The sequence below is a fragment of the Phalangium opilio genome, unplaced genomic scaffold (assembly GCF_054372755.1).
Source record: "Phalangium opilio isolate 3A_F unplaced genomic scaffold, DU_Popi_V2 ptg000046l_1, whole genome shotgun sequence".
Lineage (NCBI taxonomy): Eukaryota > Metazoa > Arthropoda > Arachnida > Opiliones > Phalangiidae > Phalangium > Phalangium opilio.
In genome coordinates, this window is record NW_028324169.1 from 320289 (window position 1) to 392377 (window position 72089).

Here is a 72089-nt window from a genome sequence, read left to right on the forward strand (position 1 = left end):
ATGATATGTTTACTTTTGTATTTGGTTTCGTAGAAATTTATAAAATTGCAATCAAAGTTTTGTGTTTGGAAAAGGCTTAGCTAAATTATGTTTCGTTTGATGACGTAGTAAGGAGAAATTTTATCTCTTGATGTCGCTCACGTGACGCCTGTTAGTGTCTCAGCGCCGCGTTAAGCCAAATTTATTCAGATTCGCGCGGCATTAGTATACTCGGGAGTCTCGGGCGCGCGCGCTTGGCTTTTCCGCGAGATGCCGTGAGTGACGTAGCAAGGAGAAAAACCCGCCAAATATCTTCTCCGCAAATTTGCTTTTGCCCCCAAATTTCAAGTTTTCAAAGTGTTTTTTCTGTGTTTTCCTCATATTTAAATATTTATTAAGCATATTTTTGGAATCAGAAGAGTTTAAACTCTCAAAAAAATAAGGTTTTCTTTAGATTTGAGATAGTTTTTAAATCAGTTCAGTATTCCTTTAAAAAGATAACCTATTTTTAATTGCAAGTTCTCTCCCCGCTTGTTAAAGGGAGTTTTCCTCCGCGGTCTAACCCGGTTTCTCCTTTCCATCAAAACTTGCAGAGGTTAACGGTAATAGTTAGTATAAGGCGCTGTAGGTTAGCTGTGGCATGGGGGCTAGCCACCACCCCTCTATGCATTGTAAAGGGACCCACCTGTAAACAAGCCACAGGCTTAGTGTGGAACTCCCTTCGTAGACAAAGCCTAGATTATTATTCTTATCTATATTTCTCTCATTATGTACCAAAACAACGTAAATTTTCTTATTTTCTGACACAAAAATTGGGAGTGTTATTGTTGTGTCATTCCCGAAGCTATTTCTACTCTTAAACAGAAATTTTTATGATATTAGTGGACCAATTTAAACTTCAACTAGTTTATCGTTCTTTTGATCTAGTTCTTATAGAGGAAAGCAATCAAGTTTCGATAAAAGTAACCTTTCCGATAGTAGATTTTACTAATTGAGACGATTGCCGAGTATTAATATTAGGTAAATGCTCCATAAATATTTTAAACGCTACTCGCAAATTTTGTTTTCTATTTCAGAAGAGTATTAAATACTATCAGTGATCGTTATCGGACATAAATTCGGTTTTGGCTTAATTTTTAGAGGAAAAAATAGCTATAGTAGATAATTTTTGATATGTATTAAAGATTCAATGACACCGAGTCAAAAAAATTTGGAATTTTTATTTGGGTTACGCTTTGATACTGACATCAGTTAAATTACGATACCGGCTCACGATGTTAGTCTGTTTAGAAGATAATTCGGAACTTCAAGTGTCAAAAGACAGTATCTACCTTCAAAATCGAGAGTTACCAACTTTATAACAATCTTCTCGTCACAGGAGGTTGAAATTATTATTATAAGGCCTGTCCAGACTGACACATTTTGCGAGTTCGCATATTCGCTTTGATTGTTTGCATGATCACGCTACTGTCCACATTGGGTTTTCGCTGCTTCGCGTCCTCACCTTGCGAAGATGCAAATTTCTCGCGACTAGGCCAAGAATTTCGCGCCTTCGCGAGATAAGCACCAATCACAGACGAGAGGAAGGCAGGGGCGATTAGTTTCGTTTTTCTCTTTGGACAACGTCGATGGAGAAGAAACTTTATTGGCTCTCAGAATTGGAGAAGCAAAATTTTTGAGTGTATCTGAACAGAAGTGCAAATGTTTTTCGTGATCTGTTGCGAAGATGGGAATTGACGAAGGCGCGAGCACGCGAGCGCGAGTTCAATGTGGACAAAGCTATATGTGATAATTTGAGATGTGACAAAGGGGCTCAGACTCAGGCCCTCAGTCAACGTGGGGCAAAGGCCTCATACCGTTTTACTTACTGTCGAGTCTGTCGTCCCTCGTCGCCAAATTCCTCTTAAAACATAGATCATACAGTGTCCACGCTTGTTATTTTACTTCACAAAACACGTTGAATTCGTAAACCTCGACCCGCACCATGATTAAAATCATAAAAATGCAAAAGCAACGCATTGAACGCGTAGATTTTTAGTAAATAACACAAGCTACTAGCCCACTACAGCCCCTAAAACAGCTGTCTAGGGGCGGAAGCAACGGAATGAAAATAGAGGGCGAAAACAACCCGTCAAAGGGGGTAATGTTGAGGGAACGAAATTCAAATGCAAGGCGCGTCTCTTCTACAAAAAACACATTGAATTCGTAAATACGTACGTTTTAGCCAATTATAATATTGAAATCTTATACAATTAATTAATTTTAAGAAAACAAAGCACTACTTTCAAAGTCTAAACTTTAAAAATACGCTGATACGAGAAGGCGAAGTAACGGGCAACGAGAGGTAAACATTATTTTAAATGGCAAAAATTAACGGTAAGCCAAGGCTTAGCGCAATTTTACCGCCTTAAAAAAAGTGCCAAGTTTAAAAATAAATTGTGGGACAATGAAAAGGTGGAAAATTATGAAAGTAGGCTTATAGTAAAGCTTGAAACCTACTTTATATTATATTTAAAATCCAGCCATGTGCAAATCCTCAAAAAGTATGAAAATGACAACGAAAAAGGACCCACTCTCAAATTTTTTCCACTAAAAAAAATGGCGGCCACAAACGGGGTGAAAATGGGGAAAAGAGCTATCCAAATGACGATTTGGCCGGCCTTTTGGCTTGCCAAATGTTTGGATAGGGTTTGAACCAAATGAAAAGGGATTTGGAGTTACAGAATACCGATTAGTGTCATTTGGGGATGAACCGACCCCAAATCCAAATCATTTGGATTAGGAACGATCCAAATGCAGTTAGAGAATAGGGTCCCAGGGAGGGGAAATTTGAATGGCTCGTGATGCCGTTCGGTTTAAAGAATGCCCCATCAACATTCTCCCGTTTGATGAAGAAAGTTTTAAAATATGCGAGACGTTTTGGGGTCGGTGTATACCTGGATGACATTGTCATCGCTAATGCTAGCTGGGAGGAACACCTGGAGGCTCTTCGGTATGTGTTTTCACAGCTGAAACACGCCGGTTTAACGCTTAATTTGAGAAAATCGAGTTTTGGAGTTTTTAAGGTTGCGGTACTCGGCTACGTTGTAAGCGCGCAAGGTGTACAAATTGACCCGGAGAAAGTAGAAGCCATTAGGAACTTTCCCAGACCACGAACCATAAAACAGGTTTCATCCTTCTTGGAAATGTGTGGGTTTCACTCCCGGTTTATCCCTCACTTTGCGGATCTTACGGCCCCTCTTAATCGACTAAAACGTAAACACCAGCGATGGCAGTGGGGAGATGATTAGAAGACATCTTATCAGGGTTTAAAGCAGGCTATAGCGGAAGCAGCTATGCTGCAGGCCCCAACCCCAGGTGGAAAGTTTATTGTTACCACGGATGCTAGTGGTATAGGTATTGGGGGGATGTTAACCCATATCCAAGGGCAGGTAGAAGTACCACTTGCATAAACCAGTCGCCTGTTAAGACCTTCAGAATTAAAATATAGTACTCCAGAACAGGAAGCATTAACGTTCGTAGAAGACGTTCGTAAATTTCGCCACTATATAGAGGGCCGGGAATTTGCGGTCTTGTCGGATCACAGGGCGTTATGCTGGTTACTACGCTTGAAGGATAAGAAAGGTCGGCTCATGCGGTGGGCATTGGAGCTACAGGAGTTTATGCCGTTCGAAATTTTGCATAAATCCGGAAGGGGAAATGTGTTTGCCAACGCCTTGTCTCTATGCCCGGTTTCAGATTTGGACACAGTCAGTCCAAAGGTCTTGGAAACGGACGACATAGCTCAGTCGCACGGTCCTGAAGCCCAGGCAGTCCGGGTCAATATGGTATCTTGTAACCCGGTAGCGTTGGGTCTCCCGTTACCGTTAGACGTCGCAACTAAGGCTGATATTAAGTCAGCGCAGGCTGGTGATCCGTACTGGGAGGCTATTCGACAGGACTTAGAAAGGGGAAAGGCATCAAACATGTATATAATAAAAGATGATATGTTATACCGGAAAGCCCAGGGTTTTCAGCCAGAAAAGGTAGTTATTCCAACCTCGATAGTGCCACGGATATGCCAAGCCTATCATGACCATCCCCTATCGGGTCATAGAGGTCGCACTGCTACTTACAAACGGGTGCAAGCTAAATACTACCATCCTAAGTTGTATTCCCTGGTTCAAGACTACGTCCGGGGATGTGAAGTTTGTCAGAGATATGAGAGTAGAAATACTAAGAAACCAGGTTTAATGATTCCTTTGCATAAAATCCATCCGGGGGATTTGGTAGGGATTGATATTATGGGTCCCTTACCAGTAAAGAAATCCCAGAATAGGTTCTTAGTGGTAATGATAGATTATTTTACCAAGTACGTAGAGACAGGGTTGTTTGATTTAAATCAGTTTGATTTAAATCACTGATTTAAATCGTGATTTAAATCAAGAGATTTTTTTCAAAAAAATCATTTGATTAAAATCAAGAATATATTTTTATTTTTAAAAAATGTTTTCTAAGATTCCAAGAAGTAGTTTAAGAAACCCGAGAAGAAACTTAACTAGAAAAGACTTAAAATTAAAAATAACCAGGGTTTTGGTATATTTCAATGTAAGTTTTTCCCAGAACTCCAGTTTGTCTTGCTGGAAAGGCTAGGAAATGAAATAGCGGTCAAGCTAGTCTTTTTATACAAGCATTTGAATTGTAATAATATCCAATAGCTGCTTAAATGTCATGATTATTTTGCTTTTGGTTAATTTTGACTCAAAAGTTTTCATGTTGGTAATTTACTATCTATTAGTTCAATAAAAATCAAAAAAATCATATAAATCAATTAAAATCAAAAAAATCCGATTTAAATCAAAAAAATCGATTTTTTTGATTTTTTTGAAAAAATCAAAAAAATCAACAACGCTGCGTAGAGATATTTCCGGCACGAAGTGTTACCGCCCCTATACTGTGCAAGATCTTACTACAGTATGTTTCACGTCATGGTACGATGACAGCCTTATTATCGGACAATGGGCCTCAGTTCATATCTGTATTATGGAAACGCTTATGCCGAATGTTAAAAATTCAACTGAAATTCACGTCTCCATATCATCCCCAGGCAAATATGACCGAACGGGCAAACAGGGTTATAGGCGAAATAATGAGTATTTATGACGGGAATGTCCATACGAAGTGGGACGACAGCTTGCCCCTTATGCAGTTGGCCATTAACAGTGCCATCCATACTTCCACTGGTTCATCCCCCTTTTATTTACATCATGGTTCTGAGCCTACGTTGCCCTGGGATGAGCGTACCTTTGCCGGTGTCTCCGAGGACATAGAAGGAAAGATTAGGGGTTATGAGGATGGGCCACTCCGGGAATGGCAGTTGTCCATTGACTTTGCTCAGGAAATGAATGAGCAAGCCAGTGCTAAACAGAAACGTTTTTATGACCGGAACTATTCCGATGGGGAACTAGAAGTAGGGCAATTAGTGTGGAAAGTAGGACATAGCTTATCGAACGCTGTAGCTAAGTTCTCGGCTAAATTATCCCCAGCTTGGGAGGGTCCCTATCGAGTAGTAGAAAAGATATCACCGGTTTCCTATGTTATTATGGATTTGGAGTCAGGGGCTTTGGCCGGTACTTTGCATATAAATCAGTTGAAACTACTGATGAACTCTGTGGTCCTCGAAATTCAGGAAACCACGGAACTTGAAAATCCACCGGCTGGAGAACGTTGCGGACCCAGATAATGGGCAGGGACATGAGCTAGTTGTAACGCAGGACGAAAGGTCGTTTACTGAGGCAGATTCCCGGGACGGTCAGGAGAATGTCTGGGATGCGGTGCCCGTTAGAGTGTATGACTTCCGGCCTCGTCAAAGCCAGGCAGAAGGGGTCGTTGATAGGCCGTCGACCTCGATGGATATAGAACCGGATATACCCGATCCGAATCCTAGCATTCCGGTAGAAAAACGACTCAGTCCCCACCCCGATACCACGGCGGGAATATAATCTCCGACGCCGGGTTCGAGTTGAGGAAAAGGAAGAGCAAGGGGTAGACCTAGCGGTGGCAGGTCCTTCCGGGGAGGGAAGGCGGAAACGTGGGGTTCAGAGGGACCCGGTGTTGGGCGCAGCTAAGTCAGGGACTCCCACGGGGATAAGTCAAAGTCAGAGTACTCAGGACGATTTGTTAATGGCTCCTTTTCGGTGTGGGTGGAAAAGGGAACTAGTTTTGCGAAAGGATACCGGAGGTCGAATTGGGGATGTGTACTATTACACCACGGAACCAATTAAGGAAAAGCTGCGATCCTACAAACAGATTTCAGCCTTTCTCGGAACGCATCGCGACCAAGCCCGCCGGTTGGGAATGCAGAATTTTAGTATGAAGCCCCAACCGATTGCGTATCCCCCGTTTGAGATTGTTCGCCACACTCTGTGGTGATTTACGCCCGTACCTGCTAACGGTGGTCCGGCTCTCTTTTGTTTTGTTTCTTACGTATAGGAATCATGGTTAGAGCTAGAGGCGGCATCACCTGGGGGGATGCCCACTACGTAAAATATCTTCAAGAAAATCGATACGAAGATGACCCAGACATTGCCACATTCTAGAAGATGAAAGCGGAAACGGAACCGGCCCCGCCTAAAAACACTACCACTCCGGGTCAAGTAGCACGACCTAACACTCCTTCTGTGGCAACACCGGCAGTACCTACAGTCACCCTACACCAAGAACTGTCGGAATTCCCCTTCGTGGACGCTTTCTGTTCCCTCAAGTGTTATCTGTCAAGGACAGGCTTGGACCTGGATGCCTATACTCAACATGTCAATTCGTCTCCGACTCTATTGCCAACAGGATACAAAGGCTCTATTACCCATTTAGGCGGTACAACCAGAAGAACTTGACGAGTTTTACGTAAGGAAAACCCTAAGTCTTAAGGGTGTATTGGGAACTATAGGGGTTCCATCCCTGTTCTCCAAGGCGTACGTGGAGGGCGACCGGCTTGAGCAAGCGCTGTAACACGCCCTAGCTTTTTACCTCTCCGAGTGACGATGACGTCACGGAGAGGTATTACACTGGACGTGTCTGTCTGTCTGTCTGTCAGACCCCACGTGACCGCGTTCGCAGTTTACAAATCGGAGAAAACAAATACCCGATTTCCGGAACGCGTTCGCGGTTCACGGAAATTTGGCCATTCATCTGACAACACCAGTCTTTTTTAATTGGCTTCTAAGGACCACAATCTGCTAGTCTTTGTCCATCCCACATGGAGATTAGCCTGTACTTGCTGGCTCGTAAGCACCAACATCTTCTCTTCTTCGTCAATTTGACCTTGACACCAGCTTCTATGCACCACCATCTTCTGTTCTTCGTCAATTCCACATTGACACCAGCTTCTATGCACCACCATCTTCTGTTCTTCGTCAATTCCACATTGACACCAGCTTCTATGCACCACCATCTTCTGTTCTTCGCCAATTCCACATTGACACCAGCTTCTATGCACCACCATCTTCAGGTCTTTGTCCATTCCACATGGACGCCAGTCAGTACATTCTGGCTTCTTTTCCTTCGTCATCGTTTGGTTTCAAGATATACGCGGCGATCGGCTAGGGTTACGAGAAACGTCTAGCCTCCCAATGGCAGGGCTTCCACCATCGGTTCACGCGAATGCGTTTTTATCTATTATTATAATGGAAACGAATCGTATATATACCCCGAAATTTGAAGAAAGCGGGCAAGAGGGGTACCCTTCACTTTGAACGTCAATATTAGCAAAGTTTCGAAAGACAATAGGAACAACTTTATTTTAAACGATTTAACTATTTTTAAAGGTATTTACTGGCGATTAAAATAATTAATATCATTTATATTTAATTAATTATTTAAGATAAACTTATTTATTTGAAGTGACACAAGTGAGAGTTTATATAGAACGAGTAATGAAGATTGCATCTGAATCGAAACACTACACGCATATCAAAGATAATATAAAGCGAGTAGGATGATAAGATCTCTTACAAAACGATAACATTTCCTTTTTGCAGAATATTAAATGGAAATATTTTAAATAATTTTCGACATTACGATTCTTTTAGTAGTTGTGTAGCTATAAAGCTCTGTTTCATCTCAATATTCCAAGAACATCTTTTGATATTAAAATTTCAAATTTGGTGTTTACTTTTTAGTTCAGCTTTACTACATTTCTATATAGCGTAAACGCAACCTTTAATGTCACTACATAATATGGATTTCAATACTTCATCTCTCTGTAAGTGTTGAAGCGATTGAGTGAGTCGAAAGATAAATACACATCCTATATTTTAGTTGTACCATGCGTACCACAATGTTGCCAGGCGTTTATATAAGGATGCTTGGGTACTTGGTACAGACTATTACGTCTACCAAGTTTCCTAGCATCCAAGAATAAATAGGATTCATAGAAGCCAGTGTTAAGGGCATGTCATGGGTCAAGATGTTAAATATATCGACGCAGTTAAATAGCTGATGGCATTATTTTATGCACTTTCTCATTGCGTTTCGAGAGGAAGTTCAACTTTGGCACGGACGACAGATGGCGCTCTTAACCTTCTACCCCCAAAAATCGCTTTTGTCTGCTCGGTTTCCCCTTCCGCGTTTTTTCGTTATAAACTTATGATTTAACGAACTGAGAAGATAAAATTTCATATTTCCTAAGACAGATAAGCTTCTACTCCTTTCATCTTACTCCCAGTTAGATTTAACCTTGTTAAAACATAATCAGATGAATTTGAGTTACAATGCCGTAAAATCCTCTGCATTCAGTTACCTAGGAGTGATAGAGACATTTTTACCGATGTCTAGAGATGATAAACTTAAGCGAAATATTTTTACGTTTGAATAAAAATACCGCTTCCAGTAGTGGGTTTATAGTACTCCTTGTTTGTGTAAGATTAGTGTAGCTGTAGAGCGTAATCATGATAAACGCTTAAAAATATATATTTTCAATAAAACACCGCTTCCACTAGTGGATTTATACTCCTTGTTTGTGTAAGATTAGTGTAGGTGTAGAGAGTAATCATTATAAACGCTGTAACCACGCTTGCGATAATTCTAAACTCGCCCCACGTGGCCATAAAAGCCTTGGCTAATACTAAGAATAAACTACACTTGTTCCTTAGGTTCAATCATACTTTTATTAAACTAACTAATTAAATAATAATTAAATGCCGACATGCATTTATTACAACTATAGAATTAAATAATAATTACTATTAACGATGAAGTCCAATACCAGGGCAAGACGCCCTATGCTCGAGCATACTACTACATTCTAGTAGTGGAGAATGACTGACTTAATAGGATAAGCAGTCGACGCTTATATAGTACGGGGAAAGGTCAGAGGTAACACAGGTTGTTAATCCTCTATGTAACCTTACACCCCTGGAGTAGAAACTCAGGAGGTTCCCTAATTACTACGGAAGGTTACAACGCTTAAAAATATATTTTCAAAAATGAAGAATATAGAACATTTATTTTGTATCAAAAAATATTTTGGTGCTAAGATTGCTTTAGAAAAATCCAAACGGCTAGGTATTGGTAAAAAAGACATGTGTAAGCTATTTGTAGATGAGATAATTTTTTTACATGTTTTAAATGAGACTTAAACTTCCACTATTGTGTCTAAAAAGTGTTGGCAATGTATATTTTTTAAATATGACGGAATTGCGGTTGATATTATAGCGCCCTATTTGCGAAAAAAAACCTTTTTTTAAACAGTTGAATCACTCTTTGATAGAATTTCAAGAGAAGAAGTTAAGCGTTAAATTTGCTCGATTAATTTTGTTCGGAAAATAATATATTTAAGCGCTACGTATTACTGAAGGAGATTGATTTTGCCAATCTTTGTGAGTATTTAACTGTTAAATAATTATTTTGGTTAAGTGGGAGCCTAGCTTATGTGTGATTGGGTTGTGGCTTCCATGTTTTGGGGACATTTGCTTTTTGTGTGGCGAGGTATGATTCAGCTTTGATATGGACAAATGTTACAAATCATACTGGTAGACTAAGACTACGGTTGAGGTATAGCGAGAGAGTAGAGTTTCCACAGCAATTGAGAGATATTGAAAAGGCTTGAACAATTGACTATTTTAAAATTGAATTCCTGCACTTGCAAAGAATTAAAAAAAAGCGATAGATAGCATATATTTAGGTTGTTTAAGGGGTAGTGATAGTCATCTCCACTCGGAGAGGTAATATTTTGGCTTTTCCAACTTGTTCGAAGATACGAGCGGTGGAAGCTATCGGCCTGGACTACTCCAGACCTATTGACATTTGTCCTCAATCCATTCAACGGGTAGCGTTTCGCGATCAATTACAGATAGCCAATCATTTTGGCTATCCGGTACTGGTACACTGTAGGGATGGCCACCCGTCTCAAGGAGTTTTCAGGGCATGCCTGGAAGAATTACAAAACAAGCTGAAGACCGATGACATCATCGTGATGCTGAATTTTTCCGGGGGACCTGCGATGGCGGCAAAGTTCATGGGGGTCTTCCCGAGACTTTACGTGGCCATTTCACGTATGATGATTCACTCTGGCCTTTCCCATCTGATCCGGGATATTCCCCTGCACCGTCTCATTGCCCAGTCTGGGGCCTCCATGTTTGCCGTGGACCGGGACCAACCTGCGGACACGCCTGTCCCGGCACCGGGATTAGCTTTAGAAGTCAAGGCCATTGCGGCCGCCAAACTGGCACCGGCATTGGAAGTGGCAGCTACCATACTGCGTTCATGCGAAAGGATCTTCCGCTTCCCCGGTTAGAACAACTAACCGAGTTTATGCGTGGGACACAAAAAAACAAGCTGGTCCAGCAACCAGAACATTTTGCACATCCAATCAATTTGTAACGGAAAAAAAGGTGATTCCCATTCGGTTGACAAGGCGTTCAGTCAATCCTTATAAAGGAGGACCGTTGTCACAACGCTAAGTGTTAAAAACATATTACCCAGGTTCTTCTTGGTTGTGCCGCTTTCGGAGATCCATGGTTGGAGACTAACTTTTTAACTTAATTTAAATTAGAAGACATATTGATGAATCAAAAACTCTTTGACTTTTATTAAACATAAATTAAATTTAAATCATAAAGACGAGACTTGAACCATGAGGTTCAGCAAAAATAGTGACGACTACATTTCACCCGGGTGTAAATGCGACTGCGTTATACAATAGAAAATTTCTCATTTTATTCCTTCCCAGTGGGATGCTAACTCCTTTCCGCAAGAGGGTTGTGTGGGGTCGCGGTAGTTACTTGACGGCAGTGGACTGTGCATAAGCCAGAGGTTTGAAATTTTAAGCTTTCGTCCACTGTCGTCTGCAACGGGGTCGGAGGGCGAAACCGTTGCATTCTACCCCCCAAAGAAAAATTTTATACATTGTTATAAAATTAAATTAAATTAAGGTTTTGTTAGTTAGTCTTCCTGGGGCGTCTTCATTCGTGGATGGATGCTTCCGTGGAGATGGTGGTGCGTTTGTTCGGAGAGTTCGTCGGTATCGGATGTGGACTTCGTCATAATCGTGAGGAGGGTTTGGGTGGATTTCCTTTCCGGGATCGTCTGATCTGCGGTGGTGATGTCCAGGGCTCTAAGTTGGGGGTCTTTGTTTATGTGGATTTTCATTCCGGGATCTGTCTGATCATCGGTGGTGAGGTCCATCGGGGATGTCTTGTTGGTATGGAATTCCGTTCCGGGATCTATCGAATTAGCGGCGGAGAATTCCATTTGGGGTCTCTTGGTCAGTTGTCTGGTCGTACGATAGTCCGAGTTCGGTTGAATCAGCGGTCGTGACGATGACAATATTGAGGAAAACGGGGATTCTTATCGCGCTTCTTTGCCGGTGATTGTCAAATCCGCAGGCATGCGATTTTTTTTCTTTCGTTTAAGAACAGAGCTTTACGAGCAATCCGTCGGACGTTAAGGCCAGCGGGCCAGCTTGTTAAGATCCATTATGTCTGGGTAGTGGAAGAATCCGAAATTACGCGAGACTTGTGGTATTAACAGCTATGGTGGGGCACTGTCACTTAGTCCGATATCGTTTGGTTGCGAATGTTTGTAAAGTTCGTTAATTCCGAGTAAAATTTTATAAAGTCTCTTGATTGAGTTGAGTGAAAAGCTCGATAAGATGTATTAAGTTTAAGTCGAATGTGAATGTTCCAATCCGGAGACTAACAATCTCTGAGGGCCATATCGGCGTATCAGTAGTTAACCACCTAAAATATGGAGTTGAAATTAGGTCATTTAATTGGGTCGCCAGCCTTCTAGCGCGCTAGACTCGCGCGTGTGTACTCGCGTGAGTGTAGAATGGGGGAACACCGGTTTTTTATCCGGGGGGGGGGGGTTTCTCTGAGTTCGTTTATTGGTCGAGAGTGGGGGTCGCCAATTGATTAGGTCTTTGTTAATTGGTTAAAGGGTTAAGGGCGTGAACTTGTCTCTCTTTAGTCGTGACGTAATTGCCAGATAGAGTTTGTCTGATAAGACATTACTCTCTTTATCTCGGTTATTCGCCTTGAAGAGAGCAGTGACTTCTAATGGATATCTTCTTACACACTATGCGTTATATAGTGACGTATCAACGATTCAAAGGGCGCGAGGATTTCCAATATATGGTCGCGTATCTTTTAGATCAATGCACTATGTTTACAATATGTTTCGAACACCGAGTATCTGAAAGTGGGAAAATCGCTCGTGTTACTAAGAAATGCACGATATATGAAGATAAACCTCCTGAACATCAAGATATCGAATACCAGAATCAGGTGGAAATTTTGAAGCGATTAATATTTGATAGTAGTGACATTATTTTGGAGGATTTACATGACGGACTTTAATTTACCCGATTGAGTCACGGTATAAATCAAACAAGAGTTAAAGCCCCGGAAACGGATTCACCGGCGCCATTGTGTTTAGAAGAAAAAGCCGAATTTTACGGAAATGACTTTATAAAATGTTTACGGGAAGAATTGAGGAAATTAGGGACTCTCGATAGTATCTACGAGGAATATTTATCCTTTTTATTTCCCGGTAGTCGTTAATGTAATCTATTCTATAACCGTCAATTGATTAGGTCTTTGTTAATTGTTTAGGGGTTTTTAGGACGTGTCTGTACTTGTACTTTACATATTATCCGTTACTCGGTCATTGCGCTAGAAAGATATTACTATCAGAAAATTGACTAAACAAGATGTCGCGAATACGTTTAATGGTATTGACAGCGCTGTGTTGAAGAGAATCCCTATTTATCATATATAATAACGTAAATAAAGGCCTTTTTCGGCGATAGGACAAGTTAGTTATAAATTGTCGATAACAAAATTTAGCCCTATGGTTATAAATGAACAAGTTGGATAAAATAAAGAGATATGGTTGAAGACTTGGAAAAATAAAAGATGAAATTTAATATCACTGTATATGTACAGATATAATGATGAAAAATTAAAGGCGTTCATCGGCGATGGGAAAATTTTATAAATTGTTTATAACTAAGTTTAATCTTGACCCAAGGTTTCACTCGAACTAGTTGGATAAAACTAAAGAGAAGCAGATATGGTTGAAGGTTTAAAAAAATTAATATTATTGAATCCATACCCCCACAGTAGCGATAATAAGTAATATGACTCCGCTTAAGTGTAATCAGAAAGAGCTATTCATACCCTTACATTAAAGGATAGATATCTTTGACTTAAAGCTAGAAAAGACAACGCTCATTTAATATAAAAGATCAGACTTAAAGGACGAGATTCATTCGTACCGAAAAAATACTTTACTAACAATTTGCGATAACACATTTCTATAAAAAGGTGAGTACTTTGTACTTTTCAAATGGACTGGAAAATTTTGTAAAAGGGAAATAGTTATTTTATACAGCGAATCAAAGTAAGAGACCGAAATGGAAGAAGAATATATAATAGAATCCCCGAGAAAAAAACAAAAAATAGAAGACGTTAAAGTAACGTCTTTACAAGATATCGCTATAAATAATTTGATGCATGTTTTTAAATTTAAGTTTCATAATGAAAGATATTTTAATTTTAACGATGTAAAAAATTTCATACCGAAAACCTTTTGGGGACACATAGAATCAGTCTTTTTAAAGCCGCCGAAGTAGATAAACATAGAGCACCTGGAACTTTCGAAGATTTGGATAAGGTATATCAAAATCGTCTATAGAGAGAGAAATAGTGTTCGACGAATTCAGTCCCTTAACGTTCGAAGAATTTGAACTAGTGCATCGCAACCGGATAGAAACGCCACCATTTATCTTATCAAATGAACAAAATCATTTACATTACCAATATTACGTAAATATTTGCTATTGTGGTTGCCCGCAAAATTATAGACGAATATGTCCCGCTTGCTATTTTCATCATAGTTTAAACGATTGTTTAAACGCTAAATATGAACAAGTAACTGATCACTATCAGGTTAATAGTAAAGACGTGCTACGCAATTATATCTGGAACTATAATAAAAGCTGGTGTTCCAACTGCATTTTACAACCATTATTCTCATTAAAAGATGCTGACGATTGCGAACAAACTACTGATTGGCATAGTCCCTCAAATAATTATCTCTTCGAACACGGTTTTATCGGGGAAGACATTAACCGTAACACTGTTCCAAGACCTACAATAGAAGATGCGTTCTAACAGTTAATCACATACAGGCTCCGCTCCAACTTGGTGCTACTTAAATATCTTAACAGTGAATTCATTTTTACGGTTTGAGCCTCGTAACCAGAAAAGGTTCCATTGAGGAGAAGGAAAAAGCCTGGGTTTTATTATTGGTTAGTAACGCCCACGCCTTCTCTTTCTCCCATACGGTTCTATAATCATCCCTTCGAACACGGTTTTATAGGGGAAGATATTAATCTTAACAGTGTTCCAAAATCTAAATAGAAGGTGAGTTCTAACGGTTAAAATATATAAAAGCGCGGTATTAACGGATGAAATTCATTCGTGTCGAAATAACGATACTATCAACTAGTTTTTTTAAGATTGGTGAGTAATAAATATTTTTCATTGGATCATTAAATTTCTGGGAAAATTGGTATTCATTTGCTTTCGGAAAGAAATAGATTTGAAGTGCTTTCCCGCTAAAACAATGTCGGACACTTCATCGTCGGACACTTCATGGTCAGACGATGAGGTTAAACCAGTCAATTTATCTACTAATTTTCGACCAGAGCTATATTTTACGATAGATAAAACATCAAACCGTGTATCTAGGAAATATAAATGCGTTACAACCGAATATAGCGTTAAATTCCGCAACTTAGAAGAACTTAAATTAATAAATATTCACGATCAACTTTCCCAAATTTTGAATTCTCTCATAACTCATGTTACGCGAAATACTGACGAATAAAATTTAATAAGATTCGCCCTGAGCTCTGACGCTTTAGAGAACCCTATCAATTTAAGATTCATGGCTATAAATGAATTAAATTCTGATCGGTTACTAGCTAGTATTGAAAAGGTGGCGCAGTCTAAGCGTAATCTTATACTTGAGGGTACCCTAAAAATTGATGTTATTCTTCTAAAATAATCATCCAATAACAGGTACCTTCCTTATCTAGTTTTTAGGGCTTATTTGTTAAAGATATTTAAGCAATCAAGACTCGTCCGCTACGTCAAATGAGAAAACGGACCACTAAACATCGGGTCACGTTTTCCCACCTTGTTAAAGTGAGAGTGATACCGTACGAAGATCGAGTCAACTACGAATTCATAGACGATATTAGAGAACGTTTTAAAAATGGAGAACGGGTTAGAGTATCGCCTCCGCTTAGAAACACCGATGACCATTTTACTGGCTGGCCCAAGCAGCTCGGGGAAAACAACGTGGGTAATAAATTTACTCAAATATAAAGACATTATCATGGACAAACCTCCTGATAGAATAGTCTATTGCTATAGTGCAGGGTTGGCAAAAATTGAGTTTTTTTAAAAAAAATAAAAGTTGTGTTTTTTATTGTTTAAAACACGATTTGTTGTTTAAAACTGTTTTTTAAAAAAGTAGAAAAAAACAGTAAAAAACACAAAAAAACCTAGTTTTAAACATGTTTAAAATCACTCTTGCAGAACTAATAGCCTATATATTATACATCGCGGCTCTCCATTTAAGCCACTACTCCCGCTAGCGCAAGGCGCTTATTTTCACAGCCTGCTTGATTAACCAAAATGGTCTTGGTTTGGACAGAAAAAACAAACGATGAGAGTGACGTTTATCAATTGACTGAAGAACCGATATTGCGATTTTTCTTTATTTATATTAATTTATTCCTTAATCACAATTTAATTCAATCAACTTATTTAATTGCTAATCGATTTATTCCCTCCAAATTAATTGAAAAATAACATATTTGAGCTTTTTCAAGAACAAATTAGATTTTCCGAAATTATTTTATGATATTAATTATTTTGAAGGAAGTGCGTGTTAAGCGATCAATACAGAATGTGTGAAATATTCTACTGACTGTTTAAAAAGAGCAAGAGCTCCTTAAATTTAGAATTTCAAGGTGTAAGAAATTGTCCGTGTGGAATTAGAACCAGGGACCACTTGAACCCAAAGCGAGTATCATACAGCTTGACCAACGGACCACGAACACGTATTGAGAAGAAAAACACGAAAAGACGAAATCAAGAGCTCCTAAAATTTAGAATTTGAAGGTGTAAGAAAGGGTCCTTGCCAGGGTTGGCAAAAATGTAGTAAAAAAAGTTGTGCTTTTATTGTTTAAAACACGATTTAAAATTAGATTTTCCGAAATCATTTTATCATGAAATTAATTATTTAAAAGGGACTACGTGTTGGGGGATCAAATTTGAATATTTGAAATGTTCTGACTGTTTAAAAAGAGCAAAACGAAAATGTAATTTTTTAATAGCGCATTCAAAATGAGGGTGATGGGTAAAATTGTTCATTTAACCCCAAATGTCCAAATGCTTGATTTCTTTTGTGGCCACTATTAAGGAATTTTCGGTTCCATACTGCAGAGTTTCTTGGTCAGACTTTAGAACAGTAAAATGTACCAACAGTGTAGAAAAACGTTGTTCCTTTTACCTTAGGTAGACGACAAAATAAGTTATTCTTAATCAAATTATTGAATATCAGTCTTCAATACAGATTGGTAACGGATAAATCAACTGGTAGGGTTTCCAAACAATTAAACACTCTTAAAAAACAGTCAAATTATTGCAAGATTTTGACTGAAGCTTATTATTTCTATTATTTAATATTTTCGCTCATTTTCAAATAAAACGAGTTAAAAATATTCGAAATTCCTCTCCATAAAAAACATGTTTTAAACTGTTTGTTTAAAACGTTTTAAACAAATTAATGTTTTTTCTTCATGGCTGTTTAAAACAAGTTTTAAACCAAAGTTTAAAACAATTTGTTTAAAACTTGCCAACCCTGCTATAGTGTTTATCAGGACATTTTTGATGAACTGAAACTCTTTTTACCTATTGAATTCCACGAAGGACTAATTCCTAATGATCCTGATTTTTTTGATAAACGAATAAATAATCTTTTAATCCTAGACGATCTAGCTAACGCCTGTACCAAACAGGAGTTTATAAGTAATCTTTTTTGTGTTGGGAGTCATCATTTATCTTTAAGCATCGTGCTGCTGTCTCAAAATGTCTTTAACCCAGGTTAATATTCTAGAAATATATCATTGAACTGTTCTTATATCGTTATGTTTAAAAATCCTAGGGATAGTAACCAGGTTCGCTATTTAAGTCGTCAGCTTTTTCCTACAGACACCAAACGCCTAACAGAAGCGTACGAAGAGTGTACCGAAAAAGCGTATTCTTATATCTTAATAGATTTTAGACAAAGTACTGATAATAGTTTAAGACTTAGGTCCAATATATTCCCCAATGAAGGACCGATGGTAATCTACGTTAGAAAATAATAATCCATAAAATATAAATCTCAATTTATTTAACCTCATTTCGAGACATGCCTTTACCCGTGTCGGTTAGGAACCAATTACCCTTTTTAAATCTCTTGCGTAAAAGCGGTGTGAAACAAAGAAAACTTTTATTATCAAAGTGTACGCGACCCCAATTGGATTGTATAAGCGGTATTTGTTATTATTTGAAGAACGGCGGTATTCCATTGAATCGTCATAAAAAGAAAAGACTTCAACGTTACAAAAACGTTATAAGGTATTTATCCAAGAGAGGTTTAAGCGACAAAAAGAGGCGACAGGTGTTAATTAAACAGGTAGGAGGATTCTGGCCGGCGTTGCTTTCAATGTTAATACCGACAATAGCTTCGGTCTTTACTAGATAATGAAAAAGTGCGTTTTAGTACCAGCGGCTTTACTGACGGACAATCAAAAGGAAGTTAACAGTTTAGACAACGCCATTAAAGAGGTACTGAGAAAACCTGGTTCTGCCGAGGAAAAATTGAAGGAGTACCTTTCAACTCTTCAAAAATATTTATCTTTAAAGAGTTTAGCGGAGCCACCAAGCGTTACTATCTTGCCACCTACAACGAATTCGTCGTTTCCAGCACCCGGAGTGTCAAGCAAAATACAACCTCTAAGTCCTTCATCCTCGTCTTGGATTCCTCCATCGTGGCCTACCCCAATCCAGAATATACCTATTAATATCTCTACCCCCTCCCAAAATGTCCCTACTAATATCTCTAGCTCTTCCCAAAGTATCCCTTTTAATATCTCCTCGAGTCTGCCTATCCCACAACCAATAATGAGTAGTACAGCAATGGGTCAAACACCGGCGATGTCGTTTACTACGCCAGCGTCCCTCTCTCGAACGACCAGTATGCCTATTTTAACACCCATGGGACCCGTGGTACCGAAACAGTCCGGGACGTCTCAAACGCCTAGTATGCCAGTTTTAACACCTATGGTACCGAATCAGCCCGAGGCGTCTCAAATTCAACAGGCCTTATCAACGAAGGGCGCTTCTGGTTCAAAGTTCCGGAAACTTAACCCTAACGATGAGACTTCGCCGAAAAAAAGACTCGCGAAAATTCCATCTACGAAATCAAAACCGTACCCTACACAAGCCAAAATAAAAAAAGATCGCGAAGCTAGCTTGAAAGAGCTTCAAAAGCCCGTATCTAAGATCGAGTGGGTAACTTATAGAAAGGCAAAAAAATAACCTTAATAATGATTAATACATTTTATATAAAAGCATCTAACTCATTATATTGAAAAAGACGTATCTGATTATATAAAAGCATGTATCTGAGTATATAAAAAATCATGTATCTGCGTATATAAAAAATCATGTATCTGATTATATATAAAAGCATGATAATTACAATTTATATAAAAAAGAATATATCCGAATAATAAATATTTTTATTCTCGCATTCAATACAAATGTATCTGATTATTAAACATTACAACTTTATTTATTTTATTGATTACACTTTTCATATCTATGTCTTAACAAGTGCAGGCAGATATTCCATAAAGAAAAGGCGTCGTTAATTTCCGTTTTATTTTCATACATTTTCAGAACTCTTTGGAACGAATTTCCCAGACATCTTTGAATAAGAAAGAATATACAATGAGGTCCGCAACAAAGGGAGAACATATCTTGAATTAATTTATCGTTATAGATCCATCTGGACGCGTATTTGGCCAGGTTAATTTTATACGTATCCGGGCTCTGCCCGTAGCTGCAGAAAAAATTACCTTCGCCATTTTCAACGTAAATGGCTACCCAATGAAGCCCAGGATCCTCGGCTCTCTCCGTGTTCAGAACAAAACAAAATTTCTTCCTTTTAGGTTTCCTGGGAAGCATGTCTCTAGGAAAAGTACCTAGGTAGTAGGGGTTTGTCCTCTGGTCGCATGATAAATTTTGATTTATTTGTAACGTATTCATATCACTTTAGATAGTTCGTATTCGTAAAACGTTCCTTTAATTATTTCGTTATTTTTGTCTTTAACAACGTATACTGGAGGATTACGGTACAAAACCTTATCAATAATAAAGATCTCTTTTGTAAAGTAGCCTTTATATCCCTTTGAAAAGGTTTTTTCAAATTTACTCAACCTTACAAAATCACCTTCTTTTAGCTTTGGTTTTGTCCCAGGTTTAATGGTACCGAAAAGACGGTACCACACCTTATGCTCATTTTGTAGGTTAACAATGACTGGCGCGATACCCGTTGAGCGGTGTATCGAGTGATTGTAAGTCTTAACTATTTTTGGTAACGCACCCAGATAGCTACGAGTATCCGCGCTAGTCATGAATTTGTGTATTTTCTCTTGAACCGTTCTGTTAAATCTCTCGCAGATCACAATTTTTTTATTACCGTAAGCTACGTAGTGATGAATACCTTTCTCTTTAAAATATTGCAGAACTGGTTTAGCTAAAAATTCAGAGCCAGCGTCCGTATTTATATTCGTGGGTACAACATCTTTATGTATTATTTTGAAAGCTCTTATAACTTCCGCGGAAATCTTGTTTTTAATAGGTATAACGTAGGCGTATTTACTCAAAACATCTGTATTACTTAACAATTATTTCATACCCTTGTTGTATCTGGAAAGTTTATCTAAAACTATGAAATCAGCCTGATGAGTCTCATCCATAGATGTCACTGTAATTTTATTGCGAGGAAACTTTAATCGACGATAACGATGAATAGTATAGGTGGGTTGTTTTAATAGAAAACTCTCAACTTCTTTCCACGAAGACTGAGGAACTCCTTTCATTAATTTATCCAATCCGGAAAAAGAGGAGGGATTTTCGGGGTCGTAGTACGCGTTTGAGAGAGACATTTTTACCTCTCCGAGTGACGTATGTCACGGAGAGGTTCTAAATTCGACGTGTCTGTCTGTCTGTCTGTTGTTATACCCACGTGACCGTGTTCGCAGTTTGCAGATCGGAGCAAACGTGTATTCAATTTCCAGACCGCATTTACAGTCCCGGAAATTGTATTCAACTTACAGGCTATTACTCCATTGTCTGTCTAACAACTCTGTTCATTTCACCCCACATGGACACCAGTCTGAACTTTCTAGCTTCTAAACACCACCATCTTCTAGTCTTTCGTCCATTACACATGGACAACAGTCTGTACACCTGGCTTCTAACACCACTATCTTCTGGTCTTTGTTTTTGTCCATCCCACATGGACACCAGTCTGTACACCTGGTTTCTAACACAACCATCTTCTGGTCTTTGTTTTTGTCCATCCCACATGGACACCAGTCTGTACACCTAGCTTCTAATACCACCATCTTCTGGTCTTTGTTTTTGTCCATCCCACATGGACACCAGTCTGTACACCTGGCTTCTAACACCACCATCTTCTGGTCTTTGTTTTTGTCCATCCCACATGGACACCAGTCTGTACACCTGGCTTCTAACACCACCATCTTCTGGTCTTTGTTTTTGTCCATCCCACATGGACACCAGTCTGTATACCTGGCTTCTAACACCACCATCATCCTTAAGGTTAAGACATACGCGGCGATCGGCTAGGGTTACGAGAAACGTCTAGCCTTCCAATGGAGGGGTCTTCCTCCAAGGTTCACGCAATTGCGATGTTCTTATCTACAGCTGCGATTCGAATCCTTTATATACTACCTATTTGAATAAGGCGAAGCAACCGGCGTATGCTTCATTTCAAACGCCAATATTAGTCAAGTCTCTCAAGAATGTTTAATTGTTCTTTATCAAAACGATGTAACGCTCAATAAGGCAAACAACTGACGAAGAAAATATTTAATATTAATTATATTTATTTTAATATTTAAGATAATCTGGTTTCTCAACTCAAAATTAATACGGAAAGAGTTAAAAAGCAGCTTATGTTTTTGTCTGTGTGTGTCCGTCCATTGTTACACTAGTGCGTCGCGTTAGCAGTTAGCCTTGTGTTGATGTGTTAAGAAATCATACAGAACCTTAATATTCCCTTTTTCCATAATATAAAGTGAATATGTGGAAGTATTTTTCGTAATTATGATGCATTTAGTACTTTTGTAGCTTTAAAGCTCTGTTTCATTTTGATATTCCAAAGATTTGTTTTAATATTGTTATTTGGAATGGCTGTTTATATATTACTTAAGCTATACTACATCTGTATATAGAATAATCCTTGGTTTAGTGACTTCATGAAGAAATCTAAGACCTTGACTCCGGCGGGTATAACAAGTATTATCCGCAATAGGCTTAGTGAAACAAATTGTAAATAATTGAGGCCTGAGGTGAAGTAAACTTTTGGCTTTGATTTTCGTGTCTGAAATGAAGAGACATTAACGGTTCAGAGTGAGCCGAAAGTTTAATACACTCTTAAATAATCAGGTTAAGATTTTATAATAGAGGAAAAGATCATGGTGGCAATTAGATTAGTTAAAGGGCTAATGGTAAACGGGTAGTAGCTACTGACTTATTATTCTCTTTATGGTGCGCATTAACTATTAGTGCGTCTAGGTACAATTTAGCTTTGGTGTTATTTAACGTTAACATTCATGTTGGCAAACTAAGAATATTGTTGAGGTGAGACGAGACGATAGTGTTTACACTGCAAACCAGTTGTGAATGTAGCTATCATAATATAGGGTAAACAGCTGAAGCGTAGACTTCATTTCCTGTTCTTTTCCCCATTGACTGATTTCCATGTGTCCAAGATTTATCCTTATTGGATGTAAAATGTCGTCTACTTTACTGTTCGCTTTGTTTGGAATACTGCTTCAATATTTCGTAAATTTTTACTTCAAAAAAGTGAAATAATTCCATATCTAGGTAAATAAGTTTGTAGTAGTAGACCTCTTGACTCGGAGAGGTAATATTTTGGTTTTCCCAACTTGTTTCTAAACAAGATTGAAAATGATATCTGATAATATAACGTAGTTGTAGGGTATTATATAAGAGGGGAATATATAATAATCTGGAATATTTTCTAAACAAAGAAAAAATTGATATATGATGTAGGTATAGGAAACGCAACAATAAGAGTTATTTATATTTTATTCGGTTACTTAAAAATTAACAATACATTGTTTTTAGACCGACAAAATTTCCAAGAATATATTTTAAATAGATACATCATTAGACACTGGATCATTTAGGACATTAGCTTCGGTAGTGGTTGTTCTCTGGCGAATATCTCCTGGTCCCTTGGCACCGTTTATCGAGCAATTTCGATATTAAATTCATTTTGCTCTTCTCCGAGGAAACGCATTCCAACGATTTCAAATCCTCTTGGAGTATTTTCAGACGCCTTAGAATAATCCATGACCCAATACACGCGAGAATAACAAAGATATATATTCGGTAACATTAACCGTACATTAGTTCAGTTTTTAGACCGACAAAGTTTCCAAGAATATCGTTAAATAAAATAGAGACCTCGTCTTCGTAATCTCCGTATTCCTGGACAAAGGATTCTAAAATTCTTTCGTAGTTAAGCAACGGAATAGCTCTAATTAGGTTTTTCTCCACTCTCTCGCTCCAATTAGAATCCGTGGGTAAACAAGTGATATCGTGGGCGATTTCGTTATGACAGCTGATATTTTCGCACGAATCAGTGAAATTAAATAAAATATTGGTCAAACTGTCCAAGATAATCTTCTTCATTATTTCTCTGGCCTCTTCTTTTCGCTTTAATTCGCTACCAATGACATTTTTCAAGTTCTTTAACCTTAACCAACTGTCCTTATTTAATGAAAATCCTTTCGATGTTGAGAATAGAATATTATATCTATTATTCGATCCTCTAATATATTGACGAATGTCAACTATTTTTCCTCTCTGACATACGAAGCATTCCAGTTTAACTCTCTGAGTACCGTCAACTAACCAAGTCAGAAATCGTCCCGTTATTCCATATACTATTCCAAATACAACTGTCCAAAGACGCTTCGGTTTTAGTATCGAGTCGTTTGACATTGAAGACGGGAAGAATTCCGCTTCCAACGTGAATGTTTTGCTTCTCCGATAGGTAGTGTACTTGATTCATCTCTAACCGGTTATGAGAGAATGCTTCTTAAATCAGAGGTTATATAGAGCCTTTTTACTCGGGATTAAATAACACCGAGCGATCCCTAGTTATCATGATAGAATTTTCGAATTCGGAATAAATTATGCACGTGACATTGTGTGGTAAATTGTTTTTAAATTTCATATTGATACGTAGATTTCCTTGTCGGGGCAAAGAAAGATGACTAGCCCCCGCATTTTCATCCGGCCTTAAATCTAGGCAATACAAAGCGTAACCTTTTTTATACTCTTCGTACGTGATAAAATTCCCCTTGTTTTTTCTGTATGTATTTAAAGAGGTGAACAACGACATGTACTCTCGAGTGTATAGATTGTTTTCGTAATCAGGCGTAAAGGCTTCTGAAGGATAGGTATCAGTACCGACGTTGACGGATAGGTAATTAAGATCAAAGGTTTCAAAATTAAAGGGATTTAAAGAATGATTACCATTAAAGGCCGAGGTTCGAACTAGGCCTATGATTACTCTTTGAGGTATTTTACCTAAGAAGACGTTTTCTCGATTAACGTCGTTCATTCCAGCTGGAATTGAAAAGGTTTTCACGACTGTTTGATTCAAAGGATAGATGGCGCTGGTTTGCTCTAATACCGTAGCGTGAGCTAACATTATTTCGGGATTTATTTTTAGTCTTTTAACGTACAATGAGGCATTATCGATAACCACTTTATATTTCTTATCAGCGGCTTCTTTCGATATTACGCAAAACTCTAGTTTGGATCGAATAAGCCTAAATCTAACGTCTACATTATTCAATAGGAAACGATTTAAGCGACAAATATCAACGTGTAACGGGGCGTATAAATCTATCGTACTCGATACCTTGGCTCTCTCGGCTCTTCTTAATATCCCATTGGTAGTAAGATTATTATTGGCTGCCACCCAGGCGTATTCGGAATCGATCGTATTATCCTTATAATATAAGCCTAGATTTAGTTGGCTTTCTTTAGCATCTGTACCGTAATTTAGTAAATTCTCGAGATAAGCAATATAAGGGGCTCCTTGGTTAGGGGACTGAACGCTCGTGTTTCCTAAAAAGACGTCTATTTGGGAAGAGAGGGCGGCGTGTAAAAGATTAACCGGAGCTACTTTTTTTTCAGCCGCTGGTACGGTGGTGCCGTCCGAATGGAGCACCCTGACCTTCAGCCTTAACCTAGTTTTAGAAAGGTCAAACATAACTATTATTATACACGGGTGTGAAGTAATTTAGAAAATTAAAGAAATTTACGGAGATAAACCACGTGTAATTAGAGTTAAATAATAATTTATTTAAAACATCCAAATTAAAAATGAGACGTTTCGAGCCGCGGCTCGTCGTTCAGTCTGGTGAACCATAGTGAGTTTCACATTAATAAGCTATACACTAAAAAACTAAAAAAACAATATATCTAAAAAAGGGGGGGGGGAGTATAACATTTTATCCCTAGGAGATTATTTACATCTAGAGGGTGCCAGGTTGGCGCGGGATTTTATTTATTTTTATTTTTATATTTTAATAGGTTATTAATGTTCCAATTATTTTTTAAGGAGATTCCGGCTTCTAAATTAAAGTTGTTATGTTTAAATTTTTTTTATAAATATGCTTTCAGTAATTTTACGTTTAAAATAATCCTTTTCTTTAGCCAAAATAGAGATATTATCCCAATTAATCTGCAGCCGTATTCAGCTGAAAATTCACTAATACGACCACGCCCCCTCGGCGTATTAGCGGGTCACGTGATATCCGGCAATGTTAATCCAACGGCAATGATTGGAGACGTATGCTCTAGTCGCCGCCAGGCGCCGCACGAGGTGGTGCTAAGTGCGCATGCGTAGTACTCAAGATTAGTGTTGATGATAATGTAATTTTTTCCTAAACCCGTCACGTGTTGTGCACTGATAACAAGGAAGATGTTATTGGTGGATTTTGTAAACCTCTCTTCAGCAACGGCAGCGCCTACAGCGGGGAGGTTAAGAGCACCATACGCCGGAATATGACGAATTTGGAGGTAAAATATTGAGAAATGGTGCCATTGGCCTCTCCGTCGTGGCAACACCTCCACAAGCGTCTGCTCTTAACATTCTCATATTACTGTGAGTCTGTGACTCGTGAGTTCGGTTAAGCACGTGGTTTAAGCGCGGTTAATGGGAATTCGGTGAGTAATAATAATGATAAAAATGAAATTGAAACAAATTTATAATAACAACGAATGCTTTTTATTGAATTATATCCCTTTAAACTGAACTTAAATTGTACAACTCGTGTAATGATATTACTATGGGTTACCACTACAGTATGGCGACTTATGGCTTGCTTTGTGCAAAGGAACAAAAGCTCGAGGCAGATAAGAACTATTTTATGAACCTTGATAAGAGTCGACTTGTAATATAATAATTAGATAATAATAACCATATTTAATTCGCAACAACATTCTCCGGCAAGCACAGATGCGAACAAACTCTGGGAACTGATATATTAAATAGTGTAACGCCACTGACCCCTTTCACATATTCACGTTTCAACAAATGAGGAAGGGTCATAGAGTGATATGGTTTGTGATGACAGCGGTTACGTTCGTAAGCCGAACTCGATGAAGTGTGGTCCGTGGCGAAACAGATACAAGCAGAAGCATTGCATGGCCAAATTGTGAAATTGCTACTCTGTCGAGAAACATTTATCAGCCAGACACAAGTACGTATACACATGTAAAACAGCATGTCCATAAGATAAGTGTAGTTTCCTTCTTTGCGTCCTCTGCTGACACCAGTTATGGACATACGTTGAATATGTCGCTAATTGCGTTACTACAATGGGAAGCTAAAATACATTTTGTGAAGAAGGCGTGAAATGTGTTAGTTTCTTGTTATTACAATATCTAACCATAATGAGAGCGTCATACCGATTTGTCGCAGGAGTTGCAGTACACGCCATGTGTGGCACTTAGCGTCACCCGAGAAACACCACTTGGAGGTGGCCACACGTTGTTTCCCATGGGGAGTTTTGTTGATGCAGGTCCCCTTGCCTACTGCGGTCGCAATCGGGTCGGGGAGTTTTGATGGCAGGCCCCCTTTCCTACTGCAAACCTCAATGCCTACAAAATATGGAAGTCAGTGTCTTACAAACACATCCATGTAATTAGACGTAGATAAAGCTTCACGTTGAAACACACCTTCCTGTTAAAATGAAGTATAAGTGGTTTTCGCAGATGTTTATGAGATGTTGCCGGACACGATAACCAGCCGCTGCAGCCTGCCCATTCGCAGGGGCATCATCGTCGACCTGCATTTCGACAACTGCGTCATTCTCGACAGCACCATCTTCTACGAAAGAGGTACATACTGTTGTATACTGATGAGCAGTATGCAAAGAAAGTAACGAGCAATCTCTCATACCATTATCCTCAGGCAAGGGTATCTTATTCGCCAAACACATGTTGTGAAGAATGCAGCAAGCTGTTATAATGCGGCACACTTTGTCCGGATGGTAGCATAGTTTGCCTCCTGAGCCATCAAGGCAACGAAACCGTGACTTGAGGACGCCGTTAAGGCGCTCGATGACGTTTCACACAAAAAACTATTACCGGCCACACAAGGAAATAATGCACAACCTACCACGAATATGCCGGGTGTTAAATTCAACCTCTGCCGGAGTTTGTGGGCGGTATACTGGCACCATGAGCCACGGTTGTAAGGGATAGCCTCCATCACCAAGAAGATAACCATGGGGCATGTCCCCTTCCACAAATGCCTCAAACAGCCTGCTATTTCGCCAGATGAATGAGTCATGAACGCTACCAGGCCACCGAGCCGCCACATTCATGATGCGCAATTCGTTGTCGCTGACCTATTGTAAACGAAACATTTTAATTAGAACGGATTTGTTATGAATAGAGCAAAATGTCTCACAAGTTGAACGTTAATGGAGAATGTCCCCTTTCTGTTCCTGTACGCATTACTGTTTGGTGAAGGGCCTTTGATTGGAACATGCGTGCAATCAATTGCTCCAATAACGTTTGGTAAGCTGCAGGTGGCCATAAAAGACGCCTATGATCGTAACAATTACAATAAAAAAACGTTCCTTTGGAAAGCTAATATCTGAGTAAATTCATACCTTCATAGACCTTACTGACGCCTCATCTGTTGGAAACGATATCAAATCACTTTTGACATTAATTATGGCATTGGTGACCCGTTCAATGCTACGACTGACTGACGCCTGACTCATGCCGTGTTCGTAGTTGCTGGCCAAAGCGTGCTGAAATGTCCCCGAGCCATAAAACAGCAGTGTTACGAGCACTTCATCCTCCACCCCAATAACATCCACACCACGGTCGTGGTCTTTTTCCAATTGCGGCCTAAGAGCTAGGCATAAGGCGCGCACACTTAAAATGTCCAAACGATACTGTGAAAGAAATATCTCCTCTGGTAACAAGAACGCATTACGCCTCTGTCGGAGATATTGCTCGTCATCGAAAACGACAGCAATAGCTATGTCGTTAGCTATCTGCGCCATGATTAATACTCTTAACTGATATTAAAGAGTGTACTTTTAATATGTATATTCCACAATAAATAAATCTTACTGTTCCCGCTGTAAACTCAATGTAATATGCTTCCCAGAGCTAAGATGAAACCTATAGCGCCACAAGCGTCAAGTTTTCACTGTTTTCAAACTTCCCGCCATTTTGGGTGCTGCTATCCTCACCGCTTGTGGCACTGCGATTGCTCAAGGTTGACTTCAAATATCCCGCCATTTATGGTGCTGTTCTACTCTCCGTTTTGGCGCTAGTGAGCCTAACATGATAGCCGGATATCACATGACCCGCTAATACGCCGAGGGGGCGTGGTCGTATTAGTGAATTTTCAGCTGAATACGGCTGCTGGTGTGAAGTATTAAATTTTAGATGAACAAATATGGCATTTGTTTCTTTTTTGTTTTTGACATCTCTTTTATGTTCCTTGACTCTATCAAGTAGTTTTCTTTCTGTCTCCCCGATGTATACCTTATTACAGGTTTTACATTCAATTTTATAAATTATGCCCGAAGTATTTAAAATATCAACTTTATCTCTATCAGATTCCGATTCCCATTTAACTAAGGCACTCCTTAAATCCTTAGCTTTTTTGTTAATAATTTTAATATTAAAAGGTCTTAACTTCCTCTGAAGGGTTTCATTAAATCCCTTGTAATAAGGTAAGAAAAGCCATTTTTCAGAATCCTTATTTTTTTTGGCTGTTGTAGTACTATTGGTAATAGAATTGTTTTGTTTAAGGAATTTATTTAAAATAGGTTTAGGGTATTGGCTATTTAACAATTGGTGCCGAATTTTAACAAGGTCTTTGGATGGCTGATTAGAGATTTTATTGATTCTATAACTAAGGCTTTTAACTAGGCCATTTTTGATATGATGTGCATGATATGAATTATAATTAAGAAATTTATTAGAGTGGGTTGGTTTCTGGTAGAGGGAGTGGTCTGGTCTCCTAGAATTATTGGACCTGTCAACTAAGACATCAAGGAAAGGTAATTTATCCTGTTTTTCTATTTCAACAGTAAATTTGATTTTATGATGTCTAGAGTTTATACGTTCCAAGAAGTCCATGAGGTCAGTTTTATTACCCGTCCATTTTGAAAAAATGTCATCTACATAGCGCCACCAGATATCAGGGAAATCCGGTTCACAAGCAAGGAAATTCTTCTCGAAATAGATCATAAAGATATTAGCTAATACAGGGGAAATATTAGACCCCATCGGGAGGCCATCTGTTTGTTTGTATTTGATACCATTAAATTCAAAATCGTTGTTACGTAAACAAATTTCTGTGGCAGTTAAGACACTATTAAGGTTTAGAGGGGTTACAGTTTTTAAAATATCTAGGTTATCTTCTATATGGTTAGCTTTGATGTCGTCAGTTTGTTCCCTAATACTCCTGTTAATGAAACTCTTATAATTGTTAAAAACTTACGTGGTTTCGATCCACGGTCCTCTGGATTATGGGCCCAGCACGCTTCCACTGCGCCACTCTGCTTACATGATCATCGTATGAACAAACTAACTTATATCAAATTAGCAAGTGCTATTTTGCTTTAATTTAGCAGAGCGTGGTTTCGATCCACGGACCTCTGCGTTATGGGCCCAGCACGCTTACACTGCGCCACTCTGCTTACATCATCATTATATGAAAAACTAACTGATACCAAAATAGCAAATGTTACTTTGCAATAACATAGCAGAGCGTGGTTTCGATCCACGAACCTCTGGGTTATGGTCCCAGCACGCTTCCACTGCGCCACTCTCCTTACATCACCATTGAATGAAAAACTAACTGATAACAAAATAGCAAATGCTACTTTGCATTAACATAGCAGAGCGTGGTTTCGATCCACGGACCTATGGGTTTTGGGCCCAGCACGCTTCCACTGCGCCACTCTGCTTACATCACCATTACATGAAAAACTAACTGATAGCAAAATAGCAAAAGCTACTTTGCATTAACATAGCAGAGCGTGGTTTCGATCCACGGTCCACTGGGTTATGGGCCCAGCACGCTTCCACTGCGCCACTCTGCTTACATGATCATAGTATGAACAAACTAACTTATATCAAAATAGCAAGTGCTATTTTGCGTTAATTTAGCAGAGCTTGGTTTCGATCCACGGACCTCTGGGTTGTGTGCCGAGCACTTTTCCACTACGCCACTCTGCTTACATGATCATTGTATGAACAATCTAACTTATATCAAATTAGCAAGTGCTATTTTGCTTTAATTTAGCAGAGCGTGGTATCGATCCACGGACCTCTGGGTTATGGGCCCAGCACGCTTCCACTGCGCCACTCTGCTTACATCACCATTACATGAAAAACTAACTGATACCAAAATAGCAAATGCTACTTTGCAATAACATAGCAGAGCGTGGTTTCGATCCACGGACCTCTGGGTTATGGGCCCAGCACGCTTCGTCTGCGCCACTCTCCTTACATCACCGTTGTATGAAAAACTAACTGATACCAAAATAGCAAATGCTACTTTGCATTAACATAGCAGAGCGTGGTTTCGATCCACGGACCTATGGGTTATGGGCCCAGCACGCTTCCACTGCGCCACTATGCTTACATCACCATTACATGAAAAACTAACTGATAGCAAAATAGCAAAAGCTACTTTGCATTAACATGGCAGAGCGTGGTTTCGATCCACGGTCCTCTGGGTTATGGGCCCAGCACGCTTCCACTGCTCCACTCTGCTTACATGATCATTGTATGAACAAACTAACTTATATCAAATTAGCAAGTGCTATTTTGCTTTAATTTAGCAGAGCGTGGTTTCGATCCACGGACCTCTGGGTTATGGGCCCAGCACGCTTCCACTGCGCCACTCTGCTTACGTCACCATTACATGAAAAACTAACTGATAGCAAAATAGCAAATGCTACTTTGCATTAACATAGCAGAGCATGGTTTCAATCCACGGTCCTCTGTGTTATGGGCCCAGCACGCTTCCACTGCGCCACTCTGCTTACATGATCATCGTATGAACAAACTAACTTATATCAAATTAGCAAGTGCTATTTTGCTTTAATTTAGCAGAGCGTGGTTTCGATCCACGGACCTCTGGGTTAAGAGCCAAGCTTGCTTCCACTGCGCCACTCTGCTTACATCACCATTACATGAAAAACTAACTGATAGCAAAACAGCAAATGCTACTTTGCATTAACATAGCAGAGCGTGGCTTCGATCCACGGTCCTCTGTGTTATGGGCCCAGCACGCTTCCACTGCGCCACTATGCTTACATGATCATTGTATGAACAAACTAAACGCTCTGCTATGTTAATGCAAAGTAGCTTTTGCTATTTTGCTATCAGTTAGTTTTTAATGTAACGGTGATGTAAGCATAGTGGCGCAGTGGAAGCGTGCTGGGCCCATAACCCATAGGTCCGTGGATCGAAACCACGCTCTGCTATGTTAATGCAAAGTAGCATTTGCTATTTTGGTATCAGTTAGTTTTTCATACGATGATCATGTAAGTAGAGTGGCGCAGTGGAAGCGTGCTGGGCCCATAACACAGAGGACCGTGGATCGAAACCATGCTCTGCTATGTTAATGCAAAGTAGCATTTGCTATTTTGGTATCAGTTAGTTTTTCATACAATGGTGGTGTAAGTAGAGTGGCGCAGTGGAAGCGTGCTGGGCCCATAACCCAGAGGTCCGTGGATCGAAACCACGCTCTGCTAAATTAAAGCAAAATAGCACTTGCTATTTTGTTATCAGTTAGTTTTTCATACAATGGTGATGTAATGAGAGTGGCGCAGTGGAAGCGTGCTGGGCCTATAACCCAGAGGTCCGTGGATCGAAACCACGCTCTGCTATGTTAATGCAAAGTAGCATTTGCTATTTTGGTATCGGTTAGTTTTTCATATAGTGATGATGTAAGCAGAGTGGCGCAGTGGAAGCGTGCTGGGCACACAACCCAGAGGTCCGTGGATCGAAACCACGCTCTGCTAAATTAAAGCAAAATAGCACTTGCTAATTTGATATAAGTTAGTTTGTTCATACGATGATCATGTAAGCAGAGTGGCGCAGTGGAAGCGTGCTGGGCCCATAACCCAGAGGACCGTGGATCGAAACCACGCTCTGCTATGATAATGCAAAGTAGCATTTGCTATTTTGCTATCAGTTAGTTTTTCATGTAATGGTGATGTAAGCAGAGTGGCGCAGTGGAAGCGTGGTGGGCCCATACATAACCCATAGGTCCGTGGATCGAAACCACGCTCTGCTATGTTATTGCAAAGTAGCATTTGCTATTTAGGTATCAGTTAGTTTTTCATATAATGATGATGTAAGCAGAGTGGCGCAGTGGAAGCGTGCTGGGCTCATAACCCATAGGTCCGTGGATCGAAACCACGCTCTGCTATGTTAATGCAAAGTAGCATTTGCTTTTTTGGTATCAGTTAGTTTTTCATATAATGGTGATGTAAGCAGAGTGGCGCAGTGGAAGCGTGCTGGGCCCATAACCCATAGGTCCGTGGATCGAAACCACGCTCTGCTATGTTAATGCAAAGTAGCATTTGCTATTTTGGTATCAGTTAGTTTTTCATGTAATGTTGATGTAAGCAGAGTGGCGCAGTGGAAGCGTGCTTGGCCCATAACCCATAGGTCCGTGGATCGAAACCACGCTCTGCTAAATTAATGCAAAATAGAACTTGCTAATTTGATGTAAGTTAGTTTGTTCATACGATGATCATGTAAGCAGAGTGGCGCAGTGGAAGCGTGCTGGGCCCATAACCCAGAGGACCGTAGATCGAAACCACGTTCTGCTATGTTAATGCAAAGTAGCATTTGTTATTACCTCTCCGAGTGACGTATGTCACGGAGAGGTTCTGTAACGATCGTGTGTGTCTGTCTGTGTGTGTGGGTGTGTCTGTTGTTACAGTTTCCAAATTGGAGCAAACGTGTTCGCCATTTCCGAACTGCTTTCACAGTCACGGAAATGGCTACTCTATGGCGAGTTCTCACACCACCATCTTCTGGTCTTTGTCCAACCCACACGGACACCAGTCTGTACTTACAGGCTTCTAATCACCACCATCTTATGGCCTTCGTCCTCCCACATGGACACCAGTCTGTACACACTGGCTTCTAACACCACCATCTTCTGGTCATTGTCCATCCCACATGGACACCAGTCTGTACACACTGGCTTCTAGCACCACCATCTTCTGGTCTTCGTTTTTGTCCATCGCACATGGACACCAGTCTGTACTTACTGGCTTCTAACACCACCATCTTCTGGTCATTGTCCATCCCACATGGACACCAGTCTGTACACACTGGCTTCTAACACCACCATCTTCTGGTCTTTGTTTTTGTCCATACCACATGGACACCAGTCTGTACACCTGGCTTCTACACCACCATCTTCTGGTCTTTGTTTTTGTCCATCCCACATGGACACCGGTCTGCACACCTGGCTTCTACTCCATCGTCATCGTTTGGTTTAGGACATTCGCGGCGATCAGCTAGGGTTACGAGAAACGTCTAGCCTCCCTAGGGTGGGTTGTCCACGATAGGTTTTCGCAATTGCGGTTGTTCTTGCTTTTAACTGTAGTTCGACACCCTTATATACTACCTATTTGAATAAGGCGAAGCAACCGGCGTATGCTTCATTTCAAACGCCAATATTAGTCAAGTCTCTCAAGAATGTTTAATTGTTCTTTTTTAAAACGATGTAACGTTCAATAAGGCGAATAACTAGCGAAGAAAATATTAAATATTAATTATATTCATTTTAATATTTAAGATAATCTTGTTTCTCAATTCAAAATTAATACGGAAAGAGTTAAAAAGCAGTCTATGCTTTTGTCTGTGTGTGTCCGTCCGTTGTTACAGTAGTGCGCTGCGTTAGAAGTTCGTTTTGTTTTGATGTGTAAAGGAATCCTACAGAACCATAATATTCCCTTTATCCTTAATATAAAGTGAATATGTGGAAATACTTTTCGTAATTATGATGCATTTACTACTTTTGTAGCTTTAAAGCTCTATTTCATTTTGATATTCCAAAATTTGTTTTTTAATATTATTATTTAAAATGGATGTTTATATATTACCTAAGCTATACTACATCTGTTTATAGCATAATCCTTTCTAAAGTGAATTCAAGTACAATGCTACTATGTTGGTCAAATGAACTTTGATTTGTCAATAGGCCTAGTGAACCAAAAAGTAAACGCTTGGGTTTGGATTTCGTTTCTGTAATGCAGAGACATTAACGGTTCAGAGTGAGCCGAAAGTTAAGTACACTTTAGGCTTAGATATTATAATCATGGTGGAAATCTGGGCCGCGTTCAGCAGAGCCCAGCGCTGTTAACAGTGTCCTACATAACGGGATTTTGTTTTTGAATTTTGACGTCACGGTGCTTAGCGCTGAGCTAGCGCGGTCCTCAAAGAAAATAGTCGGCTTTTTGGATAACGTGACGTAAAACGTGTAGTTCTCAGTTTGGCGAAAAAACCATGGATGAATTAATACAAATAGCTCTTTGGGACTATAGCTATTTAATTGGCGTGAAACCAGTTGATCACGCGAGAATTTTGAGAGATATGCTAGTTTCTAATTTTAATTATAAAAGTTGTTATCTATCTCTATAAATATGTTATCATACAATTTTTGTTAAGCCTTGGTACCTTGCACGCTTTATTGCGCTAACGTCATTTATAAAACGCCGATGACCGGAGAGAAGCTATGACGACAGAGCTCACCGGTAAACATTTCCAAAATCCGCTGTCTTTTTTGGTGAGCTCTGCTGAACGCAGCCCAGACCAGTGAAAGGTCTGATCGTAATCGGATAATAGCTTCGTGTTTTCATGCTTTTTATGGTACGCATTTACTTTTAGTGTGTGTAGCCACAAATAAGCTTTGGTGTTATGTAACGTTAACAGTCATGTTGACAAACTAAGAAAATCGTTGAGGTGAAACGAGAGGATAGTGTTTATATGGCAACCCTGTTGTGAATATGGCTTTGAACATAGAGGGCATACAGTTGAGGAGTAGAAAATTGGGCCTTTACAAACACGTAAAGGTAGTATCCCTCCAAAGTTTTATCTCTTCATTTCCCGTTTCTCCCCCATCGGATGATTTTAATGTGTACAAGTATATCATTATTGGATGTAAAATGTCGTCTGATTTACAGTATATTTGCTATGCTTTGTATACTGCTTTAATATTTCATACATTTTAACTTAAGAAACATTTCCATATCTGGGTAAATAAGTTTGTAAGTAGTCGTCTTGACTCGGAGAGGTAATATTTTGGTTTTCCCAACTTGTTTTGGTATCAGTTAGTTTTTCATGTAATGTTGATGTAAGCAGAGTGGCGCAGTGGAAGCGTGCTTGGCCCATAACCCATAGGTCCGTGGATCGAAACCACGCTCTGCTAAATTAATGCAAAATAGCACTTGCTATTTTGATATAAGTTAGTTTGTTCATACTATGATCATGTAAGCAGAGTGGCGCAGTGGAAGCGTGCTGGGCCTATAACCCAAAGGTCCGTGGATCGAAACCACGCTCTGCTAACTTAAAGCAAAATAGCACTTGCTAATTTGATATAAGTTAGTTTGTTCATACAATGATCATGTAAGCAGAGTGGAGCAGTGGAAGCGTGCTGGGCCCATAACCCAGTGGACCGTGGATCGAAACCACGCTCTGCTATGTTAATGCAAAGTAGCTTTTGCTATTTTGCTATCAGTTAGTTTTTCATGTAATGGTGATGTAAGCAGAGTGCCGCAGTGGAAGCGTGCTGGGCCCATAACCCATAGGTCCGTGGATCGAAACCACGCTCTGCTATGTTAATGCAAAGTAGCATTTGCTATTTTGGTATCAGTTAGTTTTTCATATAATGGTGATGTAAGCAGAGTGGCGCAGTGGAAGCGTGCTGGGCCTATAACCCAGAGGTCCGTGGATCGAAACCACGCTCTGCTATGTTATTGCAAAGTAGCATTTACTATTTTGGTATCAGTTAGATTTTCATATAATGATGATGTAAGCAGAGTGGCGCAGTGGAAGCGTGCTGGGCCCATAACCCAGTGGACCGTGGATCGAAACCACGCTCTGCTATGTTATTGCAAAATAGCACTTGCTAATTTGATATAAGTTAGTTTGTTCATACAATGATCATGTAAGCAGAGTGGCGCAGTGGAAGCGTGCTGGGCCCATAATCCAGAGGACCGTGGATCGAAACCACGCTCTGCTATGTTAATGCAAAGTAGCATTTGCTATTTTGCTATCAGTTAGTTTTTCATGTAATGGTGATGTAAGCAGAGTGGCGCAGTGGAAGCGTGCTGGGCCCATAACCCATAGGTCCGTGGATCGAAACCACGCTCTGCTAAATTAATGCAAAATAGCATTTGCTATTTTGGTATCAGTTAGTTTGTTCATACAATGATCATGTAAGCATAGTGGCGCAGTGGAAGCGTGCTGGGCCCATAACCCAGAGGACCGTGGATTGAAACCACGCTCTGCAAAGATCAAGTATCATGTTACTATAAGCAAAATTACGCAGGTTTTAGTGTGTATGAACTTAATGCCTTTGATTACCGGGCTTGAAGACTATTTTTAATTATGGAATTATTTTCGTAGTAAATTGTCAATAAACGGATACATGAGAAAGCTTTAATCATCTTTATTTTACATTCGTATATTTTAATAAGACGTGTTACTAACTATTCATTCCACCAGTTTCCATTCAATCAGAGAGTAGTACGCCAGTATACCGATCCAAGATGGCGGCCACTGTTAAGGCGGAGGGCCAGGTTTTTACGTTCTGTCTCCTCTTTTTTGGAGAATTTCACAACCTGTCAATATTAATTTGATGGATTGTTTAGGTTTTTGTAAGCTTATAAAGGAAGACCATAATATAAAGTAGAAAATTATTATTGACAAATTTATTCTAATCGTAATAAAACTAATTACAATTAACATACACAAAAAATGTCTGCAGACAAAACCCCAGTTAATGAAAATACAAAAATTAAAAACAATACAAAAACATTTCTGGTATAAAATTATACAATTTTACAAATTAATAATTATTTATGATATCCTTATGGGGCTGTGATGGAGCTTTGTTTACGACGACCTGTTACCCATGAACGTATTCTATCAGGTGTCTCACAGTGCGGGTATTAAATGATTTCGAAAGAGGTATTTTGGAAATACAAGTTATATAATGAAACCTTTTAGAGTTTCATCGCTTCTGGTGGTATGTTATCGTACCCTGCAAGTAGAAAAGGACTTAACAGATTCCTTTAGAGAGATTGTTTAGCTCCGGCGTGCTGATTATAACTATCACTACTGAAGTAAAATACATGTTATAATACTTCTATCCCAAATTCTCTAAAACTGACTGTTTACTTCACCATTAGCACTAGTAATGGCAGCGTAAAAGAAATCTCTATTGGAATATTATAGATAAACATAAGGAATAGGTTCGGTAGGTTAGAATTGGGTGGTGGTTTTCTACCCGAGATTCAAATTTCAACCTCAAGTTTCCTAGCTAGTGGTTTTTCTTAAATATTTAATTCCATATAATTAATATTAATTATTTTCCTTGACAGTTATGTACACTAGCTTACGTTACATCATTTAAAGTCAATACAATTATGATATAAGGCATACATAATTAACGTAAAGGTTTGAATCCGAGCTTACGCCTTCAGTCGCTATTCAGAAAATATCCATGTATATGTGACCCCGAATTACCTTTAAACTATAACAGTATCACACCTTCCTTAACAAGGGGAAGCAAAATCTAGAGTGGTTAATCCCTTGCTTACTATGCGAACTCTCACGATCCCGCAAGCCTACGGTGCAGACACTAAAAGGCGGGATGGAAGGCAAAATTTTGCTCTCGTGTTTTTTCGTTCTTTTTTACATGAAGTCGTCTATTGCTTACCTTGCCTGAAAATGATTCAAGGCCGGGGTAATGAAGTCAAAGTTTACCAGTTTCAAATGTGCCGCGAATATTTTTGATGGCGCGAAAGTATAATTTAGACCTGTTAATTTGTGGGGTTTATTTGACACCGTATTCGGTAGCACAAAATACCTTTATTTTCGAACCTTTTTGAGTGTTAACAGGTACCCCTCTCGGTAATTTCTAAATTTTAAAGTTTTAATCCTTACCTTTGTTGAGGTTTAAATGATACCCATTACGGGATCACAAAATACCTTGAAGTCCTCAAAACTACCTTCTTCAGAGTACCTTTACACGACGGTATTTTGTAGTACCTTTATAGGTACAACTCGGGATGCATCGAAAAATACCTTTAAAAGTTCTAGACAGTACGGTTATTTTTTACAGTGTAAGGAAGTATATTTTTGTCAGGTCGAAAATTTATCTGTTTCAGGAAAAGAAAATTCTTTATATCTAGTTGCTAATAATATATTATAGCTGTTTATCACATCATAGTATAATAACAGTTTTAGTTCCAACGTTCTTCGCGTTCAATTGAAACAGTTTATTTATTCAATTACCTTTGTGGCTCTCATCAACTACATGCAAATATTGTAGTTCATTCTCTCTTAACGTGGACCGCAACTAAGGCGGCCCGACAGAGAAGCACCTTTTTTTTAAACAAAAAGTGCTGGTACCTCTACTGAACATGATTTTACCCCAAAATGCGCGCTTCGAAACCTGGACGCCAGAGCGTTGCCATAAATCACGTTTGACAATTTTTAAGTTCTGATTGCTTCGGCATGTGTGTACCCCGGTTCCTAATCCCAGGTATTTCCATTTTGTAAAAGCAATTTTGAATCCAGGATAATTCCAAATCCATACACTAGATTAAATTGCATTTATTTGCAATCTCAAAAAAAACTGTTCAAATCACACTATCTCAAATATGTCCACCCCAAATTGGTTTCAAATGCTAGTTGTTTCAAACCCTACAATATTGTTTTCAACTTCCAAGTGTAAATCCCAAAAAGTTTCAAAACCCAGATGTTTCCATTTTCCGTGAGATGGCATAAAGAACTGGACCAAAACATGCCCGAAAATGAACATTTCAAATTCCAAGCGTGCAAAAATTAACATTTCAAATTCCAAGCGTGCAAAAATTAACATTTCAAATTCCAAGCGTGCTAAAATGAACATTTCAAATTTCTTAAGTCCAGCTAACAGCGCTCTCGGGTTAGAGAATTCGGCAACTTCAATTGCCCCAAACGAAACATAAAAATCGGCACCGTGCACAGGCCTTGATTAACCTAGGCAACGTATAAATTAACAGATTAGGTAAAGTGAAGTCAAAAGACAGTTAGGATTGTAAGACATTGAGTTTATTGGATTTAATAAACCGTTTGAATTCGGCTAAAGCAAAATTGGGTGACTTGTTACTAATAAGAGTCATTCTTTGAAGTTACGAACGGGAACTATGGTTTTGATTTTTCAGTCGGTCGGAACACTTAAAAACTTCATATCTCCCAAATTAAAATCAACGGAGTAAGAGAAAAGAACGATGACATGGCTGCAGCTTGAGCTAGGCATACGTTTCTCTCTGTACACATGTGTCTATCGGAGAAGGGTGGATTTAGCCATGGTACCTAGTGTAGGCTATGAGCCTCATTTGAAATGGGGGTTCGCGTAGATTTTGGTTAGAAAGTTTTTCACAATTTAATTTTTCCTCGAATCGTAACGGCCATAGTTATTTATTTCCTACTTCTTGAAGAACATTGGGGGCCCTAATTCATGCGGGGCCCTGGGCTATGGCCCATATAGCCCATGCCTTAAGATGGCACTGCGCAAAGCAACTCGCGTCAGCGTGGGAAATAAGGCGGTGACACAGGACAAATGACCGGTATAAAAATTGCCTTGTCCTGTTCAAAAATAAAATCGGAGGGAGGTCAGTAGTCCACGAGACTACTAAGAACATACAAGTGTAACCAGAGTCCAAACAATAAAATTCTAATATTTTAATTATCCACTTCTTTAGTTTATTACACTACGTGCTCTGGTCATTGGCCACGGACTAGTTAATTTACTCCAGGCCAGGAAGGTCGCTGGCCTAATGCCCAGTTCGGTTCGAAGTCCTGGAGCTCCTGAAGGCCAGACAATGACAGCCATAGATGCATGTGACAAGGATACATTTCTCATAGGCGAAAATGGACAATTTTGTTGTGTAAGAGACAGCCTGGCAGCCCGGGATTTGTTTACTTCTAAGCTGACCAGTTAGCTTGTTTTCACCTTTAGAGGTTAATACAGCCCTTTGAAGCTAAATAATTAGAAATGAGAAATGTTATTAAATGAATGAATCTAAACGGTTTTAGTTGTGTCGAAATGAGAGCAATTAAATATGTCTTTGATATTTAGCTCTAATAATTTCAGAAATTAAATAAAAAATAGTGTTACGTATTTAACCAGAATTGATTTTAATTAAATTAACAATAAATTGTTGTAAAATAAAAAGCCAGAGAATGGGATCCTCTTTATAACCAAAACCACGACCCACAAGCGAAAGTTTGGAAAGTATTTGGTAAAGCACACTTGCGTCTAAGAAACATTTATTCCCAATAATTTCAGAAACTTTGACTTCATTGAGAAGGCTTAGTAGCAGAACCGCTGAGCAGTGTGTTACATATTTAACATAAAAATATCATTTAATGAAACATTGTGTTATAACCCACAAAGACTTAAAAAAAACAGCCGCAAATTGAAAGAGCTACGTTGGTAGGTCGAAATTAAGAAAACGTGTTAGAGATCCAATGAGCAGCAATGGTTCTTACTTTTAATATAGAATTTGAGTTTAAATAATGCAAATGTAAAATTTTATTAAATGAAAGAATCTATACAGTTCTGTTTGTCATTATTTCCCTTGAAAAGTTATCGCCAGCGTTTAGTCAGCGACTCAGCTGAGTTTTCATCATTAAGGTGTATAATTTACCTATACATCTTATTAATGTGTCCAAGCTGTCACACATAACAATGTAGTAATTGACTGATCTACCAGTAAGATTAATAATTAATTTGTTTATAATTTATTTGAACCTACCGACGGTATTCGTAATGTCTGGCTTTTATCCCAAATAACGGAAGTTGAAGTTGCCTATAACATTAACATAACGCTATTTTGACCGAGGCTTAGCAAAAATTGCTTAATAATAAATTATTCTGGTGATTTTAATAATGAAATATTCTGGTGATTTTAATGATTAAAATAATTGTAATAAATTTTAATGACGTTTTTGTTGCGAAAATAATAAATATCAGACCTAATTATCCTCCATTTCAATTCCAATTAAAACATTTTCGATTTAACCGGGTGCTCGAACGCCATGTTTTAATTCCTTAAATCCCTCTAACGGAAACGGCGTGAAATGGTGATTAACTACAAAAATGCCGTAAGTCCCACACAATAAATTAGGCGTAAATTGCGTGTCTCTAACATTGATAAAACGTAGTAACTCCAATACCCAAAACAACGTAAGTCAGGGCATGTAATTAAAATTACGAGAAACAATTCTTCATCTAAATTTTTCTTAATGAAAAAATAGGCAGCAATTATGATAATGGGGCTTTAGACCGTTTTCAAATCTATCAAACGTATTTTTGTAAGGGTATGGACAAAATGGGCCAGATTGGAAAATTTCCCATGTTATTTCTATGGAGATTTTCCGGTTTTTCGTCAAAATCTGTGATAAACATTATGGAAATGAAAACCACCCTTAGCAACTTAATTTTTTATAAAATTAACTATTACAAATATCTTTTTGAAGATTTAACCACACGTTAAGGGCCAGGATTTTAGTTAAGTGGCCTATTTTCAAAACCGTAAACATAATACGAAAAAAGTTACAGCCAATGAAAAAACCATCCTTATACATTAAAGACAGTATGAAGTCTTATCTAAGCGAGCTACCGCTCTCCTAGAATACCATCAGTAGTCTAAAACCGTGACCTTAAAATATAGTCGGATGAGTCCGTTCATCTGTGTGCCAGAGTGCACAGGAATAGGGCTGTGCGAATAAGAAATAGCAATGTTTTTGGTAGAAATAGTAGGATTGCAATATTAAAAATACCAAATATATGGATTTGAAAATTTCGAAATATATATCCTGAATTTTCACCAATTTATATTGACAAGTTTCACAGTTAAAAGTAGGATGGTGCAAGTTTTTCTAAGTTTACACTGCTAATTAAAGGTGAATAGCTTCGAAATTATTAAGTTTTATTATAAACAATATGTGCTACTCTCTTGTTTGTAGTTTGTCAAAGTGTCAAAATGATTAATTTTCCTTTTTATCTCGCTTAATAGTTAGCATTTAGCGTTTTGATACTTCCTAGTTTGCTTTAGTGTAGTACTTGGTTGCTTTCAAACCGTTTGAAATTGGTCAACCGTATGTAATAAAATATTGCATTATTATTATTATCTGTGCAAACCGTATGGATTTTAGCGGCCGTCCCTTTGGAGCAGACGCCGCATGTACCACTACTTCCTTTTTCCCACGTGACCTAAGTTCTCTGGACTCAATTTGGCCTAGCTCCAGCGCGTCACATCCGCCGGTGTCGCACATATTTGGTGGTACCTTTTTGGCCAAGTTGGAAATCCATAATACGTAGTATTTATATAAATCCATGCTTGGCTATGCTAAGCTTTAGTGTGATCAGAGTTAGTGATATTTAATAGTCAGAAGTACGATTTTTAACAGAAGTCTTTTAATTATCTGTTATATTATTTAAAGTTATTTAGAATGATTTTTGTATTTCAATTTTCTGGCGATGAAGTCCAATCTTGTCGTCTGGGGGGATGTAACCTTCCGTAATAGTTTAGGGACCTCCGAGTTTCTACTCCAGGGGAGTAAGTTTAAATAGAGGATTAACACCCTTTGTTACCTTTCACCATTCCCTAAACATATAAGGGTCGACTGCTAATCATTATAAGTCAGTCACTATCCACTTCTGAGATGTAGTAGTTCGCTCGAGCGAAGGTCTTTGACCCTGATATTGGACTTCATCATCATTATTAGTAATTATGTTTAAACTCTTAAGTTCTTTAATTTGTAATAAATACAAGTCGGTATTTAATTATTACTTAGTTATTATAACAAGTATGAATGAAACTAAGGTACGAGAGTAGTTTAATTTTAGTATTAGGTAAGACTTTCATGGCTACGTGGGGCGAGTTTAGAAATCTCGAATGCGCGATTAGTGTTCCCTTTAAGAATATCGAAAAACAATTTCTCTTTCCCAACCTTTTGAAATCAATTGTTTTGACGCTTATGAATCTTGTTGTGACGGTTTTGGAACACAAAAACCCAAACTGAGTATAAATACTTCAAAAATTTCAGCCAATCTATTTTTATGAACAAATGTTTGACTTTCTTGGTCAAATATATGCCAAACATCAAGAACTCAAAGCCTTCTTAGTATTTTCTTTTTCCTCTCTTTCAGAGAGTTGTATTTGATATTCCAAGAAATCATAGAGGCCATCTCGAATAGAAGTACAGCACAAGCGAGAGATAGTTGAAAGGCCCATAGTGTGAACGCCATTTCGATTCTTTCCATTTTAAGTGGATGAACACTAGTGTCAATTGTCGCATGGCGCGCTTCCACTTCGAGTCCCCAAAATCTTTCCACGTAACGGTGCCAAAGAGTAACTTGACTAGTCTCGAAAAATGAACGTAGCCTAATATGCAAATAAAAAAGGTATTAGATCGGGGTATTAGTTGGGTTTGTTTGTCTGCGCCTGTCCTGTCACTTCTAAAAACAATTCTCATAAAAACCTTAAGCAAGCTTTATGGTTTCTTCCCAATTGTTCTAATTGCAGTCGGAAAAACTCTTCGCGATATTTCAATGATAATCCCATGATACAGAAGACTAGATGTTTCGGTTAGTGGACCATTATAGTAGTTAAGTTTTTTTCGGTTTTTACACAACGAAAAGAACGCAGTACAGTAATTAAACTGTTATATGTATAAATCTCCATATTGCTTAGGACTCAATGGGTTAAGATTTTAGTCAATCCATTCCATTTATTGTTCATACGACCCAGTAATAGAATTTTATCCGGTTTTATTTCGATAATTTAGAAATTTTAGGTACTGATATTATGCAGTAGCATTTTAAACACTATTGAATTACTTTTTTCCTCTCAATCGTTGACAACGAAGTGACCAAAACACAGGGTTGGCACGTTTTTGCCAGGGGTGGAAAAAACCGCGGTTTTTTCCACGTGGTTTTTTCCAGGTAAAAACCGCGTGGCAAAAACCTTTTTGCCACGGTTTTTTCCACTTTATGTGGAAATAACGAACTAAATTTTAAAAATAAAAAAATTCGGATTTGAAATGAAAATAAAACGTCCAAAATTCTACCATAATTGTACAGGCTTATGAAGTGGGTTACATTCTCAGTATAAAATGGAGAAAAAAACCACGTGGCAAAGAACGTTTTGGCTTTGTTATACAATTAAATGAAAAATTAGTCCTGATTTTTCGCTCAAAACTATTTTTTTCAACTGGCTAATTGTGAGTTTTCGTAACAGATTAAAGCTAGAAGCTGCTAAAAATTATTGTTTAGTTATCAAATGCGAAGCAACCAGGATCATTGGAATGTGAGCAAAATTTCATAAGTTGTAAGTTTAAAGTGGATTTAGCTCGAACGTTTAAAACACAATAAATGTTATAAAACTGATTAAGATTGAGATATATTAGCTGTTGGAAGACCTATAATAACACGAATGACAAATACAAAGCCAAAGTTAGCATTTCTAATTATCATTTCAATAGGGAAAAGGTTTTTGCCACTTTTTGCCGGTTTTTTCCGTTTTTGTCGGTTTTTTCCACTTTTTGCCACGTGTCCCGGCAAAAACTAGTTTTTGCCGGATTTTTGCCAGCCCTGCCAAAACACCGAAACGTCCTGCAGTGAAAAATCCACCCAAATGTCATAGAACCGCGTGACACAATTTCATATTTATATATTGTATTCAAAAGTTGTCGAGTTTTCTCATAGGATATGTTGTCAGTCGAAGGCTACTAGGATATATTTTAGTAGGTCAAAATCGCTTGAACATAGTTTGATTTATGTGACTCGCTTGCTCTAATCGATTTGCTTTCGTGCGGTGTTAAATACAGAAAGGTTTTCTGCGATGGATTGGAATTCGTTGCAATGTACGATTCATTTTATTGGATCTTATTCCATATTGATTACCAGAGAGCTATTTCCACACGATAAAGCAAATCGGTTCCCTACCATTGAACCGAATTCCAATTCGATCGAAGCAAATCAGTTCCCTACCATTGAACCGAATTCCAATTCGAAAGAAGCAAATCGGTTCCCTACCATTGAACCGAATTCCCATCGACCGAACTCTAGCACTTTGGGTGGTTTTCGAAAACCTGCACTTAACGATGTTCAATGTTAAATTATCTCCGATCATCATTATAAAAAATATTTAAGGGAAGCACTACCATTCACTTCTCTATATTTAGTTGGTATATCCTAACCAAACCTACAACTTTTCTTCATTTAACTGTTTATATTTTGAGTTTGAGTTAAATAACCTAAAATAGTTTTACCTAATCATCAATTACCTGACTTATTTTAGCCCAGACGAAGAAAACCTAACCCTGGTTTCAAGTTATTGTCAGGAACAGTATTTTGTAAAAGGCATCATTATTCTGCGGAAGTAACTAAAGCAAAGATATTTTAAAAAGGCGTCGAATTACTACAGTAGTATCTAATTGTAATCATCAATATTTTGGAAAAGGCATCAAATTATTCTAAAAGCAAAATAACTGAACTGTATGAAACAGTGCCGTGTTAACCAAACCTAACCTAGCCTAGCACAAGAGAGAATAATGAAATTATAATTTTGCGAAACTGAATGCCAATTATGAACGTCAATTACGCCACCTATATGTAAGTTTAAAGCAAAAATTTATTTCTTATTGTGAATTATTTCATTAATTACGCTAAATGGAAATTATTTTAAAACGACGTTCTATGTAAATCCCGGTGGTTTGAAACCCGTCATTCCGCTAGTTTTGTATTTTATTTGGCACATTTCGGTCGAATGGGAATTCGGTCTACTAGGAATTAGGCTCATCTGAAGGATACCTGTAAATCGGCCACGTCTGTTGGTTTCGGTTGATTGCGATGCGGTCAAATGGTTCACAAGTCTCTTATTAGGCGTGGCGAATGCATTTAGTTTCCCAGTAATAAAATTGAACTTTTTAAGTCCACCATACAATATTTATTCGGCTAAACATTTCCTATAATCCCATAATCCCAAGGCACTTAGTGTGATTAGTTAAAAACCTAAAATCACAGATTGATTCCATTGCGTAGAAATTTTGATTAGTATGCAACTATAAACTGGCTGTAACGTTTGTGTGACTTTCAAGAGGAGTGACAATGGGTAAATCACGAATGATCGACCAAATAGTGGTGCTTTTGAATCGTCAACCGACTACTAGAGATGTTAAATCTCAAATGCTTGCTTTAGACATTGAGGCGGAAATGCTTTGGAAAATCCATAGTAAAGTAGTGACATTTTATCGCAAAATCCATTTGACTGCTCAGAGCAACTCGGATTGAGTGATAAAAGCGTTACTTAATAATAACAATAAACGGCTTTTTATTAGAATCAACCTTTAAGTTCTATCTTAATTACAAAGGTGTCCTGCAATGTTAGTTTATTTAAAATTTAGATTTATTTGTTTCTTTTCAATATTTTTTAAAATTCATCTAATTTGTTTTTAACTAGATTTACAGATTTTTCTAGTTTTATATCTCTCGGTAGGTTGTTCCAAAGTTTTATACCCGCATGTTTATAATAATAATAAGCTAAGCTTTTGTCTATGAAGGGATTTCCACACTAAGCCTGTGGCTTATTTACAGGTGGGTCCCTTTACAATGCATAGAGGGGTGGTGGCTAGCCCCTATGCCACAGCTAACCTACAGCGCCCTATACTAACTATTACCGTTAACCTCTGCAAGTTTTGATTGAAAGGAGAAACCGGGTAACGACCGCGGAGGAAAACTCCTTTTAACCAGCGGGGAGAGAACTTCCAAACTCTACGCAGAAGGATTTGTTCCCAGATTTTCACCCGGTGCCACAGTTCGGAATCGAACCCGGAATCATCTTGCTGCGAGGCGAAAGCGCTAACCGCTACGCCACCCCACGCTTTTATTTCTGAAACTGGAAAGGAAATCTGCGTAGAAATCAGTATCTGCGAATCTCGTAGCTCTGTGTCCTGCTTTCACCTGGAACCATTTTTGTACAAAATCTGGCAAGGAGTTAGCCTTTACTTTGGACATGAAAACTTCAGATTTTCGTTAAATCCCCAATCTCCTCTTGATATAACTCCGTGATATTTGCCTCGGAGGGCACAATGTACTTTACCATTAGTTTCAAGAGACGCAGGGATATACTCGTGCTATGGGTATGAAACGAGTAAAATGCATAGTGAAGTCAAAGATAAGAAATTTCGAGTAGGCCTTGGCTAAATTGCCACTAAATTACGCCATTTGATTTCGTTTCTTTGGTTGGCTGAAACTTTGGCTAATAATATCGCCAGACGGTTATTCTCAATTATTCGTAAACCCTAATAAAAGACTTATGTGCCATCCATGTAGAACGAAATTAGAATCGCGTACTGTGAACACTTAAAACCAGAAAAAATGCGACGCAACAAGAAAAGTTTAAGACGCATTAACAATCAATGCTAACGTTTATTTCGCGATTGAGAGTATCAAATGAAACCACCTTTTGTTTACTATTTTCAAAGCTTGGCGATTTAGTTTCCGGCTGACCAAGTAAATTAATGGTTTGTCAAAGTATTTGGTTGAACTTATGTGCATTTGATGCTGGTAATTGCGTTGGTCACCGCCATTCATGCTTATATGAAGGCTTATCTGGGTTATTATCATTGATAGTTCGATGAATTCTGCTCCTTTACCAGCCCAAACATTGCACCTTTTCCCTCTTCGTTGCAACAATTCGCAAAGCTTGATCATCTCTGTGTCATTCTGGAAAAGTAAAATATGTTTAAAGTGTTAGTGCCATAATTTTCGTCATCCACAAACTTAAATTTCGAAAATGATATGTTTACTTTTTTATTTGGTTTCGTAGCAATTTATAAAATTGCAATCTAAGTATTGTGTATGGAAAAGGCCTAGTTAAAATTTTGTTTCGTTTGATGACGTAGTAAGGAGACATTTTCACTCTAAATGTCGCTTACGTGACGGCTGTTGGTGTCGCTGCGCCGCGTTAAGCCCATTTTATTCCGATTCGTGCGGCATTAGTAGACTCGGGAGTTCCGGGCGCACGCGCTTATCTTTTCCGCGAGATGCCATGCCGTGAGTGACGTAACAAGGAGAAAAAACCCACCAATTTTGCTTTTGCCCCCAAATTTCAAGTTTTCGAAGTGTTTTTCCCGAGTTTTCCCTCATATTTAAATATTTATTAAGCATATTTTTGGAATCAGAAGAGTTTAAACTCTCAAAAAAGTAAGTTTTTTTTACATTTGAGAAATTTTTTAAATCAGGTCGCGTATTGAAAGTCACAAAGCGATTAAAATTATTTAAGGAGTTTCCGTCATTTCGAAGCTCGTTAAAGAAAATAACTTATTGGTAGCAAAAGTTCGCCGTGTTGTCGTTGTAAAGCTACTTTTGCCATAACCACGCGACCTCTCGATTACATGCATTTTTCTATGTTAGTCGCGGATTCAAAGAAATAGCTCTATATTCCTTCTGTATATGGTTAACCACATACTGAATAACAAAATTGGACAGACGTCATTCTGTGAGGCATAAACTTGGAAACTAATTTCAAAATTTTTCAAAGGTCAAAATAAAACTTTATCTATTGTCCGCGAATTATTGTTAAATCAAGTAACGTTTAATTCAATTTTGCATCGAAAGCGTGGTGAAAACTTGTAACCTTTCTAAGCCTTTTTAATTTCATTTGTTTTTATGTGGTGGGGTATTCGACTTCTTATTAGAGGGGTTAGGATACAAGACAAGATTAGTGCCTCCACCGAAATTGTAGTTACATCGAACATTTACGATGAGGTGTTTACCAAACAGATTAAAGGTTGTAATTGAGGCCCAAGTTCTAAGACTAATCGTAGGACTGTGCTTTAAAACATTTGGTTGCATTCAGGCATATTCTCAATAGTTCCTTTTGTATCTTGTCACTTGAATAAAATAAAATAAGAATTCCAAACATTTATTTAATAAAAACTGTCTTTCTAGACAATGACGGGAAAGTGTAAGAGATAAGTGTAGAAAGTTAACTGACTGAAGTACAGATATTCAATTTTCACTTTTGAACGCATGATTATAAAACTTATATTATTTTAACAAATTTTGTTTGTCATTGTTGTTTGCAAATCTACGTTGTTTTAAACCAGTTCAAAAACGGATTTGTGTGGGTGGTTTGAGGGTTGTAGGCATAAGACGGTCGATGTTTTTTAAGATATCATTCTTTATACAATATAAGGCAACTCACACCACCCACATAAATGGAAAGATTGAAACAAACCTCTTTTTATCGGAATTAATTACACGTGTCCTTTCGTCATTCTTGTTCATTTTTTGACGCCGTTGGGAAACAAAGTACTTTTTACTGGTTTGCAGGAAACAAAGGTCGGTCACCCATTTTAATCTGTCTTTCTTTATACAATATAAGATAGTTTATATTACAAATACGTTGAGTGACGGTGAAATAAAACAAAGGTGTTAGTATTTATTAGTTTTCGACATCGTGTTGTGGCACTATGCCTTCGCAAAAGTGTTACGCTTGTAACCGTAAAATAAATAACAGTACCAGCCGTATCATATCAAGGCGTCGTTTAGCGTCGTACCTTCGTCGAAGACGACAAGAAAATGGTTATCCGCCCTTAATTGAGAATGCCTTGGGAAAACGTGCTTGCATGACATGCACGTTGTCTTATACTTCGAGTACTAATGTTTCAACGACGAGTACAACTTCAAGCAGCAAATCAGAAGGGGCTAACGTCGTGAACTCAACATGCGTCACACTCAAGGTTAAGACTTTGAAACTGCAAACAACAACTTGCATTGTGTGCGCCAGTTCTACTCGTACTCGAGTGAAGTTGGACGTGCGATTGGACATTTGGGTGAAGCACGGTATATTTGTTCCCAAAGAAAGCCGTATGTGTCAGAACCACCTTGGAGATAATAATTTGCTTCCCGACGACATAACAGACGCGATTACACCACATTGTACGCAAGCAAACTTAAACGCGACTGAGATTGAAGAACTACTTCATGGCTTAACGGAAATTGTCAAAGAACAACGGAAGACGACGTTCAAAACGTCAATCACCAACGATCAAGACTGCAAAGTTCTAACATCACTGAATATGCACGATTTTGGCATTGTACATGACTGTATTGTTTCTAAGTTACGGAACAGCGAAATTCGGTCAACACAAACAGCGTTGTGTATCTTGCTTATGAAACTCAGAATGGGACTCTCAAACCCGTTTTTGGCGTCACTGTTCCACATTACAGAGAAAAACGTGTCTGATGTAGTAAAGTCTGTTACATCGGCCATGATTACTTCGTTCGTCCCTCAACATCTTGGAGCAGATAATCTTAAACGAGAACATTTAATTGCTAATCACCAATCACTGGCAGCTCAAAGACTATTTGCAAACTCAAGGGACGATTGTCTTATCGTTATAGTGGATGGGACGTACATTCGCGTTGAAAGGTCAAGCGACTACACGGTATTACAAAAGCCATTTTGCATCCACAAAGGCCAACATATCCTCAAGCCTATGCTAATGGTAACCACAACAGGGTACATTATAGATGTTCTTGGCCCATACTATTCCAACGGGAAAAACAACGACGCCAGAATATTAAACCATGCCCTAAAAACGAAACAGGACCTGAAGACATTGTTGAAAAGAAACGATGTTGTGCTGGCTGACCGCGGTTTTCGGGATTCTGACGGTCTACTTCAAGACTTAGGTTTGGAACTCCAAATGTCGTCGTTCCTACCAAAGGGTAGCAAACAAGTGGAACCCTCTGAGGTTAACCGTTCTAGAATGGTAACGTACCTACGATGGCCGGTTGAGGTGCGCAATGGTCACCTTCAGACTGTCTTTGCTCTATTGCAACACCGCATACCATCAGGTCTGTTGTTGCACCTCAAGGATTTTCTTAGAATAGCGGCGGCACTACTAAACGCCTTCCATCCTGATTTGCTGCACAAAGGAAATTGGGAAGCCACCGTCCAAAGAATGGAAGCGTCAAAAGGACAAATAAATGAACTAAAGGAGAGAGTGGAACGAGACGGACTTACGAGAAAACCTACCAAATGGGAGAAACTGAACGATATCCAGCTCGACGATTTCCCGGTTCTTACAGAAGACGACGTGCGGGATGTGGTCATGAGTGATTTTAAAACAAGGAGAGCGGAATCATACGTCGGCCTAATAATTGACCGGTTAGGAACTTTTACAGTCGAGCTCTGTAAGGTCGAAAACAACCTTCTTAGGGTTAAAGTACCTGGCCAGTTTTCCAAATCTACCGAACATGAGACATTTATACAATATACTCCTAATGGTGTTGGAATGAACGCCATTCAGCGGTGGTATTGTAATTTCAAGGGTGGGGCGCTAACGGTGGGCACATGTGCCCACGTAAGTAGTGTAATTTGGTACTTGGGCTACCGCAGACACGAACAAAAAGGTTCGTGGCCCCAATCTGCTGCGCGTCTTATTTGCGAAGACGCAACAGAACTAGAAAACCTGCAAATGGATGAAGACTTACCAGATGTAATATGATATGAGTCTGTTAACCACTGTACATAATAAAAATGAACCTATTACTTAAGGATAGTGTGTTGTTTTTTATCATCTTCATTGGGAGTAAAGCAACCAAATGGAAATATTTTCATTCTATACAGGGGTTTTGGTAGTATAAAAGCATCCAGAGAGCCCCTTGAAGCGATTTTTCCGTCGCTACAGCTAGACTTTTAGTGGAGCACCCCACCAGGCGTTGTTGTCTACAAATAGTCTATTTATTCCAGGAAACGTAACCTTCTTTATCCTTCTGTTACATCAATACTATTAGTTCCTACAAAACCAAACTTTCAGGATATTTTAAGCATGTGTTGAGGTAGCTTTGCGCCGAGATTTATACAAGTCAGTGGGGGATAAGGCATTAAAGAGCACCACTAAAACTAGGAATCTTCCCTATCTTTCAACATTGAATGCGCATCTTCCAAGGCGAATAACACCGATACGCTGATCGGTCCGATGTGAAAATTGGGATTTGGTAGCGCTAAGTACTTGTCTTTCGTAAAATTAATCAAAGATTTCGATAAGACTATGTTTGAATTTTTCCGCTAGTCTACCCAAAGTTCTATGGAACCCGTATCCCCCTCTTTTAAACAGACGCTCTCGAGCAAAGTAGCAGATTATCACGTATCCCGAACCCGTCGGAGAAAGCAAGAAATATTTGCTCTAGCTCTCGGATCAATTCTTTGGGTTAAGTTAGGTAACGTCAAATAAAATCAAACGGTGAGTTTATCAAATGTTTACAATCTATAACAAACCCTCTTCACTTCATAAATCGTTTCAAACTCCCTCAGTGTTTCCTAATGTGACCAGTTAACAATAATTGATAAGAGAAAGCGCAATTACGTAAACCTTTGGTGGAAGCCTCGCCATTGTGAGGCCAGATTTTTATCGTAACCCTATCGATGATTATGGATTAAAAGCCAACGATACGTTCGGGCGCAATTTATTAACGTTACCATAAGATTTTTCACGTTATCAAAACAGCCTTCATCATGCTAGAACATTTTTTTATACATCCTTAATATATCACTGAGTTTCCATCGATTTAAAGGTTTTTAGCAGTTCTAGTTGGACCAATTTACTACCATTTAAAGGTAATTTGTTGCACTTCGCCGACGTTGAAGTTTTCTTTCGTTCTTAAGTATGACCAGGAGTAGGATAAGGAACTAGAAGTATCGAGGTAACCAAATTCTTCACTTGGCGAAAGTGAATATTCTTGATAACACACCAACGGTTGGCCTTCTGGTAGCGGTTTCTGAATTTTCCCTCCAAGACGTGAGACGTTCAAGGCGGTAGACGGCGGGACTAGATTCAAGCCTCCGCGTCCGTGTTCCGCGGATTTAGGTTGAGAGGAAGGGGGTAGGTGATTATTTTGGAACTCGACCAATTTTTTTCTCTCTAAAATTTGTTCACTGGTGCCAGAACCTATTACCAATGCTAGAGCCCTTTACCTCTAGTACCTCATCCATAAGAATAATTAAACTAGATTAGAAGGATGGTTTTAGAATCCATAAAATGAATTCGCCATACCAAGCGCCTACCAGTGGTAATTTATGTTGGTGAATTAAGCTACCAGGCACCTATCAATGGCGAATTAAGTCACCAAGAGCCTACCAATGGTGAAGTAAGTTACCAAGCGCCTACCAATGGTAAATTAAGTTACCAAGGGCCTACCAATGGTAAATTAAGTTACCAAGCGCCTACCTATGGTAAATTAAGTTACCAAGCGCCTACCTATGGTAAATTAAGTTACCAAGCGCCTACCTATGGTAAATTAAGTTACCAAGCGCCTACCTATGGTAAATTAAGTTACCAAGCGCCTACCTATGGTAAATTAAGTTACCAAGCGCCTACCTATGGTAAATTAAGTTACCAAGCGCCTACCTATGGTAAATTAAGTTACCAAGCGCCTACCTATGGTAAATTAAGTTACCAAGCGCCTACCTATGGTAAATTAAGTTACCAAGCGCCTACCAAAGGTGATAAGGTTACCAAGCGCCTACCACAGGTTAATTAAGTTACCAAGCGCCTACCAAAGGTAAGTTACCAAGCGCCTATCAATGGTTTATTAAATTACTAAGCGCCTACCAATGGTTAATTAAGTTACCAAGCGCCTACCAATGGTAAATTAAGATACCAAGCGCCTACCAAAGGTGAATAAGGTTACCAAGCGCCTACCACAGGTTAATTAAGTTACCAAGCGCCTACCAAAGGTAAGTTACCAAGCGCCTATCAATGGTTTATTAAATTACTAAGCGTCTACCAATGGTTAATTAAGTTACCAAGCGCCTACCAATGGTAAATTAAGATACCAAGCGCCTAAAAATGGTTAAGTTATCAAGCGCCTACCAATGGTAAATTAAGTTACCAAGCGCCTAAAAATGGTTAAGTTATCAAGCGCCTACCAATGGTGAGTTTTAGTTACCAAACGCCAATCAATGGTGAATTAAGCTACCAAACGCCAATCAATGGTGAATTAAGCTACCAAGCGCCTATCAATGGTGAATTAAATTATCAAGCGCCTACCAATGGTGTATTAAGCTACCAAGCATCTCGCAATGGTGAATTAGGTTACCAAGCGCCTTACAATGGTGACTTAAGTTACCAAACACCTCACAATGATGCATTAAGTTTCCAAGCGCCCACCAATGGTTAATTAAGTCACCAAGCGCCCATCAAGGGTGAAATAAGTTACCAAGCACCTCACAATGGTGAATTTAGTTACCAAGCGCCTCACAATGGTGAATGAAGTTCTCAGTAACCAGTGACACAATTATGGAACATATCTTACAAAGTTATTGTTATAATTAAACCAAAATTCTTTTGCAAATTATGTCTTATAACTTTCAAAGCATTTCCAGCCTATATTTTGTTAGACTTGTGTAAAAACATATTTCATAGATATTAGTAATCTAGTTTTATTATTTTTATGGTTAATCTAGTTTAATTATTTTTAATTGGTAATCAAGTTTAATTTCCTGTATTTGATAATTATCTTTAATTGCTTATTTAGTTCAATTGTTTTAATTTATAATCTAGTTTAATTCGGTTTAATCTGTACTTCGCAACTAAATGTGTTGGACGCGCAAAAGTTATAATGACAATTATGGTAGCTAATTGACCTAGCAATTTGAGTAGCTAAACCACTATATTTACGGTAAAACGACGCTATTTCACCCATGCTAAACAGTCGTAAGCTCCACGGTTTAAGGGTATACCACGTAATTCGGAGCATGTAATTAAATCTTTGAAAAACAATACTTATACTTAATTTTTCTTAATGAAAAATATAGGCACCAATTATAAGTTTGGGGCTTTCATTTAAGACCATTTTCAAATCTAACAAACATATTGTTAATTTTAAAAGGGTGCTTACAAATTGCAAGTCTGGAAAATTTCTTATGCTATTTCTATGGACATTTTCTAGTTTTTCTCTAAAATCTGTAATTAATTTAATGAAAATGAAAACCACCCTAGCAACCTTATGTTTTATAAAATAAACTATAGGATGGATCATATTGAAATTTTACCAAATATTATAGGCCCGGATTTTACTTCAGTTAAAAAATTTCAAAACAAACTTTGAATAAAACCCTTTTCGAAAAATTCGTAATTCTAGAAAACTTTTACACGTTTATTAACTAAGGTTTCTTTTAGAAAGCAATGATCACCAATATAGCACCGTTTTTGTTATTCACGTGAAAATGTTGTTGCATGGATCCAATGAACGATTTAATTTCTTCTGGAAAATGGTGAGATGTCTTATTTCATTCCTTGATATCTAAATATTTTATATAGCTAGTATTTGAGCGTATTGGAAGCTACGGCATAATTCACATACAGACGTTACATTTTAGGTAGTTTCGATAACTTTTGATAGCAGCTCAAACTCTATAAAACATTGAAACGGTCAACGTTTTATTTTTAGGCTTCTAATTACCAATGTTGTTGCATGTACCCAATCAACGATTTAATCTCCTCCTTTAAAAGGTGAGAAGTTTTTATTTAACGTATAAAAGCAAACGTAGCAGGGCCGGATTAAGCAGTTTTGCACCCTGGGGCCGAGATAATGTGCGTCCCCTTAAGTCGGAAAAAAAGGAACAGCAAATGTTGCTTAGGGGGAATAGATTAACTCAATGCGCCCCCAGCAAGCCTTGCGTCCGGTGGCCAGTGCCCCTTCGCTCCCCCCTTTAATCGTGCCCTGAAACGAAAGGACAATGAGGGAAGAGAAATTCCTTTAGACTGCAGCGTATTTCTTGAGCCTTCAAATCGATCCGCGACTAACTATGCCCATTCTGCCTCGTATAACTTGATTATTCTACACTTGACCATTTTATTTGGAAGCTTGAAAAATATTTCTAGTGTTAACTCATATATCGCCACAATTTCAATCTTCGGATAAACAAGTCAGTGAACATTTTCCTCAGAAGCGGGAAGGCGCTCTTTTCCGAAGATCTTCATCAACGTCACTCACAATTGGTAATATGTTAGGGATAATTCTTTTGTGTTTACAAGGTATCTAAGAGAGAGTGTCAAAATGCCCATATGTAAACATATTTTAATAAATGACGTAGCAGGATGAATCCTAGGTGATCTTAAAAGCGATCTTTGTGGCAAAACCTGAAAAAAAGAATACTAGTTTAACTGAATAACCATCTATTGGTATTTATTGATAGGCAACTGCAGGCGTTTAAATTAAAATACTGAATTATTCCAGCGTTATCAGAAGTTTTACTAATAGCTAGGTTGCCGTGTAATCACTATTTCTCGTTATGCCATGTAGGATTATAAAAATATCTCGGTTTGGACCAAGGACCAAAAAAATAAACGACATAAGTAATTTTAAAGAACAATTCGATTTTCTAAAGCATTTTTTTATGAAATTAATTATATTGTAGGGAGTATTTGTTAAGGGATCATTATTGAACATTTTAAGTATTCAAACTTGAAAGTTTCACAAGCCAGAAACAAAACTGTTTCCGCCAAGGTGCTTACAAGTTAGTAAGAATCGACACGAAATCCCTTCAAAATAATTAATTTCATTGTGAAATGTTTTCTCTAAATGTAGTGTTCTTGAAAACGTTTTCTAGTAATTTAGACGAAATATTAAGATTAAGAGTAAAATCAGTTGATTTAATTAAATTGTGGCCAAAGATTCAACAAATAAAAATAGTTAAAGAAAAATTGCAATATCTGAACTCTCTCAAATCGTTTGTTTTCTCGGCCTTGGTCCAAACTAAGACTTTTTCAATCTATGTCATTTTAGTCTTAATTTTAATTGTGTAGAGAAATTGGCGTGTGTTATAACTCTTACTAAAATGGAATGTGCATAAATCTATTTAACAAGCTGTTGTTAAAATCATCCTTCCAATCAGCTTATGTAAATTCCCTCTAAGAAGATTATGGACGCGCAGATTATGGCTAAAAAAATACAACATAATTCTAACCTAGCGTGGGATAAAATTAACCTTAACCGTATCCAAACCTACCCGTGCCAGTTCTATCACACCATAAATCAAATGGGTGTTAGGTTGCAGATTTATACCCTTCATGATCTATATTTATTGTTGGTTATTAAATACAATCTGCCATAAAATATTGAACTTATAGTTTTTACAAAATCTAAAATTAACAATATAATTTCTTCCTAGCAATTTTTACGAAATTAAAATGGATAACATATTTCGTTACTCAACTCGATCTGTAAGTGTTCTACCAATCCAGCATGGATAAAAAAAATTAAAAAATAAATGTCATAGCTAGGGGTGTGCGGGTAGTGATTCTCTGGATATCGAATCTGGTTTAAGTTATCAACCATTTGATTCTCAGTTATCGGGGTAATTTGCTTAGCCGGTTGACAGCAGTCGAATATCAAAAGTTACAAGAAATACTTATCGGGTAAAATGATTTTAATTCGCATCTATCAAGTAGAGAAAATATCATTAATAATCGAAATATTCAACAAAACAACTGAATATTTCAAACTTGTAGTTGGTTATTTCTCAGTTATTTTTGCTTCCTTTTAGTTTCTTTTAGTTTAGTTTTTAAAAAATCAGTTTGACATCAAAAAAACAAACATTATGCCAGATGCTATCGTCTAATCACATTGGCTTAAAAATCCTGATCTCAACACAGCATTTTGGTATTGTAATTAAATGGGTGAGCAAACTGTAGCCGCCCTCCAGGGTTCGACAAAACCCGATTTTTCTTTAAAAAAAACCAGCTCACCGGGTTTTACTGGATTTTGCGTTTGTTATCTCTTTACCATTTGGGTGCTTTATAGAAATTGTCATTCAAAAGTTACGGCTTAATAAAAAGGTCTAAAAAATGTCTCATAATAAATAAAAAATATTATTAAATATTACTTTTGAAGTTGAAACAAAGTATCTTAAACTATGTTAAAAGTGAAATTAATCTACCATTCAATTCTTCGAAATTGAAGATCTTAGCGAGATGGGTGTTTAAAAATTAATAAAATCCGTCGGTTTCCTTACATAACCTGACAACCAGTATAAACTTGAAACCAAACAGTTTTCTGCCTGCGGTTTCGAGTAATTGGAAAAGTCAATTTCAGTTATCGGAGTGGGTGTTCGATCTGCGCTCTAAAGGGGTACTTCAATAGTTTCGCTTACCAGCACAACCCTAGTTCGAGCATTTTTTATGAAGCAGGATTATACAAAATTTCTTCAACTTGGTATCTTTAAGAGGCCATAGAACCCATACAAATATCTGATTGACTGTAGGGGGAAGCACCAAAAACGTTCTTAAACCACTTGCTCCTCCTTCGTCGCGTCTCATTGGTGTGTCGAGATCACGACCTTTTTTAATAATAATAACAATAATAATAATCTAAGCTTTTTGTCTATGAAGGGATATCCACACTAAGCCTTTGGCTTGTTTACAGGTGGGTCCCTTTACATTGCATAGAGGGGTGGTGGCTAGCCCCTATGCTACAGCTAGCCTACAGCGCCCTATACTAACTATTTCCGTTAACCTCTGCAAGTTTTTGATGGAAAGGAGAAACCGGGCTAGACCGCGGAGGAAAACTCCTTTTAACAAGCGGGGAGAGAACTTGCAAACTCTACGCAGAAGGATTTGTTCCCGGATTTTCACCCGGTGCCACAGTCCGGGATCGAACCCGGGATCCTCTTGCTGCGAGGCGAAAGCGCTAACCGCTACGCCACCCCACTATTGGCTAGCTACTAGCTGTCATTTTTTGGTGAATGCCGGGATTACTACTGAATTCTTCGTGAATTAAGATGAATGTAGTGATTATTTCTATTTCAACGGATTACTATTTTTATTTTGGATTTTCGAATTTCTAGATTAATTTTGTGTGATTATTTCAAGGAATGTGTGATTTCCGAGATGATTACAAAAAATGACCAGTATATCATGTGATTATTTCTGATTTTCTCAAGATTTCACGTGATTTTCCAGTGATTATTACCCACAAAAATTAATGTCATTACTGATGATTTTTTAAAAATTGTCGAAATAGAGTAATTGATTTCTGCCGTTTTGAACACCTGATTATTCGAGTGACTAAACCCCTCGCTTAGTTTCGCAACCACCAGGCTGATCACTCTCAAATTACTCATACACCGATAACTAGTTGCATGTTATCACTAAACAATTCGAAGAATAGCTTTAGTAAAGTTTTAAGTACTGCGTATACTCAAACTTACCGGACTGACTAGTCCCCTGACCACAATTCAGCCCTCAAAGTTATTTTGACAATGCATCCGTTATGTTTTTTTTATTTTTTTTTTAAATTAGAGATAAAATTATGCTTAACCAGACAATCAAACAAATGTAAAAACATGCAAAATTCAGGCTCGAGAAAATATAAGAATCCTTCGTCTCTACACATCAGATCTTGTGACAAATATCGTTTCTTGTCTTGAGGTTTTATGTAAACTTTCTTGGTGAGATCAAGTATGACTATGGGCATCTTTTTTTAGTAGATTGATTTATCTGAGTTTCAAACTTTAAGACGAAGTCCACCTCCTCCAACGGAAATTAAACGGCTATTTAAGTTTTTTTACACTGTGGTTTGGAGACAGAGCATTAAAACGAAACTCTCAACAAACTGTATTTTAACAAGCCAAATACTAACCAGACACTTCGTTTTCAATTCATTGAAAACGAAAGACTTCTCATTTTGATTGGTGATCTCTGAATTCTCTTACACCCTGAAAAGTTTTCAATGTCCCTCTAGCAATGAAGCGAATCACTTCTACAAAAGAGTTGCTTGGTGTTTTTATCACAGTTTGTTCAGTCCAATTTAAGATTCAACATTCTTTAAGCTCATTAAACCTTGGATCATCTTTATTATAAGTTAAAAAATGTGCAATATTCAGGCTGTGAAAAAGCAACCTTTAACTTACGTTCTTTAGGACCATTTAACGCCAAAGTACAAAAGTATATAGACATAAAAACAAAGTATACGTCGTCGAACCTTCCTAGCTTCGTGTAGTATGAGAAGCCCATCTTTATCCTAGAATAGTGTCGACCCTCTCTCTGTATGATTACCCCTCAGTTCATGTCTGGAGTCTTCATGAGTACGTTTCCAATTCTTTTCCTGAGTATAAGTAATCTATAAAAATGCAAAACAATTAAAGCATAGCTCCTGTGGATCCCCTACAAGTTGACCTTCCTTACGAACTCCAGTTTTTGCTTGGCAAAGCTAGAGGCATTTGTACAAAAATCCCGCCCACTTGCCTTTGCCAAGGCAAACCCGGAGTTCAGGAGGAAAGTCCCCTTGTAGGGGAGCAGCGCTATGCTTCAAGTCAAATATTGTTTTCTTGAGTAAAATTGCTGAATTACAATAGACATGGCTTTATCCCCATCTGAAAGACTGCGATCCAAAATAGCAGCATTTAGTCCATGAGCCAGGCGCCAAAAAATTACTTTTGAGTATCAACTCGGGGGACCAGAAATATTTATGTTTTCTAGTTAGGGGGTCACGTGGGGATGGTGAAAACGCGTGAGAGCAATCTCGGTCGCCCAGCTATACAAGATGGCGTCGCGCGTCTTTCTTTAAACGGCTATTACGTTTGACCTATTGATCCGATTACAATGAAACAAATTTTATTCGATAGATTATATATGGCTAAATATTTTGTCTTGTGAGTTGTAAAACCAGCGGTTTGCCGTCAAATTTAAAAAAAAGACGTTTTACATCATTATTTTAATCGATTTCTGCAACGCGACGTGCTTAATATTCACTATTAATTTTTGTCTGAAGTACGGTGCAATACAATGGCCTTCTAGCTTTCACATGATGTAAATTTTGAACGATTATGAAATATACATTACAATTTATAAGCTCTTTTTTGAAGTTTAAAGGGAAGTGCCGTCACTCGCGTTATTGCAGTTTTTTCAAGTTTGTCTTAGTTCAATGTTTTACTTTGAATTTAGCTTTGGTTTAGAGTATCTTATACATACAATAAAGTTTTATCCAATAGCTTGAGGGCTAAAGTTCTCAGTACGCAGGGGTTATCATGGTTCCGAGTAGAGATGTGAGTCGGTAATTTACCGTGCGTAAATTACCGATAATTTACCAAATACCGCGTAAATTACCGATTTATATCTTACCGTAATTTTGAAATGGTAATTTACCGGTAAATTACGTAAATTACCGCGGTAATAAGGCAGTGAAAGTATAAAATACCATAAACTACGGTAATTTTTGTTATTCCATAATTTTAATCGGTAATTTACCATTTTTAGAAATTACGGTAATTTCACATCTCTAGTTCCGAGTAATAAAAGTAATAAAATTGACCCCCTCATCTTCCATTTACGGGTTGGTGTTAAATTCTATAGGGAGGTTTCGAAACTTAAAGTGAGTATAAAGACCTAAATTTAGGGTGGAACACCAAATTACCACATTTTAACAACAGGTTTATTAAATAGGGTAAATTGGCGCTAGCTACGTTTTTGGCCCCTAAATTTGAATTGCCTTATATACTCCCTTTAACCATATCACATCACTCTCTTGGAGTCAAACCAAGAAGAAGCAGACACAAGATTAATTTTTCACGCAAAACACGCAGAGAAAAACAACCCGACCATTATAATAGCATCAGACGACACTGACGTCCTCATTTTATGCCTAGCGTTCAGTTCCAAAATTTCAAGTAACATTTATGTTAGGAGAGGCACGAAGGATAAAGTAAGAATCGTTGACGTAGGAAAAGTTGCTGCAGCTTTAGGATCAGATACGTGCGACGCACTTATAGAGCTTCTTAGCTGGACTGGTTGTGACACAGTGAGCGCCCTCTCAGGTCAAGGAAAGCTCAAAGCGTTCAAGTGCATAACTCAAGATGCAAGTATCAGGCAAGCCGTATTGGATCTAGGTTTAAAGTGGGAGCTTACTGAAACGGACATAGGGTTCGAAAATTACGGTAATTTTGGAAAACGGTAAATTACGCCGTAATTTACCGCGTAAATTACCGTTCATGGTAATTTACGAAAATTAAAAAATTAATTTATATTGATCGTTTTTAAGCTAAATAATGAAAATATCACTTGAACACAGCTATTCTTTTTATAGCATAGTGTTTTACAATATTTAAACACCGAGTTTTTATGTTTGCAGCTCAAAATACTTTTGAACAGCAACATCCACTTTCTTCTTCTTACCAATTTTGCGAATTTTTGCTATTTCACGTTTTTAGAACCAAATTCTAGAGAAGGGCCGATAACAGTTTAGTCATTATAGCATAGTGTTTTACAATATTTAAACACCGAGTTTTGATGTTTGCAGCTCAAAATACTTTTGAACAGCAACATCCACTTTCTTCTTCTTACCAATTTTGCGAATTTTTGCTATTTCACGTTTTTAGAACAAAATTCTAGAGAAGGGCCGATAACAGTTTAGTCAAATTTCATCACAGTTTAGTCAAATTTCGGTGCCGATATTGGTATCGGTATGGGCCCATCTCTAGAAAATTCTAACAACTACAGCTTTCCAGCTAAAGCAAACGAACTCGACAACAAGAATAGACGAGAAAATCAAATTTCATTTCCTTAATCAAATTTTTCCCACGCTTGCCGTTCAACCTTTTATGACTTACTCATATATCATGGGAAGAAATAAGTGTGCATGCACGGGTAGAGCAAAATATGGAGCTTTTAGACCATTTTCCAAGTGAAGGAAATGAAAATTCGGTGGTAAATTACCATCGTGGTAATTTACCAGCGTAAATTACCACCGTAATTACCAGGGTAATTACCGTTTTCGTAATTTACCCGAGAAAATCGTAAATTACAGTTACCCTGGTAAATTACCGTGTAAATTACCATGGTAATTTACCGATTTAGAACCCTAAACGGACATGGCCTCAATTGAAGCGTTAACTTGCCTAATTTACTGCGCCAAAACCAAGTTCGTTCATGTTAACGCTTTACGATATGAAATGTTCCGCACCATAAATGGAAACATTGAATCGGGAAAAATACCTCCTTGCTAAGACACCCTTCACCAGCACACGTTAACGCGCTAATCATCAAGTTGCAATTTGGCAGCGAAGTTTAATTGGCTCTCTCGATATACCAGACCCGGCTGCAGGCCATGGATGGAAACTTAACGACAAGGGACAACTGGAAAAAAATTGGATGGTTGTCCTCCCCGCTCCGGAAGCTCTATTAAATTTAATGGCTTGCAACTGCACTAGAAATTGTCGTCCCCTAGACTGCGCTTGCATTTTAAACAAGCTAAAATGCACTGCCGCATGCAAACTTCAAGAATGCTCTAATATGGAGATAGAAGAACCTTGGTACAATCTACCTAATGAAGACTCTGATGAAAGCGATGACGATCAATTTTTATTATGCATATATGTATAGAGAATCAAGTGACTTAAAAGTTTTTAATACTTGAACTAATTTATCTGCACGTTTAAGGACCTATTCAGTACGTAATAGAATTCCATTTCAATGCAACAACTGATTACTAATTGAAGTATGTTTGAGACCTCCCATGTTGAATTATAGGTTATTTTGTTGATTTCTGAAGAATTTGTGGAAAAAAACAATTTACCTCTATATTAAATTGCTGATAAATTGTTTCGTATCTTTAATAACCGTTCAAAATTTAGATCATATGAAAGCTAGAAAACCATTTTAACACACCGTACTTCAGAAAAAAATTAATAGTAAATATTAAGGACGCCGCGTTGCAGAAATCGATTAAAATAATGATGTAAAATGTCGTTTTTTAAATTTGACGGCAAACCGCTGGTTTTACAAAAATAACTCATAAGACCAAATATTTAGCAATATATATAATGTATCGAATAAAATTAATTTCATTGTAATCGGATCAATAGGTCAAACGTAATAGCCGTTTAAAGAAAGGCGCGCGACGCCATCTTGGATCGTCCGCCATCTTGTATAACTGGGCGACCGAGATTGCTATCACGTGTTTTCACCATCCCCACGTGACCCCCTAACTAAAAATCATAAACATTTCTGGTGCCCCGATTGATACTCGAATTTCCTCGAAGTAACGTGGAGTTATGATGGTAAAAATCGTAAATAGTTTTATTCAAAAGCGCTTTCCGAAGTAGTTATCTGATAGCCTTGTTTTAATAGAAAAAGGATTTGCTTATGACCTGCTTTCAGTTTAAATATTCCATTTTCCAAAAAACTGCATATTTCCAACTCTACATTTTTCAACATTTCTTTAACTTCTTTTAAAAACTTACTTTTAGTCTTTGTATCTGACTTTTTCAGATTTAAAATTAAAAAAAAAATTAAGGGCAAATCTAACTACTAAAATTATAAAGTGTCGCATTACATTTCCACTTCCATCGTTCCACGAACCCACGGAATTATCTTTAGGAGCTTAACCCTAGGTCTACTCGTTCAGACGACGCATTTTCTTTACATTCGGGTTTGGCGCCCATAGTTCGCGGGAGTCGCGGCGCAGGTCGCAAAATACGTCTATGTCAAGTGTTTTATAAGATTATGCATGACGTCGAGAGTGACGGTTTCTACACCTTTTCCCCTTTTATTGAAGCACGAAGGCCCATAAAATGGACTCTTTAAAAATCCCAAGTTGAAGAAAACTATATGTTCCTGTATGAAGTAAAAGCGTTGTTGTTCCCATTCAAGAGTTTTTTATTTCTTTTACAACTTTAGTATCACGATAAAAGTAGGAAAACCAAAACATTTTGGAATGATAGACAAAACTTTTACATTCAGGATTACATTATGGATAAACGGTCCAACATCTTTAACTTCAGGTACTGTTAATCTCTTCTATTCAAATCACAGTATTAGTGAGTTGATCACAGTCGACTTTCGGACGACGTAGTTGTTTCGAGGTCCAACCGACACTTGACGAAAAAGCGTCTTGGGATTTCCATTAGACCGTTGAAATGTCCTAGCCATAAAAGCTTCGACCCAATTGTTAAGTTTGCTGACAGTGATACCGACTTTGAAAAGTAACTGAGAAAACGCTTTTTTAATCTTCATCTTGAGTCGGCTTTTAAATTTTTAGATGTGGTTTCATTGACTTACATAGGTCTGTTTCATCGACTTTTAAAGATAGGTTAAATAAAAATTTAAAGCAATGTCGGTTCTTGTTGCACCCTTAACATTCTGGCTGAACTTTACAGACAAATTTTACTTTGCCAAATAAGGAAGGAGGCAATCAGAACTCGACCATGAGGGCTGAGCTGAAACTAGTCTTCGCTAAGCTTAGAGGGCCAGTCAACCCCACCCCTCGATTATGTGTGCATCTAGTGGCAAAACTTTAAGCTAATCCAAAGCCGAGATTTCTTTAAATGTCGATGAAACCGATCTTTGAAAGTCAATAAAACCGACGAAATCGATCTTGAAAGTCGATAAAACCGAGATTAAAGGATCAGTTTTGCGGCATTTAAAAGTCGGTTTAGTCAACTATTGAGGCTCGGTTTCCTCGCTTGTTTGGATGTGTTATTAATTTTCTTACATCATGATGAAGGGCTGACTTACACGTAGGGTTCTAAATCGGTAAATTACCATGGTAATTTACACGGTAATTTACCAGGGTAACTGTAATTTACGATTTTCTCGGGTAAATTACGAAAACGGTAATTACCCTGGTAATTACGGTGGTAATTTACGCTGGTAAATTACCACGATGGTAATTTACCACCGAATTTTCATTTCCTTCACTTGGAAAATGGTCTAAAAGCTCCATATTTTGCTCTACCCGTGCATGCACACTTATTTCTTCCCATGATATATGAGTAAGTCATAAAAGGTTGAACGGCAAGCGTGGGAAAAATTTGATTAAGGAAATGAAATTTGATTTTCTCGTCTATTCTTGTTGTCGAGTTCGTTTGCTTTAGCTGGAAAGCTGTAGTTGTTAGAATTTTCTAGAGATGGGCCCATACCGATACCAATATCGGCACCGAAATTTGACTAAACTGTGATGAAATTTGACTAAACTGTTATCGGCCCTTCTCTAGAATTTTGTTCTAAAAACGTGAAATAGCAAAAATTCGCAAAATTGGTAAGAAGAAGAAAGTGGATGTTGCTGTTCAAAAGTATTTTGAGCTGCAAACATCAAAACTCGGTGTTTAAATATTGTAAAACACTATGCTATAATGACTAAACTGTTATCGGCCCTTCTCTAGAATTTGGTTCTAAAAACGTGAAATAGCAAAAATTCGCAAAATTGGTAAGAAGAAGAAAGTGGATGTTGCTGTTCAAAAGTATTTTGAGCTGCAAACATAAAAACTCGGTGTTTAAATATTGTAAAACACTATGCTATAAAAAGAATAGCTGTGTTCAAGTGATATTTTCATTATTTAGCTTAAAAACGATCAATATAAATTAATTTTTTAATTTTCGTAAATTACCATGAACGGTAATTTACGCGGTAAATTACGGCGTAATTTACCGTTTTCCAAAATTACCGTAATTTTCGAACCCTACTTACACGCTGCATAATGAGACGCTTACCGATCAATCTGTCGTGTGGGCGGCTAGCTTTTTTGAGCGGTTTTACCGATCACTTAATGGTGGTCTTAGCAATCTTTTGATAGTAGGCTTGCCAAAGAGACTTTTTATCGTGACTCAGAGTCGCTAGTTAGTTTTGAACCTACCAGCCAACAACATTCTTAAAACGGCTTAAAACTCGCTAATTTTTAATTTGTAAATCTAACCATAGAAAAGCATCTTTATTAGAAGGATTAAACTCCATTTACTATTATACAATTACAATGCATCTTAAACATTGAAAAATCTCTCCGGTTAATTTATTAACTCAATCGGTCAATGACATTTCAATATTTAAATCCTCGTAGCCAACTTTAAATCGAAGTTGTAAAATACACTATAGAGTATAGGAATGAAGTCATGAGGGCCGATATTATCAGAAATCGAGATCTTAGCTATTCCAAGTGGTCGGTAGGTAGTTGGAATTGGCTTTCGAACAAACCACGTCTCAGATGGTAAGGAGTCTAAACGCCCACAGGATCTTTGATATCATAAGTCTATTAGGTAAGGGGACCTTATATAATAGACTTATGTTGATATGGTAAGCCCAGTTCCAAATGTACTATCATCCCTTTCCTATTGTTGGTCATCACCGCCGACATTAAACCAGTGTAAGTAGCTGGACTTGTATCAGAGTCGGAATATAGACGAAAGTGCCGCACGACTTGAACATTAACCGACTAACCTACATAGAAACGAAACAAAGTGAAGACCATTTTCTGTACATAAAAGTGTAACGAAGACCTCCACGTTCCTCCGAAGTCGTCTGCTTCCTCTATTTTCTTAGTTACAATTTTTCTCACAAGTGGCGCCTTAGCTTTGTAAAAGATAAAAAACTAAATGTTGGCGGGGATAAAAACCCCCGCCGCCGCCTGCTAAAGGGCAGTCAATTTTTTGTAACGCGACAAGCACAGACGTGTTTATTGTTATAAATAAATTCAAGTAAATTTTTGATATACATCTGCGTTATTCTTCCTGCAACAATGGATCATTTGGTAAATATCATTAGTTAGTCATTGACAAGAAGTCCTTTAAACGGGTAACCTGGGAACTTCTATATTGCTAGTTTTTATTTAATTATCTTTGTGAGCCGTGAAATTAGACCCCCTTTCTTAGTTTTAAATTTTACGGTTACATAAAGTGGCGAGCTTGCCAGGGACCCGTTAAAACTGACAATTACCATTTGTACTTAAACGCGTACTTGTGAACACTATTTGTGCCATTTGCTTGAACTAACTGTCGCGTCATGAATCCCGCCGACCCGCAAGCCTTAATCGCCGCGATTAACGCGCAGTTACCGGGATCCCATACTCCCCCGAGGGGGATCACTCCCCCTCCAAGCCTCTGTACTAGTCCTTCGCAAGGACAAGCGGCTGGAGGAATCCCACCTCCGCCGCCGCCACCGCAAGGTGCAGCGTCAAATATTTGGCTACAAACTATTCAAACTCTAGCAACTACGTTAGCCAATGTAGGCACTAGACCAGCTGCCAAAAGTAGGCCAAAACCGCCCCCTCACTTAATATTTAGTGGTGTCGAAGGTGAAAGCGCACCGGAATTCCTTCGGACTTTGACGGAATTCGCGGATTACCACAGCATGACGGGAGATGACATTATCGCACTTCTACCCCAAATATTAAGGGGTCGTGCATTAATCTGGTTTAGAGACTTGAATAGGCCTAATCAGACACTTACGTGGCATACCGTGAAAGGCGCGTTTAGAGACTATTTGTTTTCGGTACGAGCGGAGGAATCCCTCCGCCTGGAAATAGCGCAATTTAAACAATCCGACAGTGTGTCTTTTGACGCGTACATCGCGAGTATCACCGCGATGAATCAGAACCTACGCGTTCCGTATACTGACTCTGATTTGGTCGGTATTGGCAAGCGAAATATCCTCCCCGAAATACGCATCCATGTCTTTCACGATAGCATAAGGACAATGCGCAGTTTCATAGAGAAGGGCCGCGTAACAGAAGAAATTTTAAGAGCGACGCCCTCTAGCTCATTGTATCCTAGAGACAGTGCAAAGTCTATCTCGCGTGAATCCAGTGGGAGAAGAAATTCTCCCACCGCCGCGGTTTTAACAAAACCGCCGGGGGGAGGTGCGACATCAAAGGTTGCGACACCAAACGCAAGAATTTCCAATAGACCTACACCGGCTCAGACAGAGCAAAACGATTTAAGTCGCGTAGAATGCTATAAGTGCGGATTCTTAGGGCATTATGCTACCGCCTGTCCGAGCAAACAAGAAGTAGCGCCGCAGCACGCTTCGGAAAACGCGAAAGCGGGAAGACAAAAAGGGGATAGTCTTCCCGCCGCGCGAAGAAAATAAAGCCCCTTATGGAATTTGGCTCTATGGATGTGCGTCGCTGTGAGGTTGATCCTCCAGTGGCCATAGATGCCGTGTATTCGCATGGGACTTTCGCGACTAGACTAGATTCAGGCGCTGATGCATGTTTTATCAGCTTATATCAGTGGCGTAATTTAGTCAGAACTCTAAAACCAGACTTAGTACTTCCGGAAGAAGAAGAGACTCAATGCATAGTGTTAGGCGATGGACGTTATACATTCACGAAGGGACGCGCGCGAATAGACTTCCGCTTAGGACAGTTGCAACTAAAGCAGGAATTTCACGAATTTTTACCGAACGATTTTATTTTGGGAAAAAATTTCCTCTATAAACATCGTGCCATTTTGGACTTCGGTACAAAAACTTGTCAGATTGACGGAACAACGTTTTCATTCGTGCTTAATCTCCCGGGGTTAAAGACTCCAACTCCTCAGATTATCGAGGATATTGAACAAGCTGTCGCGTCGCCTACACTGAGTCCGAAACAGAAGGAAGACTTAACTTTATTACTACGATTTCCAAAACTATTTTGGGAAAAAGCGGGTCGTACTATTTTAGTATATCACGAGATACTTACTACCACCGATGTTCCCGTTAGTCAACGCGCGTATCGTGTTAGCGACGAGAAAAAGCGGATAATTGAAGATCACCTTCACGAAATGATCCGCGACGGTATCCTGAAGCCATCCGTTAGTCCTTACGCGTCGCCGGTGGTACTTGTCCACCAGAAGTGGGGAAAGATACGTTTCTGCGTCGACTATCGCGCTTTGAATAAAGTAACCGTGAAGGACCCTTATCCGCTTCCGAGAATAGAAGAACTATTAGGAAAAATGGGTGCCCCAAAGTTCATAACAGCACTGGACTTGAAGAGCGGCTATTGGCAGGTAGATCTCCATCCGCAAGCGAAAGCGAAGACCGCCTTTATCACGCACGTGGGGAAGTACGAGTTCGAAGTACTTCCATTCAGTCTATGCAATGCGCCGTCGTCGTTTCAACGACTCATCGACGAAGTCTTCAGGGATGGACATCACTTTTCCATCTGTGTCTATCTGGATGACATCGTCATACCATCCAGTATTTGGGCAGATCATTTGCAAGCCTTAGAATATGTCTTTCACCGACGGTCTGAAGCGGGCCTTACGCTTCAGACCAAGAAATGTCGCTTTGCGCAAAGCGAAGCGACCGTGTTAGGGCATATAGTAAATGAACGAGGGATTCACATTGATCCCTCCAAGACTAGGGCTATCGTAGACTTTCCAGTCCCAAAGAACGTAAAAGGAATCCAAAGATTTCTGGGCATGGCGGGATGGCACTCACGATTCATCCCACAGTATTCCAAGATCGTTGCCCCGTTAAATCATCTCAAGAAAAAGGACGTTCCGTTCTAGTGGAAGAAAGAACAGCAGGAAGCGTTCCAGGCCATCAAGGATGCGATCTGTATGGCGCCTCCTTTAGCGGCTTACAACCCTAAGTTGCCGTGTATCCTGACAACGGATGCTAGCGACGCCGGACTTGGGGCTTTCCTGTCACAAATCCAGGATTACGTCGAGGTACCTATTGCCTATGCCAGTAAACAGCTGACCGACGTCCAGAGAAGATATACCACGACGGAAAAGGAATGTCTTGCTATCTATTGGGGAGTTGGAAAGTTCAGGCCATACTTGGAGAACATACCGTTCACTGTGATCACCGATCACAAAGCTCTCCAGTGGTTTTTCACACTGAAAGAACCAAACTCTCGACTTGTTCGTTGGGCGATGTACTTGCAGACGTATGACTTCAAGATCATACACAAGAAGGGAGTTGAGAATAGGGTTGCGGACGCATTATCAAGAGCGCCTGTCTCGCTATTAGCCATGTCATTGGAAGACATGACTTCACCGTCCTCGTCAGAAGATTCCAGTCCAGCGGAGTCCTCTTCAATGACGTCGACCTCGTCCTCAACCAGTAGCGGATTAGCTCCTCCTGCCTATCATGCATTATATCACTCTTTCACGCTGGAAGAAGTGCGAAGAGCCCAACCAGATGAACAAGCCACTAATGACATCATAGTCCAGTTATCAGGAGATAATCCTCAAAGACATCGGTACTACGAACTAAAGAACGATGTCTTGTATCGAAAGGCCTATGGTAGACAACCCGCAAAAGTCTATTTGCCACAGCGGTTCCGGCGGGACGACAACCGCTTATTTCATGACCACCCTCTATCTGGACACCGAGGTCGAGATCGTACCTTCGATAAGGTTCGGGCAAGATACTGGTGGCCATCGGTTCGGCAGGACGTTACCCAATACGTACGCGGAGGTCCTTTGTGCCAGATGCATAAGGCCCGCAATAGAAAACGTCCAGGTCTCATGCAACCTACGGCCATTACTGGGCCATTTTATTTGCTGGGAGTGGACATAATGGGACCTCTACCGAGAAGCCGTCACCATCATAAATACCTACTGGTTTTCACGGACTAT

At 38.6% G+C, this 72089-nt stretch overlaps 1 protein-coding gene, 1 long non-coding RNA gene and 3 other non-coding genes across 10 annotated transcripts; all 5 read left to right on the forward strand.

Moving 5' to 3' along the window:
• Positions 1-15617: 15617 nt before the first annotated feature.
• LOC149674120 (uncharacterized) lies at positions 15618-19519 on the forward strand. Its single transcript, XM_089838603.1, has 6 exons — positions 15618-15828; positions 17523-17636; positions 17745-17878; positions 18091-18213; positions 18279-18924; positions 19482-19519. The coding sequence occupies exons 1-6, from the start codon at positions 15618-15620 to the stop codon at positions 19517-19519; spliced, it is 1266 nt and encodes a 421-aa protein (XP_089694729.1).
• A 6338-nt stretch (positions 19520-25857) lies between these two features.
• On the forward strand, positions 25858-28539 carry LOC149674121 (uncharacterized). 6 transcript variants are annotated; one of them, XR_016366671.1, is made up of 7 exons: positions 25858-26293; positions 26401-26644; positions 26721-26804; positions 26866-27084; positions 27159-27284; positions 27358-27968; positions 28072-28539. It is a non-coding gene; the product is annotated as an uncharacterized LOC149674121 (long non-coding RNA). The 6 variants fall into 6 exon arrangements; XR_016366674.1 differs by having other exon boundaries at positions 25858-26644; positions 26690-26804; positions 26845-27084; XR_016366672.1 differs by having other exon boundaries at positions 25858-26644; positions 26690-26804.
• Positions 28540-32383: 3844 nt separating this feature from the next.
• Positions 32384-32455, forward strand: TRNAV-CAC (transfer RNA valine (anticodon CAC)). The gene has a single exon. It is a non-coding gene; the product is annotated as a tRNA-Val (tRNA).
• Positions 32456-35947: 3492 nt separating this feature from the next.
• TRNAI-UAU (transfer RNA isoleucine (anticodon UAU)) lies at positions 35948-36019 on the forward strand. Its single transcript has one exon. It is a non-coding gene; the product is annotated as a tRNA-Ile (tRNA).
• A 334-nt stretch (positions 36020-36353) lies between these two features.
• On the forward strand, positions 36354-36425 carry TRNAI-UAU (transfer RNA isoleucine (anticodon UAU)). The gene has a single exon. It is a non-coding gene; the product is annotated as a tRNA-Ile (tRNA).
• The last annotated feature ends 35664 nt before the right edge of the window (positions 36426-72089 follow it).

What these genes read in the sequence shown, in the direction of transcription:
- LOC149674120 (XM_089838603.1), top strand. Translation starts at nt 15,618, where the DNA reads ATGAGAAAACGGACCACTAAACATCGGGTCACGTTTTCCCACCTTGTT. An exon ending in TCCCCAATGAAGGACCGATG is followed by an intron (nt 17,879 to 18,090) that starts GTAATCTACGTT and finishes TATTATTTGAAG; the next exon opens with AACGGCGGTATTCCATTGAA. An exon ending in GACAGGTGTTAATTAAACAG is followed by an intron (nt 18,214 to 18,278) that starts GTAGGAGGATTC and finishes GGTCTTTACTAG; the next exon opens with ATAATGAAAAAGTGCGTTTT.